This window comes from Monodelphis domestica, chromosome 2, assembly GCF_027887165.1.
Source record: "Monodelphis domestica isolate mMonDom1 chromosome 2, mMonDom1.pri, whole genome shotgun sequence".
Lineage (NCBI taxonomy): Eukaryota > Metazoa > Chordata > Mammalia > Didelphimorphia > Didelphidae > Monodelphis > Monodelphis domestica.
Genome location: NC_077228.1, coordinates 196,830,031 through 196,901,747, shown reverse-complemented (window position 1 = coordinate 196,901,747; position 71,717 = coordinate 196,830,031). Strand labels below are relative to the sequence as shown.

General features: G+C 40.8%; 2 protein-coding genes and 1 pseudogene across 4 annotated transcripts; 2 read left to right on the top strand and 1 right to left on the bottom strand.

Moving 5' to 3' along the window:
* The first annotated feature begins 13,066 nt into the window (after nt 1–13,066).
* LOC103094060 (gasdermin-A-like) lies at nt 13,067–27,198 on the top strand. 3 transcript variants are annotated; one of them, XM_056816779.1, is made up of 11 exons: nt 13,067–13,198; nt 13,919–14,147; nt 15,160–15,343; nt 19,403–19,571; nt 21,149–21,236; nt 21,453–21,509; nt 21,903–21,941; nt 22,595–22,779; nt 24,527–24,677; nt 25,066–25,139; nt 25,511–27,191. In XM_056816779.1, exons 2-11 carry the CDS (start codon nt 13,931–13,933, stop codon nt 25,751–25,753), a joined length of 1,407 nt encoding a protein of 468 aa, XP_056672757.1. In that variant the 5' UTR covers nt 13,067–13,198; nt 13,919–13,930; the 3' UTR covers nt 25,754–27,191. The 3 variants fall into 3 exon arrangements, with proteins under 3 accessions (XP_056672757.1, XP_056672758.1, XP_056672759.1); XM_056816780.1 differs by lacking the exons at nt 13,067–13,198; nt 13,919–14,147 and adding an exon at nt 14,162–14,566 and having other exon boundaries at nt 25,511–27,195; XM_056816781.1 differs by lacking the exons at nt 13,067–13,198; nt 13,919–14,147 and adding an exon at nt 17,422–17,541 and having other exon boundaries at nt 15,257–15,343; nt 25,511–27,198.
* A 15,814-nt stretch (nt 27,199–43,012) lies between these two features.
* On the bottom strand, nt 43,013–44,533 carry LOC130456914 (transmembrane and coiled-coil domain-containing protein 3-like; annotated as a pseudogene).
* LOC103096497 (gasdermin-A-like) lies at nt 44,026–64,340 on the top strand. The gene is made up of 12 exons (XM_007506626.2): nt 44,026–44,133; nt 44,278–44,349; nt 46,257–46,472; nt 55,472–55,655; nt 56,387–56,555; nt 59,326–59,419; nt 59,625–59,675; nt 60,078–60,116; nt 60,792–60,976; nt 62,720–62,870; nt 63,260–63,333; nt 63,713–64,340. The coding sequence occupies exons 3-12, from the start codon at nt 46,262–46,264 to the stop codon at nt 64,013–64,015; spliced, it is 1,461 nt and encodes a 486-aa protein (XP_007506688.2). The 5' UTR covers nt 44,026–44,133; nt 44,278–44,349; nt 46,257–46,261; the 3' UTR covers nt 64,016–64,340.
* Nucleotides 64,341–71,717: the final 7,377 nt, after the last annotated feature.

Here is a 71,717-nt window from a genome sequence, read left to right as displayed (position 1 = left end):
AGACTTTCAGGGTCTCAGACTTTTAGTCACCCTCATCCTGCCTGTAGAACGCAGTCACTGGAACAAAGCAGAAGAGTTCTCCTGTGAAGTCTTAACCTTAATTTCTATTCTTGTTAATGCTGGGAAATACACAGCTAGTAATCATAACTCTGAACGTGAATGAAATGAACTCACCCATAAAATGCAAGCAAATAGCAGAATGGATCAGAATCTAAAACCCTACCATATGCTTTCTACAAGAAACACACATGAGGAATGTAGATACGCATAGGGTGAAAGTAAGAGGATGGAGCCAAATCTATTGGGCATCAACTGATAAAAAGAAGGCAGGAGTAGCAATCATGATATCTGACAAAGCCAAAGTAAAAATAAATATATTTAAAAGAGATAGGAAAGGTAATTACATCCTAAGAAAAGGCAGTATAGACAATGAGGAAATATCCATAATCAACATGTATGCACCAAAAGGCATAGCATCCAAATTTCTAAAGGAGAAACTAGTGGAGTTCAAGGATGAAATAGATAGAAAAACTATACTGGTGGGAGACCTGAACCTCCCTCTATCTGAACTAGATAAATCAAACCAAAAAATAAATAAGAAAGAGGTAAGAGAAGTGAATGAAATCTTAGAAAAGGGGGCAGCTGGGTAGCTCAGTGGATTGAGAGCTAGGCCTAGAGACAGGAGGTCCTAGGTTCAAATCTGGCCTCAGATACTTCCCACTTGTGTGACCCTGGGCAAGTCACTTGACCCCCATTGCCTAGCCCTTACCACTCTTCTGCCTTGGAGCAAATACACAGTATTGACTCCAAGATGGAAGGTAAGAGTTTAAAAAAAAAAAGAAATCTTAGAAAAATTAGAGTTAGTAGACATGTGGAGAAAATAAATAGGGACAAAAAGGAATATACCTTCTTTTCAGCAGCACATGGTACAGTCACAAAAATTGACCATGTAGTAGGGCATAAAAACATTGCAAACAAATACAAAAGAGCAGAAATAATAAATTCAACCTTCTCAGATCACAATGCAATGAAAATAATACTTAGTAAGGGTACATGGAGAGGTAAATCAAAAATTAATTGGAAATCAAACAATACAATTCTCCAAAACTGGTTAAAGACCAAGTAGAAACAATAACTTCATTGAAGAAAATGACAATGATGAGACATCCTTTCAAAACCTATGGGATGCAGCCAAAGCAGTACGAGGGGGCGGGGGGGGGTTATATCCTTGAGTTCATATATTAACAAATTAAGAAGGGCAGAGGTCAATGAATTGGGTATGCAAATTTAAAAAAACTAGAAAGTGAACAAATTAAAAATCCTCAGATGAAGACTAAATTCGATTAAAAAAATCAAAGGAGAAATTAATAAAATTGAAAGTCAAAGAACTATTGATTTAATAAATAAGACTAGAAGCTGGTACTTTGAAAAAACAAATAAAATAAACAAAGTACTAGTCAGTCTAATTTAAAAAAAGGAAAGAAAAAAACAAATTTGACAGTGTCCAAGATGAAAAAGGAGATCTCACCTCAAATGAAGAAGAAATTAAGGCAATCATTAAAAACTACTATGCCCAATTATATGGCAAAAAATATGGCAATCTAGGTGATATGGATGAATACTTACAAAAATATAAATTGCTTAGACTAACAGAGGAAGAAATAAATTACCTAAACAACTCCATATCAGAAAAAGAAATTGAACAAGCCATCAAAGAACTCTCTAAGAAAAAATCTCCAGGTCCAGATGGATTCACAAATGAATTCTATTAAACATTCAAAGAACAATTAATCCCATTATTATACAAAGTATTTGACAGAATAAGCAAAGAAGGAGTTCTACCAAATTCATTTTACAACACAAACATGGCACTGATCCCAAAGCCAGGCAGGTCAAAAACAGAGAAAGAAAACTATAGACCAATCTCCTTAATGAATATAGATGCAAAAATCTTAAATAGGATACTAGCAAAAAGACTCCAGCAAGTCATCACAAGGGTTATTCACTATGACCAGGTAGGATTCATACCAGGAATGCAAGGATGGTTCAATATTAGGAAAAGCATCCACATAATTGACCATATCAACAAGCAAACCCACAAAAATCACATGATTATCTCAATAAATGAAGAAAAAGCCTTTGATAAAATACAACACCCATTCCTATTGAAAACACTAGAAAGTATTGGAATAGAAGGGCCTTTCCTAAAAATAATAAACAGTATATATCTAAAACCATCAGCAAACATCATCTGCAATGGGGATAAACTAGAAGGCTTCACAATAAGATCAGGAGTGAAACAAGGATGCCCATTATCACCTCTATTATTTAACATTGTACTAGAAACACTAGCAATAGCAATTAGAGAAGAAAAAGAAATTAAAGGTATTAAAATTGGCAATGAGGAGACTAAGCTATCTCTCTTTGCAGATGATATGATGGTTTCCTTAAAGAATCCTAGAGAATCAACCAAAAGGATAGTTGAAACAATCAACAATTTTAGCAAAGTTGCAGGATACAAAATAAACCTGCATAACTCATTAGCATTTCTATATATCTCTAACCCATTTCATCAGCAAGAATTAGAAAGAGAAATTCCATTTAAATTGCCCTAGACAAAATAAAATACTTAGGAATCTATCTGCTGAGACAAACACAGGAACTATATGAGCATGACTACAAAACACTCTCCATACAATTAAAACTAGATCTAAACAATTGGAAAAACATTGATTGCTCATGGGTAGGATGAGCTAACATAATAAAAATGACAATCCTACCCAAATTAATTTACTTATTTAGTGCCATACCCATTGAACTGCCAAAAAACTTTTTTACTGAATTAGAAAAAACCATAACAAAGTTCATTTGGAAGAACAAAAGATCAAGGATATCCAGGGAAATCATGAAAAAAAATGCAAAGGAAGGAGGCCTTGCAGTCCCAGATCTCAAACTATACTATAAAGCAGTGATTACGAAAACAATTTGGTATTGGCTAAGAGACAGAAAGGAGGATCAGTGGAATAGACTTGGGGTAAATGACCTCAGCAAGACAATCTATGATAAGCCCAAAGATCACAGCTTTTGGCACCAAAATACACTATTTGATATAAACTGCTGGGAAAATTGGAAGACAGTATGGGAGAGATTAGGTTTAGACCAACATCTCACACCAAGGTAAACTCAGAATGGGTGAATGATCTGAATATAAAGAAGGAAACTATAAGCAAATTAGGTGAATATAAAATAGTATACTTGTCAGATCTTTGGGAAAGGAAAGACTTTAAAACCAAGCAAGAGCTAGAAAAAATCACAAAATGTAAAATCAATCATTTTGATTACATCAAATTAAAAATTTTTTTGTACAAACAAAACTAATGCATCCAAAATTAGAAGGGAAGCCACAAATTGGGAAACAATCTTCATAACAAAAACCTCTGACAAAGGTCTAATTACTCAATTTTATAAAGAGCTAAACCAATTGTACAACAAATCAAGCCATTTTCCAATTGATAATTGGGCAAGGGACACAAATAGGCAATTTTCAGTTAAAGAAATCAAAACTATTAATAAGCACATGAAAAAGTGTTCTAAATCTCTTATAATCAGAGAGATGAGAATCAAAACAACTCTGAGGTATCACCTCACATCTAGCAGATTGGCTAACATAACAGCAAAGGAAAGTAGTGAATGCTGGAGGGGATGTGGCAAAGTTGGGACATTAATTCATTGCTGGTGGAGTTGTGAATTGATCCAACCATTCTGGAGGGCAATTTGGAACTATGCCCAAAGGGCGATAAAAGACTGTCTGCCCTTTGATCCAGCCATAGCACTGCTGGGTTTGTACCCCAAAGAGATAATAAGGAAAAAGACATGTACAAAAATATTTATAGCTGTGCTCTTTGTGGTGGCAAAAATTGGAAAATGAGGGGATGCTCTTCAATTGGGGAATGGCTGGACAAATTGTGGTATATGTTGGTGATGGAATGCTATTGTGCTCAGAGGAATAATAAAGTAGAATAATTTCATGGAGACTGGAACAACCTCCAGGAAGTGATGCAGAGTGAGAGGAGCAGAACCAGGAAAACACTGTACACAGAGATTGATACACTGTGGTTCAATCGAACGTAATGGACTTCTCCATTAGTGACAATGCAATGACCCTGAACAACCTGGAGGAATCTATGAGAAAAACCACTATCCCCTCCAGGGGAAACACTGCAGAAGTAAAAACACCAAGGAAAAGCAACTGCTTGAATTCATGGGTCAAAGGGATGTGGTTGAGGATATAGCCTCTAAAGGAATATCATAGTGCAAAAAACAACATGGAAATAGATTCTGATCAAGGACACAAGTAATACCCAATGAGATTGCGTGTTGGCTTCAGGAAGAGTGGGTGGAGGTGAGGGAGGGAAATAATGTGATTATTGTAACCAAGGAATAATGTTCTAAATTGACTAAATAAACTTATTCAAATGGACAAAAAAAAATAAAGATAGGTAAATCAACTATTTCATCACATAGTTCTGTTATGAGCCTGGAACTATTTAATAAGGAAGCATGACTTTTTGGCCCAAGTACTTGGCATGATATAATCCTGAGTAAATCATTAGACATTTTCCAGACAATTTACTTCCCTGTAAATTGAGAAAAAGGATAGTCATATTCCAAGGTCCCTTTGAACTCTAGATGTGTGATTCTATGACATATATAGGAAATAAGCAAATGAAAATTTTTGCAGCATTGAGAAAAAAATAATTTTATTCTGAAATGTTTATCTGTTGCTGCTATTTAAAAATAAATAAATGCCAAAACTTATCATGGAAAAAAAAATAAAAGAAAAGAAGTTGGGTGATCTTCGTCCAAGAGTTTTTTTATTCATCTCCATTACAAATGAGAGTGGGAAGTGGTCTCTAGCCTGTCTCTTTTAGCTTTTGGTTTTCCTACCATTCTCCAACCCAAAGCCCCATCCAAGGTTGGACACTGGTCATTCAGTGCAATGACTGAGTCTTGAACTGCCACCAGAGGGAGCTGCAGAGGCCAGACAGACTTCCCAGGAGTCTGGGACTCATAAAATGGTCCAGTCCTTCCAGGGGCTTCCCAGCTGTCTCCCTAACTCTGAAGAGGACTCATCCTAAGCATCTTGGGGCATTGGGTCTAAGACTTTCAGTCACCCTCATCCTGCCTGTAGAACGCAGTCACTGGAACAAAGCAGAAGAATTCTCCTATGAAGTCTTAACCTTAATTTCTATTCTTGTAAATGCAAGAAGAGGAGAAGGAAATATTGACTCCAAGACAGAAGGTAAGGGTTTAAAAAACAACAACCCTTTTCTCCTCCTTACAATGGGAAGAGAAGGGGAAAATAACTGCAGAGGGGTCAGAGAGAGTGACAATAGAGTAAGGACCATAGGAAACACATGTGCTCTTGATCCATGGAGAACTCACCAAGTCATGGGGGCATGGACATCTACAGTCAAGAATAAAGTTACCGTATATACTGAGGTGAGCACAAAAATCTGAGCTTTGAGGAGACAGATGGTGTTCAACGGGAAGAGATGGAAGTTTCCTCTCTGGAGTCAGTTGATTGGGGGGAAGAGAGGATTTCCAGGGTCCAAAGAACATGTCTAAGTCTCAGCCTAGATTAATTGACCTCTTCTTTGAAAATCTAAACAAATAATTGTGAACAAGTAAGAAAGACATGTCTTCTTAAGTCTTTGATTCTTTAATTCGTGTTTATTCAGAGTCATAATAAAAAAAGAGCTCTTTGTGTAGCTGTTAAAGAGGTAAGGAGAAGAAAGCAAAACTTCCCAAAAGGAAAATCCATCCTTTAAAAAGAAAACCAAACAACTAATTGACTTCTTGAGAGACGTGGAAAGAAAGACTATAAGAAATAAGAAATTGTTATAGGCAGAATATCTGGGAGAACAAACAGATGAAGAAGGAAGTAGATGATTTTGATACTGCATCAAAGTTTACAATTCACTTTCCTCACAACAACCCTATGAGGTAAAGAATGTAAGGATTATTTTATAAATGAGAAAATCATGACTCAGAAAAATAAAATTATACCCAGGCATGTTACCTCATGTAATCCTAGCTACCAGAGAGGCCAAGGCTGGTAAATGTCTTGAGCACCAGAGTTCTGAGCTGAAAGGACACCCAAATTAAATTTCATATGAATGAGTTCTTGGGAACTAGAAGTTACCTGGCTGCCTGAGACTGCTATGGGGCACAGGGGTTAGAGCACTAAGTCTGGAGTCAGGAAACCCTGAGCTCACACAGCTTCAGATACTGTCTGCCCATCTGACCCCTGGGCACGTCACTTAGTCTCTGTCTGCTTCAGTTTCTTCAACTGTAAAATTGGGGACATAATCATACTAATTGAGGATCAAATGAGATAATATTTGCCAAAAGCCTTGAACAATGCCTTCAATGTAATAGGTGCAATACAAATGTTTATTCCTTTTCCTAAGAAAAAGCAAAGCAGCCCAGGTTGGAAAGAGAACAAGTCAAAGCTCCCCTAAAGATCAGAGATGGAATTGGGGCCCATAAATAATCCCTCTACTTCCAGACTAAACAAGAGAGGGAACTTAATTGAAAAAAAATTTTAAGGGCCAACTGAGCAATTCAGTGGATTGAGAGCCAAGCCTAAAGATGGGAGGTCCTAGGTTCAAATCTGGCCTCATATATTTCTAAGTTGTGTGACCCTGGGCAAGTCACTTAACCCCCATTATCTAGCCCTTACCACTCTTCTGCCTTGGAACCAGTACATAGTATTGATGCTAAGGGAGAAGGTAAGGGTTAGAAAAAAGTTATTTGCCTAAGGCTAGTAAATGACAAAATTTGGACTTCAATTGAGATGTCCTATCTCCCAAGGCCAAGAGTATTCCCACTACAATACAGAGACACAAATTCCTTGGGTTTCATATCTCTGTGTGAATGTGTATATACATATAGGTACAAAATTAAAAAAAAAAAACATATAACAGTACCTGTTTTCTATCAGGGCACTGAAGAAGTGAAGAGGGGTCACTGATGAAGGAGGGGGGCGGGGATTGGGGACAGCTTCAACTGCTTTTAAAGATGCTTCTTTGAGTCACTTCCTGTCCCTTCCTCCACTTTACGGACCAATCGCAGTCTTAGAATTTTCTTAGGCCTGCCCAGGGGACAGTCAGTCATTTCTGATTTGTCACCCACTTTTAGCACACGTGGGTTGTACACCTCCCCCCACTCAAGGGCAAAGAGGGATGTATCCACTTCTGCTGATTAAATCTAAAAGTGGGCAGGGGAGAGTCAATTTCATCTTCACGCTATATAAATAAACCAGAAATATTAAAGGAAAGACTATAGACTATTCTTCAGCAGCTCAATACCTTGATAAAATCTCCAAAGAAAGGAGTTTCTTTGTCTCCTCAGTACATCAGTCATAATTTGATCCTGAACCCAAGATTCTCCTTTACAAGAGTGATGCTCTCCTTTAGCATCATGGAAAAATGGATGGATATACACACCATGCCCATATACCCTAAGCTGCCCAACACCCTTCAGTCTTCCCGACAGGGAACCTACCCCTACCTTCCCTGGCCATCAGTCATTGATCCAGGTGCTATTTCTCTTCTTGGACTGACTCCTGTTGCCCATGTTGGCACTTGCCTGGCAACTCCTCATACAACCGTTCAGCCCTGAGGCCTGGGAAAGGACACATGGAAACCAGGTTGATGCGGTTCTCCCATAAGTGTGGCCAGTGGACAGGGGTGGGGTCCTCCATCCTTCCCTCCACACTGCTATAAATCAGGCAGAGCCACCTCAGACACCACTGATTACTCTTTCAACCCAGAAGCCCTGTGAAGACCAAAACGGGATTCACATCTGACCTATGACCTCTACATCCACCTGACAATACTCAACCACCACCACCATTTTTTTTCTGCAAAGATTTTGGAAATGGGGCAGGGGATGTGGGGGAAGGCAGACTTAGATTGAGGAGCAGTAAATGAGAATAATCAAGCTGCTTTAGAGAAAGGACCTCCTCTAGGATACAAAAAGACATGTAACATAGAGGTAGAATTGAAGCTCTTTGAAGGCAGAAATTTTTTTTTCATTTTCATCTTTGTAGCATACAGTAAGCATTTAATAAATGTACATTGAATTGGCCTAGGCAGGAGCATCTATCCAATTGGGCCTTTCCTAGACAAGTATGGGCAGTCCCTGGAAAATTGACCAGTTGACTAGAATGATGGGAATATACTCAGTCAGCACTGAAGGTGGTTATTCCAGCCTGGTAAGGATGTTGCAGAAACTATAATAGAAATAAGGTAACTAAGTGGTGCAGTGGAGAGAACTCTAGCCTTGGAGGCAGGAAGACCTGAGTTCAAGTCCAACCTCAGAAACTTAATAGTTATGTGACCTTGTGCAAGTCACTTACTCTCTGTCCCTGGTGAAGGAAATAGCAAATGATTATGTTGACCAGAAACACAGACAGATCATAAAATTGATATAAGGAATTTTCCCATAATTGAACATCTCAAGCAACCTATATGTTTTATCTAAAACCTGGTCCCGTGTTGATCAATCAGTTATTGTTTTAGTTTCCTTTGATTGTTTACAGATACCTGGGAAGGAGTGGGACACCTCTTTTCTTGAATTCAGGGAATTTTGCCTGTCAGGGATGGTGAACCTTTTAGAACCTTTTAGAGATGCTGTGCCATGTCCCACCACTGCGTGCCATGCCCCACTGTCCACCCTCATCCCGGCTCGACACCTTACCCCAGACAAGGGAGGGGGAAAAGGAGAGGAGTGGTCTGGGTGCTCTGCTCATGGGAGAGAGTTTGATTAGAAGACAGCTGGGCAGAGGGACTGGGAGTTATGGTGGAGAAGGGAAAGAGAGCAGTTCCACAGAATCCCTCTGCCTTTCTAGTAACTAACTCTGGTGGGTGGTGCATGCCCACAGAGAGGTCTCTGTGTGCCATCTTTGGCACACATGCCATAAGTTCACTATCACAGGTACCTATTTACTCTATCCTACTTAAAAACTCCTTAAACCTTCATCCAATTAGAAATAAAATTACCTATTGTTTTCTTTTAATTAATTGCCTTATTTTATTAATTGTTTTTACTGTAAAAAAATTGTCTTCTCCTATATGTAGAATATAGCCTTAACTAGAAGGAGGTCATAAATTGATGTTCAGAAGATCAAACTTTATTTCCTTAGTCATTTCATCTTTCCCTGGTTTTAGTATCTATATAGTGCTTCAAGGTTTCCAAAACACTTTATCTAATCTGATCCTCACAATAACCCTGTGGAGTATTGCATGTATTATTAACTCTATTTTATACATAAGGAGACTGAGGTTCAAAGAACTTAAGTGACTAAGTAACAATAAGTGGAAGAGCCAGGATCTGATCTCAGGTCTTCTGACTTTTGAATATAGCCCATTTGATAGTACACCATGATGCCTATAATAGAGATATTTCATTCCCTGGGGAGCACTCCTATCTGACACTAACCAATTATTTAATCTTGAGCAAGTCAATGAAGCTCTTTGATCTTCCATATCTTTTTCTGCTAAACGAAGATACCAGATGATATAAGTACTTAGAACTGACAACTTTTTCAAGGTAGAGGATATATTAAATGTCGGCTAGTTCAATTCCTTCTCTAAGGTTTCTTGTAGCTCTAAGATTCTGTAGTTCTATAAAAGACTCCCCTCCTGTCTATATACTCCATGACTCAGGTCCATCTCTCTTCTTTCTTTGGCAGCCACCTAATTCTTTCTTGCTCTCTCCAGGAGCAATGACCATGTTTGAAAATATCACATAGGTCCTAGTCAGACTACTCAATCTCTGAGGAGACCTGACATCCCTCAAGAGCCTCATTGACTTTTTAAGTGCTTTTCCACTTCTGCCTAGTCCTGAGGAGAAGGAAGAACACACTGTTCTGGGGTACCCATTATGTCAACCCTGACTATACCTTACTAGATCTGTTTCACCCAGGGGCCTCACCTTCAGGACAGTTTGTAGCACATGTGAGCACAAAGCCAAGGTGGACATGGGCCTGGTCAAACAGGCAAGGTACTGCCTCTCTTCCAATGGCTAAACTGGTCCAAAGTCATCCCATATAGAGGAAGGAAGATGGGCCGATCAGTTGAGCCCATGACATTCTGAAATGGAAAATGTCTCTGGTCCAACACCCCACCCCCATCTCCTTTCGTCCCCTCAAATCCATTAGACATAAGGAACTTCTCTTTCAAGATGATATTGGATGCCTTCCTGGAAAGGGAAGTAGATGTTCCCAAAACAGGGAAAGTCAAAGGGACAGCAGGGTTCATTTCCTCTAAACCCCTGGACATCTTACAGGATAAGGTAAGAGTAGGAGAAGCTACTTCTTGACCTGAAGGGAAGGAAGAAAAAGAATCTATAGAAAATCTCTCTGCCAACCAACTGACACCTGTGCCCACTGAAGCCTTTAGGAAATTACTTTTTCAATGTCTGGCTGCCAAACCATAGCACTGTGACTGTACTCTTCGGAAGGTGCTGAGATGAGTGAGGTTGGCACCAAGTACCGGGGCAGGCATCATCTGTGTGCCAAGTCAGCACCAGTGGGACATGAGTTTCTGTCACTGATAGAGGAGGCAGAAATATGGGGGCCCAGGAGGTGTAGGACTCAGTGAGACACAGATGCTACCTTGCTGGTCACCATGGGAGGCTGGCTAACACTCGTGATAGCCAATTTTGCTCATTATGTACAGATGAATCAGGAAGAGATCCAGCATCCTCCCAAACTGCTTCCTACCCTTCTAGCCATCTCTGAGGATTCATCCGTGCTCAGCACTGTTATTTGATGCTTCCATCATTTCCTATCCTCTCACTCCTAGACACCTTCTACCTACCCACTGCTTCTGAGATCACCTTATCGCATTCTCCCCACCTTAGACCCCTTATATCCCTAATGCTATTGTTCTATTTCTCAGTTGCTCATATCTCTACTATTTATACCTTTTTTCAGGCCTCTCTTGTTTGACTCTGCCTCCCCTAAGTATTTCTTTTCTGCCCTTTGCCTCATCATTTATCCTCTCACAATCTGCTATACTATATATATATATATAATATATATATATATATATTTCTCCTTTCCTTAATTCATCCTTTCTCCCCTCTAGCCAGCCCCATATTTCTAACTGTTTTCCCCTTGCAGAATCCCCACTTTTCTATTTTAGCTCTTATACACAGGGCCTCTCCCCTCAGTGAGACCTTCTTCTTTTTTTTTTGAAACTTTTTTTTTAAATTTGGTTAATTTCAAACATTATTCCTTGGTTACAAAAATCATTTTCTATTCCTCTCTCCACTCCCCCCACCCCTCCCATAGCCAACATGCAATTCCACTGGGTATTATTAAATGTGTCCTTGATCAGAACCTATTTCCATGCTGTTGATGTTTGCATTAGGATGATTATTTAGCATCTACCTCCCCAATCACATCCCCCTCGACCCATGTAATCAAGCAGTTGTTTTTCTTCTGTGTTTCTACTCCCACAGCTTTTCCTCTGAATGTGGATAGTGTTCTTTCTCGTAGATTCCTCCAAATTGTTCAGGGACATTGCATTGCCCCTAATGGAAAAGTCCATTACATTTGATTGTACCATGGTGTATCAGTCTCTGTGTACAATGTTCTCTTGGTTCTGCTCCTTTCACTCTGCATCACTTCCTGGAGGTTGTTCCAGTCCCCATGGAATTCCTCCACTTTATTATTCCTTTGAGGACAATAGTATTGCATCACCAACATATACCACAATTTGTTCAGTCATTCCCCAACTGAAGGGCAGCCCCTCATTTTCCAATTTTTTGCCACCACAAAGAGCACAGCTATGAATATTCTTGTACAAGTCTTTTCCCTTGTTATCTCTTTGGGGTACAAACTCAGCAGTGCTATGAGACCTTCTTGTTATACAAGAAATCCTGCTGTGCTTCAAACTGAGAGGAGGTAGAGGTAGGGGAAGATGAGGGCATGCAGACTGATAAGCGTCCCTTCATCCCCATCCCTCGTGAATCAGAAAATATTTAATAAAGCTATGATTTATAGATTCTTAAATACTTTCTACATAGTTCCTTACTATACTGGGTGGGGCAGGTAGTCTTGGTTTCCAGTTCCTGTGGCAACTTCACCTCCACCCCTAAGGTCTTCTTGTTGCAATTGGTCCTTATCTCATGCATTCCTCCACCACCTACTTCCTGATACCAGAGTATATATAATCAGGGACACAAGAAACCTGAACTGGGTCATGAGTTAATCATGTTATACTGGGGGATCTTAAGGTATGGAAAATGAGAGCATATGCTTAGATACTATTCATGAATGATATTGGCAATTGGCACAAAGTGTCTTCTATCTACTCCCTCACCTCATCTTTTTAGCAACCTGGATTTCTCCAGTCTCCCCAGTCCTGGAAAGAAGGAAGAAGGTATCAAGGAAGGGACTAGCATTCCTTATATTCTCCCTGTGGGAGCTGAAGCATAAAGTAGGAGAAGCTGATCTCTGGACTTAAATCTGCTTAGAGTTTAGCAGAAGTTCCAGGACGAGTCTGGGCAGAGTTGGCTTCCAGTGAACTCAGATGACCCTTGCAGCTCCTTGAAGGGCATCTCAAAATGCTATTTCCTTTCCCTCTGCACCTTCAAACTGTCCCTGGGAGAGAGAAGGCTGTCTCTGGGTGGCTTGTGGGTGCCAGTGAAAGAAAATGGAAATAATGGCCATCTTCTCAATATCCCCACATTTTTATGGGCTCATGGGCAGAGCCAAGGAGTGGGAAGTTCATAAGAAATGTAAATCTGGTATCTTCTTTCACTTCCCTTTCCTATCATTTAATTTCTACCCTTCCTCATCCATATCTGATCCCCCTTTCCCATTGCTATGTCTCTTTTTTAATATACTTTCCCCCCAATTACATATAAAAGCTTTCCAGTGCCTTTCCCTTCCCAATTCCAAGGCACAGGCTGAGACAAGTTGGGCTGGCTCTTAGGGAGGAGACTTTCCCAGAATACTAGGGTGGGGTCAAGTGGAGCAAGCCTATCTTTCCATTAACACAAACAGAATTCAATGTGGCTAACACAGATGAAAGGTGTCACTCAGAGGTGGGCCTAGAACCAACTGAAAAAAGAAGCTCCTCTAGCCTGAAACCATCTGGGTACTTCTAATCCTGCAAAGGTAAGCTGGGGTAGAGACAGCAAGTAAGAGGGGGTCACTCTCAGGGCTTTTTTAGTCAGAGAGAACCAATCAGTGGCATAGACTTAGTGGTGACCGGAGCAGGGAATAGAAGCATTCCTCTTATTCACACTGATCTGTCCTCACCAAGCTATCCCTTTCCTCTTCATGAGAGACCAGGGGGTAGGAAGAAGGGCAAAGGAATGAGAAGTCCAATAAAAGAGATGGAATTTTGAGAAATATACAGGGAGAGAAATGTTCTCTTTGTTTCTCTCTCCTCAAGTCCCTTGGCTAAAAGCTGTGGGTTGCAGGAGTTGGGGAGGTGGAAGTCAGAAATAACAACCATAATAACAACCAACAACAAGAAATAACAACCAGTCAAAGAAACTGGGCAAAGCTGTCTGCTCTATGCCACACAAGGGCAGGCAAAAGTGGGAACTTACCCAAAGCAGGGCAATAAGAACAGGGTCAAAAGCTGTGGGAGAATTTGGTCTTCTCTGGGAAGAAGGAGCCCACAGAGGGCTGAGGTTCTGGATGGTTCCAGGAGTGAAAAGGAAACACCAAGTTCTCTGCCAACCAAGGTATGTCCAGCCAGCTGTATGGGAGGATCTCCCAAAAGGGCTACAAGAAAGAATTCGAGTCATAACTGAGTGTGGAGGTGACCAGGAAAAGGTTGAGACTGACTGTTCTTACTTCATTCCTTCCTCTAATATTTCCTACCAGGTCTTGGGAAGCATGGCTTCTGTGTTTCAAGAAGCAACCCAGGCCTTGGTAAAGCAACTGGATCCCACAGGAGACCTGATTCCTGTGGACAGTATCATTGATAATTCATGCTTCCGGCCCTTCTGCCTGGTGCGAAGGAAGAGGAAGAGTACATTATTCTGGGGAGCCAAATATGTCAAGACAGACTTCTCTCTCAGAGATATTCTAGAGGCCAAAACTCAACTGCCAGGTAAAGTCATCCATGATTGTAATACCTCTCCATAGACATGCATACACACATCATTTACACATTTAGGAATACAACACTCCTGCATAGGACCCTGGAGATGTACCAGCTATCTGTGGAGACCTCAAGCCTTTTCATTCATGCAAAGGGGTGAGAGGAAGAAAACCCATCAAGCAATTTATTCAATCATCCACCTCCCTTTGGCCTTGAGTGCCAGGCTTTGAGGCAAAGCCCTAATATGGCGTAGAGAGTGTACAGTACCAGTTTACTCTACCTGCTTTGGGACTATTTCTCTCTTCCATAGGCCATGTTTAAAAATGTATGCTCTATCCACTATCTCTCTACCAAGAGACAAATGACATGCTTCACCATTAGTATTCTGCAGTACAACTCCCACTTTACAGAGAGAAGAAATGACCCAGGTAAGGAATGTGACTTGGTGTTTTTTTTTATGTTTTTGAGCATCTTTTTGCAGTAGATAATCTTATTTACATTAATACAGAATCACTTTTCAGATTTTAAATTAGATACTAATAATGGCTTTATTTTAAGCAAATTAAAAATGAAATAGAAGTGGCCTTTCCCATAGATCTGACAGGTATATATATTAATTAACTAACTAATTAATTAATATATTATGTAACATAATATATTAATTGACTTATAGTTTCCTTCTTTATATTTAAGTAGGAATGTCACTTGTTGATAATCACAAAGGTAGTAAGGATTAGGATTCAAACTAAAATCTTGTCACAACAAATCCAGTTGCCCTTTCCACCACAGTGTAACAAATAACAGTCTCCATGTTCTTGGAAAATCTCCAGTGTCTTCCAACACTTAAAGTGCTATATCCCATATTTAAATATTCACATAGGTCTGGAAAAAACCTCTCAATTCACTTATGAAGAGGGGGTTGGGGAACATTTGTTACTGTGAGGAAATCCAGGGAGTCTTTTCGGAGGAGGTGAGTTTAGAACAGGATAACAAAATGAGCTCTGCTGTCTCTGTCTGACAGAGCCAAGAAAAGACCCAAAGATCAAAATTCAAGGGAAAAGTGAGAGGACTATGCAGGCCGGAGTAAAGACCGAAGCCATCGGAATCCCCTTGGATGTCACCATCTCTGCTGGTGGCTCCCATGACAACTGCCTGGAGGTTCAGAAACTCAGCATCAAGGATAAGCTAGAGTCCTTAAAGAAGCGGTGAGCTTGGGAAGGGATCTACCCTCTTTCAGGCTTCCAAAGACACAGACACACCCTGATACTTACAAAGCACAAAATCAGAGCTTTTCATTCATTCAAAAACACACACAGCAACAGGCAATTGTGGACATATAAAGACTCTTTAAAAAAATTTTTTATTTAGTCAATTTAGAACATTATTCCCTGGTTACAAGAATCAAATTCTTTCCCTCCCTCCCCTCCCCTTCCTGTAGCTGATGTGCAATTCCACTGGATATCACATGTGTCCTTGATCAGAACCTATTTCCATGTTGTTGATGTTTGCACTAGGATGTTCATTTAGAGTCCACATCCCCAATCATATCCCCTCGACCCATGTAATCAAGCAGTTGTTTTTCTTCAGTGTTTCTACTCCCACAGTTTTTCCTTTGAATGTGGATAGTATTTTTTCTCATAGATCCCTCCAGGTTGTTCGGGGTCATTGCATTGCCACTAATGGAGAAGTCCATTACATTCAATTGTGCCACAGTGTATCAGTCTCTGTGTACAATGTTCTCCTGGTTCTGCTCCTTTCACTCTGCATCACTTCCTGGAGGTTGTTCCAGTTCACATGGGATTCCTCCAGTTTATTATTCTTTTGAGCACAATAGCATTCCATCACCAACATATACCACAATTTATTCAGCCATTCCCCAATTGAAGGGCATCCCCTCATTTTCCAATTTTTTGCCACCACAAAGAGCACAGCTATGAATATTCTTGTACAAGTCTTTTCCCTTATTATCTCTTTGGGGTACAAACCCAGCAGTGCTATGGCTGGATCAAAGGGCAGAAAGTCTTTTAGCACCCTTTGAGCATAGTTCCAAATTGCCCTCCAGAATGGTTGGATCAATTCACAACTCTACCAGCAATACATTAATGTCCCAACTTTGTCACATCCCCTCCAGCATTCATTACTTTCCATTGCTGTTATGTTAGCCAAACTGCTAGATGTGAGGTGATACTTCAGAGTTGTTTTGATTTGCATCTCTCTGATTATAAGAGATTTAGAACTCTTTTTCATGTGCCTATTAATAGTTTTGATTTCTTTAACTGAAAATTGCCTATTCATGTCCCTTGTCCATTTATCAATTGGAGAATGGCTTAATTTTTTTGTGCCATTGATTTAGCTCTTTGTGAACTTGAGTAATCAGACCTTTGTCAGTTTTTTGGTTATGAAGATTGTTTCCCAATTTGTGGCTTCCCTTCTAATTTTGGTTGCATTGGTTTTGTTTGTGCAATTTTTTTTAATTTGATGTAATCAAAATGATTGATTTTACATTTTGTGATTTTTTTCTAGCTCTTGCTTGGTTTTAAAATCTTTCCTTTCCCAAAGATCTGATATGTATATTATTCTGTGTTCACCTAATTTGCTTATAGTTTTCTTCTTTATGTTCAAGTCATTCACCCATTCTGAGTTTATCTTGGTGTAGGGTGTGAGATGTTGATCCAAACCTAATCTCTCCCATACTATCTTCCAGTTTTCCCAGCAGTTTTTATCAAATAGTGGATTTTGGTGCCAAAAGCTGTGATCTTTGGGCTTATCATAGACTATCTTGCTGAGGTCACTTACTCCAAGTCTATTCCACTGATCCTCTTTTTTGTCTCTTAGCCAGTACCATATTGTTTTGATGACCATTGCTTTATAGTATAGTTTGGTATCTGGGACTGCAAGGCCACTTTCCTTTGCATTTTTTTTCATAATTTCCCTGGATATTCTTGATCTTTTGTTCTTCCAAATGAACTTTGTTATGGTTTTTTCTAATTCAGTAGAAAAGTTTATTTTTGGTAATTCAATGGGTATGGCACTAAATAAGTAAATTAATTTGGGTAGGATTGTCATTTTTATTATGTTAGCTCATCCTACCCATGAGCAATCAATGTTTTTCTAATTGTTTAGATCTAGTTTTGTGTGGAGAGTGTTTTTGTAGTTGGGCTCTTATAGTTCCTGTGTTTGTCTTGGCAAATAGATTCCTAAGTATTTTATGTTGTCTAGGGTGATTTTAAATGGAATTTCTCTGTCTAATTTCTTGCTGCTGAGATGTGATGAAAATATATAGAAATGAAGTGGAGGAATTCCATGGAGACTGAAACAACCTCCAGGAAGTGATGCAGAGCGAAAAGAGCAGAACCAGGAAAACATTGTATACAGAGATTGATACACTGTGGTACAATCGAAGGTAATGGACTTCTCCATTAGGGACAATTCAATGTCCCTGAACAATCTGCAGGGATCTAAAAAACACTATCCACAAGCAGAGGATAAACTGTGGGAATAAAAACACTGATGAAAAGCAACTGCTTGACTGCAGGGGTGGAAATGCTGATGATTTGTGGATTTATTTTGCATCCTGCAACTTTGCTAAAGGTGTTGATTATTTCTTTTTTTTTTTTAAACCCTTACCTTCCGTCTTGGAGTCAATACTGTGTATTGGCTCCAAGGCAGAAGAGTGGTAAGGGCCAGGCAATGGGGGTCAAGTGACTTGCCCAGGGTCACACAACTGGGAAGTGTCTGAGGTCAGATTTGAACCTAGGACCTCCCATCTCTAGGCCTAGCTCTCAACACACTGAGCTACCCAGCTGCCCCCGGTGTTGATTATTTCTACTAGCTTTTTAGTTGATTCTCTAGGATTCTTTAAGTAAACCATCATATCATCTGCAAAGAGTGATAGCTTGGTGTCCTCATTGTCTATTTTAATACCTTCAATTTCTTTTTCTTCTCTAATTGCTACTGCTAGTGTTTCTAGTACAATGTTAAATAATAGTGGTGATAATGGGCATCCTTGTTTCACTCCTGATCTTACTGGGAAGGCTTCTAGTTTGTCCCCATTGCAGATGATATTGGCTTATGGTTTTAGATAAATACTGTTTATTATTTTTAAGAAAGATCCTTCTATTCCTATACTTTCTAGTGTTTTCAATAGGAATAGGTGTTGTATTTTATCAAAGACTTTTTCTTCATCTATTGAGATAATCATATGATTTTTGTCCATTTGCTTGTTAATATGGTCAATAATGTGGATGGTTTTCCTAATATTGAACCAGCCCTGCATTCCTGGTATGAATCCTACCTGATCATAGTGAATAACCCTTGTGATGACTTGCTGGAGTCTTTTTACTAGTATCCTATTTAAGAATTTTGCATCTATATTCATTAAGGAGATTGGTCTGTAGTTTTCTTTCTCTGTTTTTGACCTGCCTGACTTTGGGATCAGTACCATGTTTGTGTTGTAAAATGAATTTGGTAGAACTCCCTCTTTGCTTATTCTGTCAAATACTTTGTATAATATTGGGATTAATTGTTCTTTGAATGTTTAATAGAATTCATTTGTGAATCCATCTGGACCTGGGGATTTTTTCTTAAGGAGTTCTTTGATGGCCTGTTCAATTTCTTTTTCTAATATGGGGTTGTTTAGGTAATTTATTTCTTCCTCTGTTAGTCTAAGCAATTTATATTTTTGTAAATATTTATTCATATCACCTACATATAAAGACTCTTAAGATATAGACACTCAGATATTCACACATTCAGAGGGACTCCACATAGGCTCCTGTGAATAACTGAGAGAAACTAGCATTTATAGAGTGCTTTAAGAGTTGCAAAGTGCCTCACATATATTATTTGTTTGATCTTCACAAACCCTGGGAAGTGGGTGCTAGGATTATCTCTGATTTATACTTAAGGCAACTGAGGATGAAAAGGGTTCAGTGACTTGGCCAGGGCAGTTCTGAGGCAGGATTCAAACTTGGGTCTTCCTGACCTTGAGTCCCTCAGTCCTCATTACTACATTTACAATAGAGTAAACATACAAACACATACACATTTCAGTCAAATCAAGTGTGTCAAGGCAGGTCCCAGCTTCTATAAGAACCATTGACTGTCTAGACTATCCCTCTATAGTGTCTGGAGCCTAGGAGGGAGGGGGAGGGGGTAGGCCCAGAGTGGAACAGCTGGACAGCAGAGGAAACACATAGAAAGGAAAGTTGCTGTCCCCCCTTATGCCCAGAGTCCCATGAAAACCATGATTTTCCCTCTCCCAGGGAACTGAAGGGGCAAGAGCCAAACTTTCTGAAGAAGCTTCGGAAACGTGGAGAAAATCTGTATATGGTGACTGAGGCAATGGAGACACTGACGGAGGCCAAGCTAAAGAAGAGTGGGAAGGGTGGTGCAAGCTTTTCCATCCCTATCCTTACTGCTTTGGGGTTCAAGGTTGGAATTCTGACACTTCTTGCCTCTCCTGGAGCTCACCAACCTATCCTATTCCACTGGGAAATCTAAGGCTACCATCATACAAAGACACATTACATACCCTTTCCCTTGAAGAATCCCATTCATTAACCTTCTCCTCTTGAACCTGCACAGTCCCATGACCCTTCTCTTTACCATCTTCCTAATATAACTCCTAATTTACTAATTACTACTAATCATTTCCTAATAATACTCCAGCACAGTGTAAACAATAGGGCACTGGTCTTAGAGTCAAGAAGACTCCAAATGTTCGAATCCAACTTCAGATACTAGCCGTGTGAAGTCTTCCCTAATCCCTTTTATTTCCAGTGATTTCCCTCTTTTAATTATTTCCTAATTATTCTATAGATAGCTTGCTTTCTATATATTTGTTTCCATGTTGTCCCTCCCATTAGATTCTGAACACCTTGAGAGCAGGGACTGTCTTTTTATACCTCTTTTTATATATCAAGAGCTTTAGCAAAGTGCTTGGTATAGAAGCGCTTAATTAAATGTTTATTGATAGATTGACCTTTGACAAGTCATTTCATCTCACCTCAATAAAATGAAGCTGAACTTAATGGCCTCTGGGGTCTCTGCCAGGTCTAAATCTATGATTTTATAAGAAGAGGGAGAAGGGTATAAACATTTATGAGGTACCTACTGTGTACTAGGTATCATTTGTTAATCCTGTGAAATAGGTTCTATTATTATTCCTATTTAACAGGGAAAGAAACTGAGGGAAATGGAAGTTAAGTGACTTGCTCAGGGTCACAAAGAGAGTAAGTGTCTGAGGCAGAATTTGAACTTGTGTTTTCCTATCTCCAGGCCCAGCGCCTATTCACCTCTATCCATCATGGCACAGTGAATGAAGCACTGACCTGGAAATGAAGAATAGAGAGTTTAAGTCCTTCCTTTAGATATACTCACTATGTAACCCTAGGCAAGTTATTCAATTTCAGTCAATACTCTTATCAACTTTTTTTTTAAACCCTTATCTGTGTTTGGCTCCAAGGCAGAAGAGTGGTAAGGGCCAGGCAATGGGGGTCAAGTGACTTGCCCAGGGTCACACAGCTGGGAAGTGTCTGAGGCCAGATTTCAACCTAGGACCTCCTGTCTTTAGGCCTGGCTATCAATCCACTGAGCCACCCAGCTGCCCCCTACTTTTATCAACTCCTGAAGGCTGTAAGTTATAAAAAAGGAACTGACCTGCATTGATGGAGGGACTTTCTTCATTTGGAATTTCTTATAGCAATAAACACATAGGTCTGATCCCTATCTCTCCAGTCCTTCTAGGGTTCCTCCCAGGTCAAAATCCTAGGACCTACCTGTATTATATTTACCAGGTTTTCAGAATTTCTCCTATTGTTCCATTTGAGCCTCATAATTAACCTTTCAAATAGGTCCTCCAACTCTAAATTCAGCATTCTTTCCACTAGAAAACCATAATAATGTATTTTTTGTAACCATAGAGCATCATATAAATATCAATTATGATCATGATTATGATTCTACCCATTTCTTTCTCTCCTCCATGTGGATCTCTCAACATCCTCCAGGGTTCCTCAGATACTACCATTGAGATCTCTCCTCGCTCCATCCTGGCCTTCCGAATAAAGCAACTTTTTATTAAAGCCAAATTCTGGGGTATGTTGCAGTGAAGGGAGGACAAGGGAAGAGGGGAGCAAACCAGCATCAGGTTGGGGTCACCTTACCACAAGGATCAGTGCCTAGCAGACCTGGCTTTCCCACTTTCTTATTCTTTTCTAAGGACTCCTCATCTCTGCCTTCCCTGGGGTGCTCCTAAACACAGTAAGGAATCAGTGCTAACTCACACCTTCCCCTTCTCTCTATTCACTACAGGGACCTTAGATCTAGATCTCGAGGATGAAAACATAAAGACCTTTGAATCAGATGAAGGTAGGTTTGGCCATGGAGCTCCTCTTCCCTAGGTTTTCCCATAATCTGATGGAGCTAAAAGAACAGCTAGAGAAAATTTTGGGCAGGAAGGGTTTGCATAGCTCCCCCAAGCTGTGGTCAAGGAGCTCTGAGCCAATGAAGAGGGTGGAGCGCAACTCCACATAAATACCCTGGAGGGAGTCCGGGAAGATGAGGAGGAGGGGACTGGGATTCTTCTGCAGAGACTTCTTTGGTCATTCAGCTGCTGCCTCTTGTCCCCAAGCCTCCTACCTGGTGAAGAGGGGAAGAGGTATAGAGGTTACATTACCTTCTGCATTATTCAGCACTGCTGTCTCTCTTTGTGTGTCTGCCTCATCTGGAGTGTCTCTGACTTGGTTTGTGTCTTCATTGCAGGAATCATACCATTGCGGGGCTTTGCCGTCCCATATTCAAGTAAGGAACTGAATCATCCCCTCCCTACACCACTAGACTCCATCTAGGGAGTCAGGGTTGGACCGAGAGAGGAAGTGAGAAAGCCAAGGAAGAAATCCTGGAGTTGCTTCTCTCAGAGCTTTCGCCCTGGGCCCAGAGCTTCCAGAAGCCCCAATCTAAAGAGGAGAAAGGGGGGAAAGACACTGCAGCCAGGCAAACAGTTCCTTTAGAGCTGGAGCCTTGAGGGGCAGAGTTGGGTGAGGGAGAGAGAGGAAGAGGAAGAAATAGATGATAATAGAGAAAATTAGAGAGAAAGAGATAAGAGGAGGGAGCAATGGTGAAGAGAGGGGACAGGGTGAGGGAGAGAAGATGGGAAGAGAGACTATTGGGACAAAGAGAAGGAAAGGGAGAAGTAGAGGGAAGGGGAGAAGGGAAGGGGAAGCAGAGAGAGAAGAGGGGGAGAGTAATTGGGCTTGAGGGATACAGAAGTAAAGCACCAAGAGGACAAGGAACTGAAAACAGGAAAAGATTCCAAGGCAGAAGGGAAGGACTGGATGGACAAGCCCAGGCATAAGGAAAGCTCCTGGCTGAATGATGGGATTGGGGGCTGAGAATGCTTGGATTTAGTGATGTGAAACTCAAAGGTCCTGGTCCTAACCATTGTATTTCCAAAGTAATGTGGCAGCAGGAGCCTGAGACACCCTCCCAAAGCACCACCGGATTCCAGGCACTTCAGGCAGAGGTGAAACCAGAGATCCACATCTTGGAGACCTTGACCCTAAAACACCGGCAAAGCCTGATGGAGGCCCTCCTGGGGCTTCTGGGCCAGGCCAAAGACCTACAAGAGCTGGAGGACACGGTAAAGTAGACACATTGGCAGACATGCAGGAGCATGGAGTAGGGTCTGGGGAGGGGGGAGGGTCAGATATTAGCTTCTCATGAAAACATGTTGTTGGGCAGAAAAGGAGCTTCATGGGTGAGGAGGGATATGGAGAGGAACAAGACCAAGTTCCCCAGGTGATGAGGGAGATACCTCACATCCCTTGAAGACTCCTCTTCTGAATGGAGAGAAAGGACTCCAGCTCTGGAATAACACCCCCCTCTGTCTTCCCTCTCCTGGGAATGCCCCACTGAATGCTCCTGCCAAAACTCAAACTTTACCTTCTTCAGGAGACTTTCTGAGTGCCCCACTGCTAGAACCTCTCCTCTGAGATCACTTCTCATCTACCCTCCCTATACTGTACGTCATTATTTTCTCTTGGCTCCCCCATCAGAATGTGAGTTCCTTGTGGGCAGGGACCCAGTTACTGCTTTTCTCTGTATCTCACAGATATAGCACAGTTCAGGGCACATAGTAAGCACTTTTTAAAAAAGCCTGTGGAATCACTGACAATCCTTTCCCAGAGGAGTTGTGGGAGAAACACACTTGAGTTTGTAGCAGGGCCTCACCCTAAGAATGAGAGACTCAAACTCCTTTTAATCCAGAAGTAAGAAAAGAATTGTATTTGAAGAAGAGTTTGTGGTGGTATAATAGACGGTGGAATAGTCTAGAACCATGTTGGTGAAGGCATAGTATTTGTGCCCCAGTGGCACAGAGGGGGCTGCTCTGCTCCCCTTCTTCACAGCACCCAAGAACTTGTTTTTTTTTTCTTTTTGCATGCCCCACCCCTCTGTCCAGCAGACTAAAGTGAGCACTTACTCTCTCTGCTCTCTGAGGTAATGTGGAAGGGCTCACACCCAGCTTGAAGGTGAACTTCAGGCACAGGATCTCTAAAAGGTTCACCAATGCTGGTCTAGAAGCTAATCAGGTAGCCTTAAGGCTGATGAATAAACCATGGGGCTAGTAGGGTAGCCTTCCTGAAGCTGATGGAATAGCAGCTCTCCAGGTGCGGAGTGGTAAATCCTAGTATGGAGTAGCAGCTCCACTGTAGAGTAGCAGCTTGATGGGCCTCTGTAGAGTAGCAGCTTCCACACTCTGTGGATGGGGGTTGGCATAGTTATTGGGGTCTATGGGCTAGTCATCTCCCATTCTACAGAAGTCTTCACCTTTCCCCAAAACCCTGGAATGTGAGCGTGGCCAAATTTAGGTGGTGTGTTGTTGAGTTTGGCATGTATGTCAGAGAGAATAAGTAGCATGCCCACGTTTGGGAAATTCTTCTGGAATGCCAGAGTCCCTAGGGTACAGGGCCCTTGTTCCCCATTATCTACCTTATTGGCATTTGTCAATGTGGAAGAGGTCTCACTTCCCATCAGGAATGGCAAGGGGGTGAGGGTGGGAGAGGCAGAATACTGTACATTGGAGAGCCACTTTAGGTAATTAATTATATCTTATAGTTCTAGAAAGTTCTCATCTATAGTAAATACAGAGCAGCATAATTAATACAACAGATTAGGCACAAAGCTGATGCACAGGATAGAATATTACTGATCTAGTACACAGAATGGGCAATTGGTCAATCTGAAATTCATTCTTGACTAATGCTGAAACTACAGATTTTACAGTTGATGTTTCACTAGTGTGAACTAGTGAGAAATGCAAGATGTCAGAGTAGGAGAGTGTTGTTCCTATTACTGCCCCCTCACTGCCTGCTATCTGCCCCCATCAGATGAACCGAGCATTGGACCTTGAGGAGCCAGTGACCCCAGGATTCCTAGGGGGCCCTGGGGATGCCATCCTAGCCAAGCTGCAGGATGCTTCAGGCAAACTCAACCCTTCCTGGGCAGGGAGCATTCTCTACCTGTTGGGAGCACTCCATGGTAAGGACAATATAGTGGGTCCCACTGGAACAGCCTCCACAGGACACATTTCCATGATGCCAGAGTCTGAACAGTGCTTGGTAACTCATGTCAGTGTTCCTCCCTCCCACTCTACAAAAGATCAAACAGTCCAGCCCCCACAGCTTTGTTCTCCAAGTTAAGAAGACTTCCTAGTCCACCGGCCCTGAGCAAACTTTCTGGGGGACAGAGAATGTATGGCCCTTCCCATCCACATGTCCCAGTGGTTAGCATAGCCCCATTCCCCACCCTGGGACCACTTCCCACATCTACTTGCTTAGAACAGACTTCCTGCTTCTCTCAGGCTCTGCCCTCCATTTCCTTCTCTGATCCTCTCCTCTTTTCTTCGGCCCCTTCTGCCTCTCCCCAGAGCTGAGCAAGGAGCAACAGCATCTGCTGGCAATGTCTGTGGAGAAGGAGATTCTCTCCCAACAGCTGCAGCTGGTAAGGAGGGCTGGGATGGGGCTACCAGGGATAGTGTCCAAAGACTAAAGAACAGAATTGAGTTGGAGAGCTCTAAGAAGACTAAGACATAGTAGAGTCCTTTGACAGCTGGCTAGAGAGGTGGCTTGCTATGGCCAAGGTCCAGCACTCCATTAGTGACTGACACAGTTGAGCTGGCACCCATTCTACTCTACCACATTGCCTCTAGGTAGCCTACAAGGACCAGGAACCAGGACCAGAGGCCCGGGAGGATGAGGGAGAAGAGCAGGGCTGGCTTAGGATTCAGACTTATTATGGACAGTCTACATAGCACATAACTGGGGGTTGGCTACATGGGGAACACATTCTATTTCTCTCTCTCTAAACAACAGATGAAGACCATCCTGGATGAGAATTTCCTTCGAACTGAGGCAGGACCATTTCCTCTCCATTGTGAGCTCCTCCAGAGCCTTCAAGGAGAGGAGCTGATTGTGACGCAGGCCCTGATAGGTCTCTGTGGCCTTGACCTACAGGGTGATGGTCCCCTCTTTGCCTGGGACCCTGATGCCCTGCCTCCCCTCTGTGCCCTATATGCTGCCCTCTCTGTTTTTCAAGCACTAGCTAGAACCTCTTGATTTAGCAGTCCCTTCACTAAAGTCCTTAACACCCTGAACTTCTCAAGGAGGGAAAATAAAGTGGAATTTAGGGGCTAACCTTGGTGGTGGGTATAGAAAAGTTAAATTGGGTCTTGGGGAACAACTGGGGAAAAGAGTGAACCTACCGTCCTTTTCTTTCCCCTTCTTTTCTCCTTTTTTCTTTGCTTCTTGTGAGAGGAAATAACAACATGAAAACAGAAATTGTCAAAAACAGAAGGAAAGAATGTACCCTTGTGTGGTTTTTGCATCAGTGTCTTGCTAATGCAATTCTGAAACAGCAGAGTGGGAAATGATCACGAAAGAATTCCCAGATTTTCTTTTTTTTTCTACTACTTTTCCCATCATACTGAACCCCAAAGCCTTTTCCAAGGTTGGACACTCGCCATTCAGTGCAATGACTAAGTCCTGAACTGCCACCAGAAAGGGACATGCAAAGGCCAAGCATGGTTCCCAGGAGCCTGGGGCTGAGAAAATGAACCAGTCCTTCCAGGAGCTTCCCAGCTGCCTCCCTACCTCTGAAGAGCACCAGTTCAAAGTGTCTCAAGCCCATGGGTCTGAGACTTTCAGGGGCAAAAAGATCCCTCTCACCCAGTCTCTGTAACTCAGTCCATATAACAAGCAGAAGCATTTCCTGTGAACTCAAACCTTGAATTCCATTCTTGGAAATGTACAAAGAGAAGAGAGAAGGGGTCCTCAGTGACATCATGTGAATGATCCCAAGTAGGGAGACTTGGGGGAGCAGCTAGAGGGTAGAGAAGGGATGAGAGATGGAATGGGGAGAGAGGATTGAAGGATCCTGGGTTGAAGAGAGGGCTGGGAATAGGGGACGTTACATGGCTTGGGAAAGCCAGTGAGACAAAGGCAACAATCCAGGGAAGATCCTTTTCTAACTCAACAAATGTTTGATAATGGTCCATTATGTTCAGGGCAGTATTCCTTGTTCATTTCCAAAGCAAGAAATGAATGAACCTCTACCCCATGTCCATGTGCCTTTCTATCCAGTCTCAGTCCTCTGCCCACACCACATTGGTCCCCTGTATCCTCCACCTTGATGCTAAGTGCTATGGGTCATTTGTGGGACTTACATAATGAAGGGGGAGGGAGAAATGGCCTTGTAGAGGGACAGAGAGCATGACAATGGAGTAAGGATGACAAGAAACACCTGTTCTCTGTGTCCATGAAGAACTCACCATTAATGAGGATCAGAGGTTGAGAGTGAAAAAGTTTTACACTAATGTGGGCACAGAAGTCTGAATAGTGAGGAGACAGACTGTGTTCCAAGGGCAAGGGATAGAAGGTTCCTCTCTGAAGTCAGTTCATTAGGAGAAAGGCAGGATTTCTAGGGGGCAAAGGATGCATCTCAGTTTCAGGCTGGACTAATTGGCCTCTTCTTTGAAAATCTAAACAGGTAATTGTAGGCACACAAGGAAGACATTTCTTAATGGATGTTTGATTCTTTTATATGGGTTTCTTTTTAGTCATAATAAAAAGGAGCTTTTCATGAGGCTATCAAAGTGTGGAGGAGATGGAAGCAATCTAATATTAAGGTCCAGAATTTCACCCACCACCATGGAAGTCCACAAACAATGCAAACTGGCAGAGAAAGGCCATTTATTGAACTGATACTCGCATCAGTGGGAACCTCTATCATCAGAGTTCTGAGTTGCTTCTGACAGGCTGGGCTTTTTATACTTTTCTGTAGGCACCTTATCTACTATATACCATCCTTGGAATTTTGCCTGCATGTATGGCCCTTATCGGCTTCCTGCTATTCTTGGAACTTTGACAATTCTATATTATTGGGGTCTTCCTGGCCTGTTGCTTGACATATTTATTGGGGTCCTCCTGGCCTTTATCTGGTACCTACTGCAGCTGGCGGTTTGGCATATTTATGGTTCTGACAAGTTTCTCAAGGTTGACCAGCTCATTAGGCCTTCCTGCTAGGATTTGGCATATTTACGGTTCTGACAGGTCAGCTTGTTAGGCCTTCCTGTTTTCTCAAGTTTGGCCATTTTCTGGCCTCCCTCACTAACCCTAACCCTAAACCCTAACTGGAAAAGCTTGTGAATCAGGTACAGCTATGGGCACAGTGGACAAAGTAACAGAAATAGAGTCAGGCAGTTACCTTTCTGAGTTCAAATCTGACTTCAGACATGTACTAGATTGTGTTACAGACAAAAGAGTGGTTGCCATAAACTGTGACCGTGAAAATATGGGTTTAACACTTCGAATTGCCAAAACTGCAAAGATAAATTTTTAGTGTCTTGATTTTATATTAAAAATAAAGTGGTCGCCATGGGAAAAATTCCCAAATATTAAATACCGAAGTCAGCTGGGCTTTATGGAGATTTTAATTAATACAAATTAAGGAATTAAGGAAAGGGAGAGAGAGAGAGAGTAAGAGGAAAGAGGGCCTAGGCCAATGGCCTAAGCCTTTCTCCTTAAGAGAGAAAACTAAGTCAGTCCTTAATCACTCACCACAAGATCCTTCCAAGCAAAACTCTAGTGTTCAGAGAGACCCTCCAGTTCAGCTCCTGAGCTCAACTAAATTCAGCCACAGAGAGACTCCAATTCAGCTTCCTAAGCTGAACTCAGTCCAGAGGCCTCTGACCTCCTTTTTAAGAGAATTTTCTCCTATGTCACCTCCCCTAAATTTTCACATCTACCAATCACAGTAGACTGTAGACAATCACAGTAGACTTTCCAAAGGACTGACCATTCTTAATTCACATCTTGTTATCACCTTCTTAATTCACATCTTGTTATCACCTTTTCTGGGTAGACTAAAACTTCTGAGTAATTCACACCTCTTTGCTAAGGTTGTCCCTTGCAAGTTGCCTGACCTTTTAGTGATTAATTTGACCTTCATAGGTACTTAGCACCCTTTTGTATTAGATCTAAAAATAGACCTAGTTTAAGGACTTTTGCCTCACTATGAGTATGGGTTGGGGCCGTTTTCATTGTTCAGTAAGGAGTTTACAACTTTATCTTCCCCTAAAGTATGCCTAAGTATGGGTGGAGTAATTTTAAAGTTCCCAATACATTCCTGATCAAGTACCTTCATTGTTTAAAATGGTGAATAGCTTTAACCAAATGTTTTAAAGTAGTGTTTGAGCAGTTTTAAGATTCACAATTGTGACCCTGGGAAAGTCACATAACCCTGCCCATCTCAGTTGCCTCATCTGTCAAATGAACTGGAGAAGGAAATGGCAGGCCATTCCAGTATGTTTACCAAGAAAACCCCAAATGGGGATCACAAAGAGTAGGACACAACTGAAAATGACTGAACAACGATTTGGGATTAATTTTGACTTTAGATATTTGTTACAAAAGGACTTTGATTTTTTCTATGGTGGGGATATTTTTCCTGGTGGACATAAGTGAGAGAGGGAGAAAGATCCATTTTTGTATATTAAAAAATAAATGTAATTTTAAAACCTTTTTGGGGGGAATATTCTGACTATTTAACATCAGAGGGATTAAAGCCAAACCAACAGAATACACCATATTCTTCAGCAACTCAGCTGATAGAATCTCTAGAAAAAGGAGTTTTTTGGTTTCTTTATTACATCAGAGAAGATTTGATACTGAAGCCAAGATTCATTTTTGACAACTCTGCCAATCTCCTCCAGCAACACAGAAGAATATGTACATGTACATCACAAGGGGGCCAAGAAGATAGAGAAAGTGTAGGGACCCATATGATTTGTACCAAATTGTCCTCCAAAATACTATGATAAAATGACTCCAAATGAATTCTGGAGCAGCACAACCCACAAAAAGACAAGATGTAATTTTTAGCACAAAACAACTTAGGAGCCCTGGATGAGAGATCTAGTGCACCAGGGTGGAGATGGAGCAGAGCTCACCAGGGCAGGTCTGACCACAGTAAGGGGTCTTGGGCACATCTGAGGCAGTAGAAAAAGATATGACACCCATTCCTATTAAAAACCCTAGAAAGCACAGGAATAAATGACTCATTCCTTAAACTGGTAAGTAGAATATACTTAAAACCGTCAGAAAGTATCATCTGCAATGGTGATCATTTAGAAGCCTTCCCAATAAGATCAAGGGTGAAGCAAGGATGCTCATTATCACCACTGTTATTTAATATTGTATTAAAATATTAGTTTTAGCAATAAGGAAAGAAAAAGAAATGGAAAGAATTGAAGTAAACAATGAGGAAACAAACTATCACTCTTTGTAGATATGATGGTATACGGTAGAGAATCATACAGAATCAACTAAAAAACTAGTGGAAATAATTAATAAGTATTAAATTTAGTAAAGTTAAAGGATACAAAAAAAATCCAGATACATCAGAAGCATTTCTACATATTACCAACAAAATCCAGGAGTAAGAGTTAGAAAGAAAAATTCTACTCTAGACAATATAAAATACCTGGGAATCTACTTGTCAAGACATACACAGGAATTATATGAATAGAATTACAAAACACTTTTCACACAAATAAAGCTGATCTAAATCATTGGAAAAACATTAATTTCTTATAGGCAAGCTGAGTCAATATATAATACAGATGAGAATTTAACCTAAATTAATTTATTTATTTAGGGCCATACCAATCAAACTACCAAATAATTATTCTATAGAACTAGAAAAAATGATAATAAATTTCATCTAGAAGAACAAAAGGTCAAGAATATCAAGGGAAATAATGAAAAAATGTGTAGGAAGGAGGCCTAGCAGTGCCATATCTCAAACAAAAAAATAAAGCAGCAATCATCAAAACAATCTGGTTCTGGCTAAGGCATAGAATGGAAGATCAATGGAGTAGATTAGATACACAATACACAGGGGTAAATGACATTAGCAACCTAGTGTTTGATAAACCCAAAGATCTCAACTTTTTGAATAAGAATTCATTCTTTAATAAAAACTGCTGGGAAAATTGGAAAACAAAATGGCAGAAGCTGTTCCAAGAGAAGGTCAAAATGAATATATGATTTAAGTATAAAGAGTGATAGGATAACTAAATTAGGGGGACACAGAATGGTTTACCTGGAAAAATCTTTGGGGAAGGGAAGATTTTATGACAAAATAAGAGATAGAGTGCTATAAAATGTAACATAAATAATGTTGATTTTATTAAATTAAAAAGCTTTTGTACAAACAAAACTAATCTCACCAAGATTAAAAGGGAAATAAGAAACTAGGAAAAAATTTATAACAAGTATCTAATAAAGGTCTAATTTCTCAAATTTATAAAAAAAACTAGGTCAAATTTATAAGAATATGGACCATTGAGTGGAAACACCGAGAAAAAGCAACTGCCTGAATACAGAGGTTGAGGGGACATGACAGAGGATAGACTCTAAATGAACACTCTAATGCAAATACTATCAACAAAGCAATGGGTTCAAATCAAGAAAACATCTAATGCCCAGTGGACTTACGCGTCGGCTATGGGGGGTGGGGGGGAGGAAAAGAAAATGATCTATGTCTTTAACGAATAATGCTTGGAAATGATCAAATAAAATATATTTTAAAAAAATAAAAAAATAAATAAAATGTCTCTGTCTCTCCTCAAGGGAGAGATTAGAGAAGGTAAAAAAAAAAAAGAATATGGACCATTCCCCAAATGATAAATGGTCAAAGGATCTGAACAAGCAATTTTCAAATGACGAAATCAAAGCCATCAATAATCAATTAAAAATTCAAAATAGCCACCTGGCACATGTGCCTTTGGCCTTTTAAAGTTTAAATACCCCTCAGAACTCAGCCAGAGTCAGAGAATTCTGTGGTCACACCTTACCCCCCCCCCCCCAAGGTACCAAATACTGGGAGTGAAAATGGAATCTTCCAGACAGTATAACTATCCCCTTTGCTCTGTAACCTACTTGACTCTGCCAAACTTTTAAATCAATGGATTTGGGGGTGGATTTAGGGAAAGGGTAACAGATGATAACAGCAGTATATAAAACAAGGTATATTTAATTGAAAATAGTAAAGGGAATAAGGAGGGGATTATCAGTGTCTACTAATAACAATAACCCACCCAAGTAAGAAATATAAAACCCTTAACTAAACTAAATTAAACTACAAATTACTAAGGGGTTATCAATATCCATAGGGCTAGATTCTTACAAACTCCAGATGGTAGGGTCAGCCAGCAGGATCAAGTTGTAGTGTCCTCACAAGGTCCAAAAGGGAGAAAGTTCTACCATTCACAATATCCACCACTGTGAAGGGAAACACTCATTCAACCTTTTGATGATCCAAAAGCCCTTGGAAACTCTTCAGTTGGTTCTTCAGAGAGACCACTAGGTACAACTTCAAGTCTGAGTAGCTTCAGTGAGAGATTTCCAAGTGCCTGAGAATTCTGACCCAGTCAAGTCTGTGGAATCTTGATCATTGCAAGCTGCCAGCCTGCATTGCCATGCCCTACTAGAAATCCTTTCCTACAGGTACCACCTCATAACTAGCAGATTGGCCAAGATGGCAGTAAAGGAAAGAGGTAAATATTCGAGGGGATGTCACAAAATTGACTTACTAATGCATTGTTGGTGGAGTTGTGGATTGAGCCAACCATTCTGTGGAGCAATTTGAAACTAAACCTGAAGCATTATAAAACTGTGCGTATCCTTTCACCTGGTAATAACACTATCAGGTTTGTATCCCAAAGAGATCATAAAAATGAGGAATGGACCTACTTGTGCAAAAATATTTATAGCTGCTCTTTCTGTTGTGGCAAAGAATTGGAAATTGAAGGTATGTCCATCAATTGGGGAATGACTGAAAAATTGTCATGCATGTTGATGATGGAATACTATTGTGCTATAAGAAATGATGAGCAAGATGATTTCAGAAAAAGTTGAAAAGACATTCATGGACTGATGCAGAGCAAAATAAGCAGAACCAGGAGAACACTGTACACAATAACAGCAATATTGGGTGATGATTATCTGTGAAAACCTGGCTACTTTCAGCCATGCAATAATCTAGGACAATCCCAAAAGACATGGCAGGGAATGCTCTCCACCTCCAGAGAAAGAACTGTTGCAGTGGTCTTTCACATCAGTGTAGTTTTGCTTTTATTTGGGGGTTTTGGTTACTTATGACTTTGCTCTCACAACAATGACCAATATAGAAGTGTGTTTTGCCTGACACTAAAATGAAAAAGAAAAGTACATCCCACCCACATATACCCTAAGCCATGCTACCCCTAAGTTTCTCCAAAGAGGACCCATCCCCTACCTTTCTGGCCATCCCCCATTGATCCAGGTGCTATTTCCCTTCCTAGACTGACCCCTGATACCCTTCCTGGCACTTGACAGGCAGGTTGGTGCAGGTCTCCATGAAGGGTGGCCAGTGGGCTGGAGTGGGCTCACCAGCATCTGTGTGACCTCCATCCTTCCCTCCACACTGGCATTGATCAGGCAGAGCCACCACAGACACCCCTGAGCACAGGGATTCTCTCAACCCAAGAAGCCTGGTAGAGACCAAATTGGACTCACAGCTGACCAACCAGCACGTGACCATTCACCTGACAACACCCAGCCACACCTCCATTCTTCAGTAAAGTTTTTGGACCTGAGACAGGGGAGAGGAGTTGAGGAGGGAGGCCTGGAGGGTGAGAGGCAGGAAATGTGAATAATCAGGCTGCTTTAGAGAAAAGGATTCCCCTGGGAGACAAGGAGACATGGAACCTACAGGGAGAATTGAAGCTCCTTGAAGGCAGAAACTGTTTTCACTTTCATCCTTGTAGCACATAGTAGGTATTTAAGAAATGTACATTGGATTGGCTTAGGTAGGACAGTCTAGCCAATTGGACCTTTCCTAGAGAAGAAGGGTCAGTGTCTGCACAAATTGTCCAGTGGCCTAGAATGATGGGAGCATACTCAGCACTGAGGAGTCCAGCCTGGTGTGGTTCTGCCAGAAACGATGGCACTAATGAGGCAGCTAAGTGTTGTAATGGATAGAACTCCAGGCTTGGAGTCAGGAAGACCTACATTCAGATCCAGTCTCAGAAACTTCCTAGCTGTGTGACCTTGGGCAAGTAATTTTATTTAATCTCTGTTTGACACTGAAGAAGGAAATGGCAAAGCACTCCTTTTTCTTTACCAAGGAAAATCCAATCACAGAGCTTACCATCCCAGTTAGGATTCCTTTATTTGAACCAAAAAGCAAAGTCCAAAAGAAAAGATGCATCTAAATATAACAAGAGCTTAAATTGTGAGGGAAAATAGGAGAAAATTGAGGGACTGGGACAGCAAGTGCTTAATTGAGGGAATTGAGTGAACCACACTGATTCTATCCTTGGACTTAATTCTGGAGCTACCTCAGTTCCCTTTCTATTCAGTTATGGGCCAAGTCCAAATTCTTCATAAGAAAAAAATTTATTCAATTATGGGAATTAGAAGAAAACCTTGCATTGCTCAAACCAAGCTCTATATGGTTATGAAACTGGACCACATGTGCCTGCTGTTTTAGAGATGCTTAACCAAGGACAGGTTGACCAGAATCACAGACAGATCCTAAGATTGATGTAAGGAGTTTTCTCATCATTGTCCATCTCGAGTGACCCAGATGTCTTATCTAAAAACTGGCCTCAGACTGATCAATCAGCTGCTGCTTCCAGGATCTTTTGATTGTTTACAGATACCTGGAGAGGAGTGTTCAAGGATAGATCTCTCCCTCCCCAGGCAGAGGCTTTCTGGTTCTAGTCTAGGTAAGAAAAGTCATACATTACTACAAAGGCCTTTAAAGTAGCTATTTAATGAAACATTAACCTCTTAATCAATCAGCTAGTCAGACAAATGCAAATTAACTAAGTAACTGATTATATGAAATAGAATCTTCTCAAAGTCTTATAAAATTTATTTGTAATCTTATATTGGTTTTAGAAGGGAAACAGAGTACTTGTCAAAGAGAATTTTTTCTAAAACTCAAATCTGTTTTATTTCAGGGGGATCAGAGTATTTCAAATCTACTTTTTTCAAAACTCTAAAACTGTTTGCTTTCAAACTCTTTAATCACACTCTGTTTAAGTAAACAGACCCCAACCTTCATTTGACTTTTTACCCATTCATCTCTCATCTCTGCTGAATTAAATTCCTTTAGTGGGCTTGAAGCTGTCTAGTTTTCTTATCTAGTTTTCTTCTCTTACTTTCTTCTACTTGTTTAGTTCTTCTAGTCTTTAATACTGTCTGCGCACTGGGTCTTATTTAAAAGAGGCAGGGGCACCAGGATTATCATTCTCTTCAGAACCAAACCGAGTCTTCCCTGTTAGGAGGATCTGTTAAGGATCCAATTTTTAAAGTTACAGTATTAGGCCAAGGAATAAAGAATTGAAATTAGATCTCTAACTCCACACTACTTCAGTGCTAAATATGGCAAAGTTTGTCTCAAATGCTAGAATTATTCAGATCCACAGGATTTGTACTCCAATCCTAACCCCCCACCAGTCCCCTAAGGGCCCTTGGCCTCCAAGGCTCTGGCCCTTCAACAGCTCCTGTCCTTTATAGCCTTTGGGTGACTTTCCGGTCCCTGGTCTCCGGTCCCCAAAGCTTCTTACATGAAGTAGTTTGATGTAAAGTACATTATAAACTAAATCAATACACCTAACATCAATATAGTAACTCTCTTAGGAGTAATGTGAGAGCACACTTATGATTGATTATTCTGATAACACACACTTTAAGTTAGACCTCAGGAATTCTCCTAGTACTACATCTTTATCTGGTTACCTATACAGACTTTTACCTGGAACTAAATTCTTAATAGAAATCATCCTGTTAACATGATTTTAATTCTAAAAAACATACTCCAAGCACTGATTAAGCTATTAATGACTGACTTCCTGTTTGCAATACATCTATCACCTTTTTCTCTTGTGTCCACCTTTACCAGAAACAGTTCCATTGAGGGTGTCCCCACTAGACCCCAAAGGAACTTTTCTGAAAGGACTGGCACTAGAAATACCCTGAGAAGTTCCCCACTAAAAGCAGTGCTAATAATTTCACAAAAGAAAATTGCATAAACCCAATAAAAAGTCCAAGTTATTTTCACCTTACCCTTACTCCCCTGAAGAAGAAGTTCCCTATAGCCAGTGAGAGTGAACCAAAACTAGAAGGGAGCCCTGTCTGGAGATATTCACTATGGAGACCAAGGCTATCATTAACACTACTAGATTCAGCGGTTGGTTTGAGTAAATTCTCTAATTCTGAAATCCGAATTAGACTTTTGGGTTCCCTAGGACTGGTCAGTAAGGGCTCAAAACCTTCTTATTATAAAGGTTAAATTTAATGTTTGAACTTAAATTATATGAAATAATACAGTTGGGAGAATAATACAGACTCAAAGGCAAAAGTTGAAACACATGGGGATTAAAGCGAACTCCAAGGAAATAAGAGGAATAAGAGAATAGGTGGGGAGTACCAACTCCTTGATACTCCTATAGACAAGAGAGTCTACTTTGGGGGCAACAGCATCACTAGAAAAGGGGGGAGTCACAACTCCTTTGTGCCTCCTATAGACAAGACAGTCTGAACATTAGTAGGAAGCACTTGGGGCAATCGAGTTGCTAGAAAAGAGATACAGTGAAGCAAGAGAGGTAAGAGGAGAGGAGGGGAAGAGAGAGAGAGTTCGCGCTTGTTCCCCAGCCTTTATTGAAGGTTTTAGGAATGTGGATTGGGAGGAGATCCACAAATAGGTAACATGACATAGGTTTTAACATTGGTTGAACTGACAATGACGAGATCAAAGAGGTGGAGATTAATCCAACACTCGCTTTTCAAATGCATGTACTTGGAGCAGAGGCAGCATGGCTGTCAAGGCCCAGCTCATGAATTTGCCTGTCCTATGCTAGTGCTTTGGCCTGTCGATTTCCATACAATGAACATCCAGAGGTCTGACCATGTGTCTGGTAATACAATATCAATATATCAATCATACTTCCCAGATGCTAAGATGCCTAGTATGCTACATAAACCAAAAAGAAATAATCTAACCAAAGAAGGTGAGAACTAAAGAGTGGGCAATCCTGGAGAAAAGCAGTCTGCTGGGATTGGTAGATGTGAAATTTAGGGGAGGTGACACAAGAGAAAAAGATTCTTTAAAAACAGGACAAAAGGCCAGAAGAGAGATCTATTTGATTCAAGTTTCAAGTTGGATGAAGGATTTCTGACTTAAGAGTTGGTCTTTGGAGGAGAGACTGGAGACAGACACTTGAGGAGCGACCAGAAGACAGACACCCAGACTTCTTTTCATTTACATGGTCATTGTTGGTGAGTGAAAGGCTGAATTAGTGACCCTGATTTTTTCAGAGGTTTGTACCTCCAAGAAAGGCCCATCATCTTAAGTCTCTCTTCCCCTAGCTGGGGCTTAGAAATTTCTAACTGGCTCAGAGGAAGCCAGAGTCTTCTCTTTCTCTTTCATTCCTTAATATCTTCCCTCTGTAAACCTCAAAATTTCTTAGACTTATAAATGTTGGAAATTTCACCATTGGGAAATTTCATACTTGAAAAATTTTCTATTGATAGTGGGTCTTGACTATTGGAATGTGAACCCCATTGGCATGGGAGGTTCCTTCTCCTACCTTCTTAAGATTACTTTAGGACAGAAACCTTTTGCTGAACAATGGAAAGGACTTTGACCTATGCTTAAGCATAGAACAGGAATTTCTTTGAGTCAGGATTGATTTTAGAATTGATACAATGGAGATACTTGGAATCAATCTCCACCCTATTCAGTCCTAACAGGATTGAGTAAGGGCTGCAGCCTAGATCAAAATTTAATTATTCCAATCTCTACCCTACTCAGGTTAACAGGATTTAGAAAGGGCTGTAGCCAAGGATCAAAGATTTAATTATTTGAAAATATGACCTTCAACAGACATGTGCAAAAGCCAGAGACCTCTGGGCGGTCCTGGGTTTAAGCTAGAGCCTCCATTGGCACAGGGAAATTGATGGACAGGTGATTGGTAGATGTGAGGACTGAGGGGAGGCAACTTGGATGGTTTCCTTAAAGATAGGGGAGTCTGAAGACTCGGGGTGGTTGTTGAGAAGTTGGTCGGTGTGGTTGGTGTGGCTCTGAGAAGCTTGCTCTGAAGGAAGCTGAAGGTGGGGGCCTCTGAGACTGTTTCTCCATTTTGGTCACGTGAGTAATAGGGACTGATCTCTTTTCTTTGCCCCAGCTATCTAAGGGCTTGGGCCTTTTGGCCCAGCCTAAACAGAAGGGGTATTTAAGCCCTATTCCCTTCTCTCCCTTTTTCTCTCTCTCTATCTCTAATTCCTTTCTTCCTCCTGTTGTAATTAAACTCCATAAAAGATTAACTACTGACTTGAGTTTTCATTTAGGAATTACATAGCTGAATTCCTTGGCGACCTTAAATTAATATATATCAGTCTTTTAAAGTGATTTCCTTGTAACACCTCTATTGTAAATAAACTACCATAAATTCATTTTACTTTAGTAATTCATTTGGGATTTAGAAATTTAAAACCCTGGCAACCACCTATTATATATTCAGAGTCTAACCACAAATAAATTTAACTACATGAAATGTTTCTTCTCCCAGACTCAAATAGCAAGTAGCAATGATGTGTTTAGTTTTTTTCTTTAAACAAATTTATTATATTAACAACCCTTGCCTCAGAGAGCATTTATATTTTAGATTTCTTTAATAAAAAATGATACCATTCACATGAAAATAACATATTTCTACATATCCTTCTGCACAAAGATATTTAATGACAAATAACAGTGCTTCTAAATTTTTAATAAATTGCTCTAACTAATTATTAAAATTGAATTCTTAACTGTCTAAAAAAAGAGCCAGCTAAATTTGTCAGTCCGAGTAAAACCCAAGTTCTTTTAGTAAGGCTTCCCGAGCCCACGAGAAGCTTCAAGGTAGGAAGATAGAAAAAGGATAGAAGTTCTGGATGCTGCGAAGGGCGTGAGGGAGCCAAGTTCGGGATGTCAAAAATGAGTCAGAGATCAGTTATTATCAATATCTTGGAGCCGCAGCCATGCTCTGATCAATGGACGTCACTGGAAGGCTATCTTCTGTCCAGAGATCCCAATTTAACACTTCACTGGACAGAGGATGATATAGCTCAGCTGGGAGAATGAATAGAGAATGATAGGAAGAATTAGAGAATGCTAGGTATTAGCATTGGAAAAGAAAGAGACACCTGGCCAAAGGCCAGGCCTCAGGTAGAGATAGAGAGGAGAGAGAAAAGCGGAAAGACAGTGTAGCAAACCTGTGAGATCGTCCAAGAAGAAGAGAGAGAGAGCTGGCCACCGCTCCCTATTTAATCTCTTTGATACGCAAATGTACTCAATACATATTGATAAGTTCCATAGTGTCTCAATACATATTGATGAGTTACATAGTGTATTGCCATTGGATTATTGCAAATTACGACAAGGTGAAGGTGGAGTTTTTATCCTCAGGTGAGTGAGACAAAGGGAAGCGAGGTTTCGCGCCCTAACTCCAGCTACACTGAGAACAGAGTTCATTGCCATGCGCAGGATGGCCATGTGCCCACACATAATCCTTGCCTCTTAATTATACATGTGGGCTGGACGGCTACATTTAGGATATTCATTCTAGAACAATAGTTCTAACTAAAACTAAACTCTAACTAAAAAATAGTTCATTGCAAAGCTTTGCCTTTTAAATAAAATAGCACAAAGAAATATTAGGGAAATGAAGGTTCTGACCTCACATTTTTCACTTATGTTAAAGTAGCTTCAACAAGCTGAGAAAACAGATCCAAATTTGTACAAAATTAACTCTGTAAAATTATTAAAGTACTGTGTGTGTATACTGTAATCCCACTTTGCAGAGAAAACTCCAGCTTTAAAAAATGAATAACCTTTTCACTTCTGTAAAAACTATGTAGGTTAGATTAATTCTTATGGGGAGGGGAAGGAAAGGGTGGGCAATTATGATCAATTTTAATATATACAAATCTACATTTACAAAAAAAATCTGGACTACCTATTCACTCTTTAAAATAGTTCTTCACTATACAAAAGAAATAAAATTTCTTTTAAAGTCAAGAGTCCCTAATGCATTTAAAATATTTTACTTCTCTAAAGAAAAAAATGTACACAACTTTTTACAAATGTAGCTATTGCATAAAATAAAATAGAACTATAATCAGAAATATACTTTTTAAAAGTTGGTGAATCATAAATTTTTACTGATTCTAGTTATATGCAAGGCTGCTAAAATCTTAGGTTTCTCATATACCACAATAGCTCATATGACTGATTCATTCTTTGACTTCCCCTTAAAGTATTTTTGCATATCAAAAAGTTTCAGGAGAACTGACCAATGTATTGCATTTAGACATGGGGTAACATGATATTCTTTATATCTATCTATATATATATAGATATATGACTATATCTATATATATTTCTCATTTAAGAATTCATTTCAAACTGGTAGGAAACTGGCCAGGTTTCCAGAAAATAGCTTCATAAGTGCCCCATTTGTATTATTCACAAGATGCTTTAATATATCAGAGACAAGAATGGGGTGAAATGGTACCAAAGAATAGGGTAATATTTGGAATGTTTGTCAAGTTTATTGTAAACAAACAGTTCACTTTCTGAAACATGCACACCTCTCCATTACATGTTCCTATGAAATGATAAAATTCTTATAAATGTAGTCTGTCCTGTTGACTTATAACACAAAATGTTTTCATTTCTAGCACTGATTAATTTGAATTGGCATTGGCTACTAACAAAATTTACGTATTTTTTTCTTCAGTACAATTGAGACTTCACTTGCAATTGTCTTTGCCCAGTGTGGAAGAGGCATAGAGGAAGAGAGAATTTAAAGCATGCAAGAAACAAAACTGGGGACCTGATCTGTCAATCAAGGTGATGATTCCAAAGCAGAATGTTCCTAGGAAAGGCAGTTGGAGCTGGCCAGAGGAAATGAATGGAGATTTCTTCTCTGGGGATTACTGACCAAAGGAACTAAAACTTTTCTCTGGGGTTCCTGACCAAGAGAGACTGGCTTTTTCTGATCTAGGCAGAGAGAGATCTTTGGGAGGGCTTCTCAAATTAATCTGAGAAGAAACTAACTTTTGTTGGTGGCTTTGTGTAATTGGAAGAAGAAAGAAGATTTAACAGTTATTCTCCATCTCTCTGGCTGTCTCTGAGTCACACTTGTGACTTGTGACTGCACTGACATTTCCCAAACCCTCCTAATTCTCCTGGTAGACTAGGGACACCCCTATCCCTCTTACCTCAGTTTTCCATCCAGTTGTTCCCAATAAACCCCTCTACTTGAGAAAGGAAGAGTGAAGAATATTTCTCTGAAATCTCATAGTTCCCCTGAGTTACTTAGAAGGTGGCTGACTAAGATAAGGGGAGGGGAAAGGGAGGCAGAAAGGGCGTGGATGGAAAGTGGGAGATGAAGGGAGGAGAAGAGCAGGAAATACCTTGACTTATTAGCCAATAGTGAATCAATAGGCAACCCCAGAGTACCCCCTCTAATAGCATCTCTATCTATCTCTAGAGGTACTTCTATCTCCATTATAACTAGGTACCCTGAGGTTTCCCCTAGCATCTCTCTAGTAGCCAGACTATATTCCAGTTATTACATCCAGAAATATTCTCCTCAGATTATCTATACTTTATTACACAAGTTGAAAATGGCTTTTAAATAGGACAGCTTCCAATTAAAAGAGATAAATAATTTTGTAAATCAAATTATTTTCTCATAATAAGAGTTTCACTGCCTAGCTTCTCAACTTTTTCAGTTCATTTCTTCTCACATGTGACTTCTTAAAATAGAGTTCAGCAAAAAACATTTTTATATGATAGCTAGAACTTGATTCTTCTAAAAAGCAAAGATTTAATCTGATCTCTTATGGAATAGCATGTGAATATTTAAACAAATTATTTAATAAAAGAGTGTGTAAGGAGTCATTCAGCATCAGAATTTAACCTCCAAATCGAGATTTCAAAAAATCTTCAACTCCTGTTCAAGAATATTGTATCTTGATCAAAGATCATATTTACTAAAGGATGTAGTTAACAGACAGATGAAAGTGCACATTTTAGAAAAAGGATGAAGTAACATTAAAATGAGTATTTAAAGGTGATATGATAAAAAGCAAACAGGCACTATAAGATATCACCTCATTTAGAACAAAAAGTTTTGATCATATTAAACATTAAAATTAAGCTGCCAAACTCTGAATGAACTAGAAATTCATGCCACTTATTTTAATGACAAATGCCTGACCTATAGATTACAAATATAGACGTTACACAGATGAATTTAGTCATTTTGACAAGGTACCACAGGCACCATTAAATAAGAATGTTTAAATTTTTGCTTTCTACCCAAAAAAGGTAAATAAATAAACAAAAGAAGATGGGAATAAACTTGAGAAAAAGGCACATCTAGGCAAAATTGTCAAGGCGATCTACATGATGCATTATTTTCAAAGCCATTCTACTGTGCATAATTGAGTCTAAATGAGTTATTTTGGAAGATTCTAAAACATGACAATGCATATTTAGTAAGCTGTGCAAGCATCAAAAGACTAATAATTTAATAGTTTGTATTACTTTAAAATATGTAAGGCTCATAAGAAGGTATATCACAAATTCCTGCAAAAGATTTGGGGTTTGTTATTTCGGCAAAGAATGTATTATTTCTAGATGAATACTTTTATTTTCAGGTACTTAATCATCTTTCTGGTCTTGGCAAACTTTTCATAATTGCAGCTTTCCATGATGCTGGGGCGAGTAAAAGACTTTAAGTAGTTACACTCAATATAAGGAAATAGACCTCTCTTGAGATGATTCCTGCTCTCCATACTCTGCTTCCCAGAACAAAAGAAAACTCACTGACTTGTGCCAGTCCAGCTGAGGCAATCCATTCGATGTACTGACCACTGTTGGGCAGAATAAGGAAGAAGACAAGCACTGCCAAAACAAACTTCAGTATTACCACTGACAGAGTGAGGAACATCAAAACAGTGAGTTCATATATTACAAAAGGGGGAAAACAAGGAGACCTATAGATGCAAAGAAAATGATGGCCAGAAAGTCTCATATAGGTTCAACATAGGACATAATCTCTTCAGTAACCATATGACCTTGAGAAGAAATCAGTGCTCCAGTCAAAAAGCACCCCACCTCCATTGGAACATCAAGAACCTCTGTGATCGTTAACATTAGAAAGATGAAGGCTGCTAAAACAAGAATGTCTTTATTTCCTTTGCTCTCCATATGCAACTTTCGATAATATGGCCCCATAAGATGACTTTATAATAAGACATACAAGAAAAACAGTAACCAGTAATCCCAGCTGTACATCTTGCATCACCAGCATGCCAAGGAGCACACTGCTCTAGTCAAGATCACCTTCTTTCTCACCTCGGGCACCACCAACAAGGAACCTGGACCCCAAGGCTCTACTTGATAAGGATGAACAATTAGAAATAAAAACACTTTGTGTTGGTCTGATTTGTCAAGAGTGTCCCCACAATAAGCCAAATGTCATCATTAGGAATGTCACATAGCATGAGCCTTGCAAGGAGATCTTCCTTGCAACCCTTCTCAACTTTTCTGGGGAAAACTCCAAGCCAACAAGAAAGAGAGTAAAAACACCCCAAATGCTCCTGATGTCTCCACTGGCACAACAGACTTAATACTGTTTAATCCTGAGGGTGCCAGTAGTACACCACAAATAATGTAACCAAACCTTGTAGGCAATCCCCTCTTGGTACATATCCATCCACATGGTAAAGACAGCATCGCTATGGTAACAACATCCTTTCAGAAGGGGGGATCAGCTCCTGGAATTGTTGACTCTCTGGGCTTACTCAATAGATACTGATTGTTTTGAGAGTCACTTAGCATACTAAGGCCCAAATGATCTCTACTTCATGTTTTGATCCATTTCTCTTGGAATTGGCTTCCTCCTCTTCTACTCTCAAAACTGCCTCAAAATTGGCCCCCATTACTGCCTTGTTGTCATCAAAAACATGTTCCTCTATTTCTTCTTCTGAGCGATCTGCTGCCTTTCTTACATCTTCACGAATTCCATCAAGCATGGACAGACTTTTGTTCTGATGTTGCATATTTTTAAGGGCTTCAACTTGATGCTTATCTGCTGCCAGAAGCTCAACATATTCTGTTTCTTCCTCCTCGGGCGGGGCCTGCTCTCTCACTAACCCTGGAGCACTGGTCCTGGACCTGGCCTACCCAGGCAGGACAGGAAGGGCAGGGCAGGGCAGGAAGAAGGGGGGGGGGGGTGCAGAGCTGCAAGTCTTCTGCAGTGAGGACCTGAGGAGCAGAGCAGCTAGAGCCAGAAGGACAAGGGGCTTCCTTCTCCAGCATCTCTCTCAAGGTGAGGAAGGTTCCCGCCAGAGCAGTAACTCCCCGCCCCTCTTCCCCAGATGTGATTAGTTTTATCAGAAACGAAAGTAAAAAATTCAGAAAAAGAAAAAAGCTCAGACTTTCTGCCCAAGTAACTGCTTCTCTCCCACCCCAGAGAACTAGGTTGTTCTTGCTGACCCTCCCAGCTCTTCTGCTCTGGAAAACTGCTTCATTGCTCCAAAGTTTGGTAAGTCACTTTCTTTTACAGTTATTTGAGGGAAAATTTTCGACACTAAACAAGTTCCTTCCTCATTTCAACCTTCTTAGCACCAGAATCCTTGTCCCTTTTCTAATGCCTCCTTCTGAAACATTTCTCCGTTTTGCCTTTGGACCCTGTTACCATCCGATTCTCCAAATAGAAGAAACGTCATCTCCACTTTTTTGGATGAATGGCCTCTGTATCACTCTTCAGCTCTCCTCCTATTTTCTAGACTGTTCTTTCCAGGAAGGGATTGAAACCCTTTGTTTTCTCTTTCCCTTTCCGTAGACAAGAGTAGACATCTAATAGCCCATTCCCCACATAAATTAATGCAAATACTCAGAAATGACAGGAGATCTGGCATTCTCTCAGGCTCAAAAATTGGCAGCTCCAGGCTTCTAAGGAGGAAAGGGCAAGATTTTTTCATAGGAGCTCTTTGAGCCAAATTTCCCTCTCTGCTGCCCACCCTGCCCCCACTTAATGGGAACCACTGTCTGGTTCACCATTATATCCCAAGGGTTCTTCTCTCCCCATTCCCCAGGGGTAGGCTGGGACAACTTGTGCTGGCTTCTAGGAAGGGAACTATGTGAAGACTTAAGGGTGGTGTAATAATGAAAGTAAAGTTATTAAATGTAATATTAATTTTAAAAAGATGGTGGTTGCCATCTATAAAATTAATTCTCGAGTCAGGAGCCTGTGAGTAGCTCTTAACAATTAAGTTTTAACAAAAGTGGAGATAAAGCAAAAAGAGGAAAATACAGGAAGGAGACAGAAAATATCACCTAGCTAAATACCTAAGCTGAATCAGGAAGCCGAAATCCACAGCCCCCTACACTGCTTAAGCCAACAAGAAAACCTCGAGCTCCCAGCAGCCACCAGAGCTCCCACTCCAGACCATCTTCCACCTCAGCACCAACCCAGAGAGAAAGGTGTCCCCTCCAGCACCACACCTCCTTTACCTGTGCCCCCCTCCCTCATGAAGAGTACACACATAAAATGGGATGTGGAGTAGGACCAGCATAGGGAGTGGTTTCTATCCACACAGTGGGGACACGTGTGACACCTCTATTTTTCCATTAACTTGAACAGCTGAATCCCCATTCAATATGGCCATTGCACCTGAGAGGCATCCAAAAATAGTTCCTCTGAAGTAAGCCCAGAACCTACAGAGAGAAGGGTCCCCTTCAGCCTCAAGTCTTACCCTGAAATCATTTGGGGACTTCTAATCCCCCAAAGTCCTGCTGGGAAAGAGACAGGAGATCCAGCAAGTAAGAGGGGGTCACCCTGAGGGCTTCTTGGGTCTGTGAGAAACAGTCTCTGGCATAAACTTGATGGAGGGAGCACAGAAGGAGGATTTTGCCCCTTGTTCACCATCTCTCATCTCTCCATATCTCTTCTTTTCTCTACGTTCACAAGAAACACAGAGGATGGGGAACAGGGCAAAGAACTAAGAAGTCCAGTAAGAGATGGAACTTGGGACAATCTATGGGGAGAGACATCTATTCTCTTTGCTTGTCTGTCCTCAGGTCCCTGGGCTCAGAGCTGGGAGGTACAGGGGCTGGGGACGTGGGAGTCAGAGAAGCCAGGTAAAGCTATCAGTTCTATGCCAAGCAAGGGCAGGGATAAGTGGGAACTCTCACAAGGTGGGCCAGTGAAGACAGGGTGAAAAGAGATGGGAGACTTTGGATGTGGGCTGAGGTCCTAGATGGAGTCCAGGAGTGAAATGGAAGCGCAGCTGTGGCCATCCAAGGTGTGCCCATTCAGCCATAGGGAGGCCCTCCCATATGGGTGAGAGGAAAGAATCCAGGTCCCGGCTGAGGAGAGGAGGGATGGCCAGATAAAGGCTGAGAGAGCTGGTTCTTGCTTCATTCTATCCTCCTCCATTCCCTTCTTAGAAAGCATGGCTTCTGTGTTTCAAGATACCACTCAGGCTTTGGTAAGGCAGCTGGATCCCTCAGGTGAGCTGATTCCTGTCACCAGCATCATTGATGTTTCCTGCTTCCGGCCTTTCTGCCTGGTGAAGAGAACAAGAACAAGCTTCTGGGGAGTCCGATATGTCAAGACAGACTTCTCTCTCAGAGATATTCTGGAGGAAGGACCTGAACTGCCAGGTAGAGGCATCCATGAGAGCAACCCCCCTCCACAAACATACATAAACACACACACAGACACACATTCTTTCCATGGTCAAAAATGAGGCAGTCTTGCATGGAACCCTGCAAACACACCAGCTATAGATTCAGTCCTCAAGGCTATGAATTCCTGCAAAGGAGGGAGAGGAGAGAAAAACTCATCAGGCAATATATTCAGTTGCTCACCCTCTCTTGGTCTTGAAGGCCATCCTTCAGGGGGTGAGAGGGCATGTACCAGCTCACTGCAGCTGCCTTAGGACTCACAGGTATCCCTACAAGAGGAAGACTGGCTACTGATGTTAAAAACAATACCTTTTCATTGCACACATATTTTAAGCCACAAAGATGCAGCATGACTTAGTGGTTAGAGCTGGCCTTAGAGTCAAGAAGACCTGGGTTCAAATTCCACCTCTAATACATAGTGGTGAGAAAGCCAAGGTAAGCCACAAACTCTCCTTGCTTAAAGCAACTCTCTGAGACAGTAAGCTCCAGAAAAGATACTGACCCCCTAGAAGGACCTCATCTGGCCTCTAATCCATTGCTCATGAGACCATGGCAGAGGCTGCTGCTGATGCTGCAAGAGGATATCCTCTGGGCTTGAAACACCCATGACAGGCCAAGCTCTGTTCACTGCTGCTCTTAATATGCAGACATATAGGTGCCATCCTTTACACATTAGGGCAATCCACAACCCAGGGAAGGAAGAGTTAAGGGTTTATTTTTAGGGAGGAAGGGTCTGATACAGCACATTTTATTGGTTGTCTATTTCTGAAATCATAATCAGGGAGACATCAGGTTGTTGATTCTTGATCAATGATAACATGGGGTTGAACGTTTCTAGCATAGCTACGTTCCAAGTAAGGAAGTGGGTACAGGGAATGGGGAGCTGAACAAGGCAGGAGAGGCACTCACCCAGTGATATCCAGGTCTCATGGACCATAAAGAGGTCTGGAAAGAAAAAAAAGCTCTTAGACAACCAGAGGCACTATGAAGGTGACACAGAGAAAGAAGGTACAAGGCAGAGCTTCAAGGCACTGACTTGGAGCATTATCATAGAGAAGTGAATATGAATTAAGAGTACACTCAATATATTAGCAGATATCAGTTTAAGAGGAAAGGAACAATCTGAGTAGGAGAGGATCCAATTAAGTGGTGACAACCTTGAAAGTTCTTACTCTGAACATATCATGGGTCCCTCTTTGGCCACCACAACCCAGATAAAGAAGGGGTAACTTTCTGAAACACAGAAACTTTCTGTTGGCATCAGAGTCCCTACTTTCTGAATACCTGGGTCTTAGGGGCCACTGGGACTACTCTTTCTTAGGTAAGAAACAAGAATGAACAAACAAATGAAGGAATGAAGGAATGACAGAGTGAAGGAAAGAAAGATGGAAGGAAAGAAAGGAGGAAGGGAGGAAGAAAAAGGACTGTGGGAAGAAGAAAGGAGAACAGAAAAGAAAAAAGGAGAGGAAAAATGAGGAGGAAAATAGAAGGGAAAAGAGGGTAAATAGAAGGGGACACAAAGCACTAATAACCTTTGAAAAAACAGTATTTACAGATGAAGACAGAGGGGGAAGTTAAGAGTCTGAGTATGTGCAAAAATGGCAATGCCATCCAAAGAAGGAAATTGGAAGAGAGACTTACTAGAGAACATCAGATGGGGCAGCTGGGTGGCTCAGTGGATCAAGAGCCAGACTCTAATGGAAGGTGCTGGGTTCAAAATTGGCCTCAGACTCTTCTTAGCTAAGTGACCCTGAGCAAGTCACTTAACCCACAATGCCTAGGATCTACCACTATTCTTCATTAGAACAATACACAGTCTTGATTCTAAGACAGAAGGTATGGGGTTGTTGGTTTTTTTTTTTTTCATAAAGAACATCATAAACTCTAAGATTCTACTTAGCCATTATATATTTGTTTCACTATACAGCTGAAGCAAATTACAAGTACAGACTCATGGTCACTAAGCAGAGGACTAAATCACAATATGGTAGCTCCCAGAGGGTCCCTGTCAATATTCTCCTTTTAATTCAAAGATCCTTCCTGTAGATTTGGTGTTTTTAACTGAGGATCTCTGACCTCATCTTTTTTAAAAAACATTTTCATAGCTATTTCAATATAATTGTTTTCTTTCTTAAGGAACTGTTTTATTGATCTTTTGGTCTTTGTAAAAATATTATTGTCAACTCCCACCAATTCTCTCTGGCTCCCATTCCATGCATTCATAGAACACATTCTTCTAACAATCAAAATAAGTCAACACTTTGACCATGTCTTAAAATGTGTGTCTTCCCTCCAGGCCACCATCTCTCTGCCAAGAAGCAGATGGCATAATTGACCCCATTTTATAAAGGGAAAAAATGAGGCCAAGAGATGGGACATGATTTGGTGATAGTCACAAACATAGTAAGGAGTAGAGCCAGGATTGAAATCAAGGTCTCACTCTAAATCTAGTGCCCTTTCCACCAAACTTCAACATATGACAAATGACATGTTCTTGGACAATTCCCAGGGCTTTCCAACATTTAAAATGCTAGAGCTGGCACTTAAATGTTCCCAGAGGATGAGAGAAAACTCCCTGATTCATGCTCACTTTAGAGAAGAGAGAGGGGCCTATGATACTGTGAGGAAATTCAAGTAGTCTTTTTGGAGGTGATGGATTTAAAGCCGGGTAACAAGAATATGATATTCTGGAAAGCAAGGGAACTAGGTCTACAACCAAGAATCAACTACCCAGCAAAACTGACTATATTCTCACAGGGGAAAATATGGTCATTTAAGAAAATGGAAGAATTCCAAGCATTTGTAAAGAAAAGACCAAACCTGAACAGAAAATGTGATGCCCAAACACAGAACTTGAGAGAATCATCAAATGGGAATTAAGAAAGAGGGAAAAAAGAAAAAAACTTATTTTTAAGAGACCCAATATGTTAAAATGATATGTATCCCTATAAGAAAAGAGGTCATTGGTAACTCAAAAATTGTTACTATCACCTGAGTAGCTAGAAGAATTGCACTTAGAGGGAGTAGTGGCAAACTGTATAGGATGAAATGCCAAGACATAAATGTGTATATAGATATATGTATGCATAAATATATTTATATGTGTGTGTATATATATATAGAGAGAGAGAAAGAGAGAGAGAGAGAGAGAGAGAGAGAGAGAGAGAGAGAGCGCTAGAGCTAAAAAAGAGGTTAATACTAAAAGAAATGGGAAAAGAAACAAAATGGGGTAAATTTATGTCACAAAAAAGGAAGGAGAACATCAATAGACTGGAAGGGCAAAGAGGTTGGAGATAGGAAATACTCAACTCTCACGTGTGCATTGAAATTGACTCAAAGAGGGAAGAACAATCCAATCCATTGGGGCAGAGATTTGATTTGTGCCCTATACTGAAATAGAAGGGTAACAAATGGACTGGGGGGAGGGAAGTAGTACAAGGGAGAGGGTGGGGGTAGTTTAAAAAGTTTGTACAGAAATATTATTATTGAAAATCGTCCTGACATGAAATCTGGAAAAATGAAAAAAAAAACCTCATTAAAAAAATTTCATCCTCTACTGACCAGTCTTCAGGCTATGAACCTCTATGAACTTACTGACAGAAACACAATCAATCAGTGGACTTATGCTGGAAAACTTTATCGCCATTGTTCAGAAGTAACATTCTCTCTATCATCATCTTGCTTTATATGAGTTCTCTGAGCCTAGAAAGAACACTCTCATCAGTGCCATCTCTTAGAATCCCTTATTTCATTCAAAGCTAAGCTAAAGTATTACCTCCTTATATCATATATTTAAGTCTGGAAAGTACACTAGAGGTCACCATGTCCAACTCTACAGAAGCTCCTCAGCAAGGGTCACCAAAGATATAACTGCAGGTACTGTTGACAGGACGATGGAGGAGGTCATAGGAGCCCATTTCAAGCTGGAAGATGCCCTTAAGGCTATTGAGTCCAATCCTCTTATTTTAGGAATGAGAAAACAAAGGTAAAATATCAGTTAATTGACTCAACCAGATTTATAGACAGTTATATGACACAACAGATAAAATAAGAGGTCTGGAGTGAAAAAGACCCATTTTCCCAAGACCCTTACTAGCTGTATGAACCTGGACAAATCACTCATCTCTGTTAAAGGGAAAGAAAATCACGAAACACTCCAAAACTTCAACCAGAAAATCCTAAACTGAGTCACAAAGGGTCAGATGCAACTGAAAGGATGAACAAACTATACCTGAGGTGGGATTTAGACTCAGTTTTTCTTGATTCCAGTCAGTGTTCTATCCACTAAGTCGCTATACTTGACAGATATATCACAGAAGGAAGGTATCTCATTGGCCCTATCATTCATATCTGCCACCCTCAAGAATACCCAAGACATGGTGGATGACCCTTCTGATCACTTGCTGAAGTCTTTTTGCTAGTATCCTATTTAAGATTTTTGCATCTATATTCATTAGGGAGATTGGTCTATAATTTTTTTTCTCTGTTTTTGACCTGCCTGGTTTTGGAATCAGTACCAAGTTTGTGTCATAAAAGGAGTTTGGTAGAACTCCCTCTTTGCTTATTATGTCAAATAGTTTGTATAGTGTTGGGATTAACTGTTCTCTGAATGTTTGATAGAATTCACTTGTGAATCTGTCGGGCCCTGGGAACTTTTTCTTAGGGAGTTCTTTGATGGCCTGTTGGATTTCGTTTTCTGATATGGGATTATTTAAGAATTCTTTTTCTTTTTCTGTTAGTCTAGGCAGTTTGTATTTTTGTATATATTTGTCCATATTGCCGAGATTGGTATATTTATTGCCATATAATTGGGCAAAGTAATTTTTAATGATTGCCTTAATTTCTTCTTCATTGGAGGCGATGTCCCCCTTTTCATCTTTGATGCTGTTAATTTGCTTTTCTTCTTTCCTTTTTTTAAATTAGATTGACCAGTACTTTGTATATTTTGTTTGTTTTTTCAAAGTACCAGCTTCTAGTCTTATTTATTAAATCAATAGTTCTATCACATTCTATTTTATTAATTTCTCCCTTAATTTTTAGGATCTCTAGTTTGATTTTCTTCTGGGGGGTTTTAATTTGTTTGCTTTCGAGTTTTTTTATTTGAATTTCCAATTCATTGATCTCTGCTCTCCCTAGTTTGTTAATATATGCACTCAGGGATATGAATTTACCTCTGATTACTGCTTTGGCTGCATCCCTAAAGGTTTGAAAGGATGTCTCACCATTGTCATTTTCATTGATGAAATTATTAATTGTTTCTATGATTTCTTCTCTAACTAAACAATTTTGGAGTATCATATTGTTTAATTTCCAATTAATTTTTTATTTGGTTTTCCATGTACCATTACTGATCATTATTTTTATTGCCTTGTGATCTGAAAAGGCTGCATTTATTATTTCTGCTTTTCTGCATTTGTATGCCATGTTTCTGTGACCTAGTGTATGGTCAATCTTTGTGAATGTGCCATGTGGTGCTGAGAAGAAGGTGTATTCCTTTTTGTCCCTATTTACTTTTCTCCATATGTCTATTAACTCTAATTTTTCTAAGATTTCATTCACTTCTTTTACCTCTTTCTTATTTATTTTTTTATTTGATTTACCTAAATTTGATAATGGTTGGTTCAAATCTCTCACTAATATGGTTTTACTGTCTATTTCTTCCTTCAATTCTCCTAGTTTCTCCATTAGAAATTTGGGTGCTATATTATTTGGTGCATACATTGTATGTGCATACATTGATTAGTGATATTTCCTCATTATCTAAAGTCCCTTTTAACAAAATATAATTACCTTCCCTATCCCTTTTAATCAGGTCTATTTTTGCTTTGGCTTTATCAGATATCATGATTGCAACTCCTGCCTTCTTTCTATCAGTTGAGGCCCAGAAGGTCTTACTCCATCCTTTAATTCTGGCCTTGTGGGTGTCTACCCGCCTCATGTGTTTTTCTTGAAGACAACATATGGTAGGGTTTTGGATTCTAATCCATTCTGCTATTCGTCTACTTTTTATGGGTGAGTTCATCCCATTCACATTCCAAGTTATGATTGTCACTTGTGGACTCCCTGGCATTTTGATATCCTTCCCTAATTCTAACCTTTCTTCTTTAGCTCTAACCTTTTAATCCAGTAATTTACTTTAAATCAGTCCACCTTGTCCCCTCCCTTGATATGTTTCCCTTTCTAGCCCCTCCCTTTTTGTTCCCTCCCCCTCCCCCCTCTCCCTTCCTTTTTGTGTTCCTTCCCCCCTACCCCTCTTGGTTTTCCCTTCTCCCTACCCTTGTTGGGTAAGATAGAATTAAAGATCCCAATGGATCTGGATGCTTCCCTCTCAGAGTTGATTTCCCTGAGAGTAAGGTTTAAGTAAAAACTCTCTTCCTCTCCTTCTTATAGGAGTTTTCTTCCCCTCCCCTTCCCTTTGTGAATCTTTGTGTGAGAAAGATTATCCTATTTTGTTTTTTTCCCCTATTTACACATTACATTTTCCCCACATATTAATATATATAGATTGATATAAATGTAGGAATAGAAGGGTAGTTCCTAAAAATAATAAACAGTATATATCTAAAACCATCAGCTAATATCATCTGCAAAGGGGATAAACTAGATGCATTCCAAATAAGATCAGGAGTGAAACTAAGATGCCCATTATCACCTCTACTATTTGACATTGTACTAGAAACACTAGCAGTAGCAATTAGAGAAGAAAAAAGAAATTGAAGGCATTAAAATAGGCATGGAGGAGACCAAATTATCTCTCTTTGCAGATGACATGATGCTCTACTTAAAGAATCCTAGAGATTCAACCAAAAAGCTAATCGAAATAATCAACAACTTTAGCAAAGTTGCAGGATACAAAATAAACCCACATAAATCATCAGCTTTTCTATATATTTCCAACACAGCTCAGCAGCAAGAACTAGAAAGAGAAATCCCATTCAAAATCACCTTAGACAAAATAAAATACCTAGTAATCTATCTCCCGAGACAAACACAGGAACTATATGAACACAACTACAAAACACTCTCCACATAACTAAAACTAGACTTGAGCAATTGGAAAAACATTAACTGCTCATGGGTAGGACAAGCCAATATAATAAAAATGAACATCCTACCCAAACTTATTTGTATATTTAGTGCCATACCCATTGAACTTCCAAAAAATTTCTTTACTGATTTAGAAAAAAACATAACAAAGTTTATTTGGAATAAGAAAGGATCAAGGATATCCAGGGAAATAATGAAAAAAAAAATACAAAGTAAGGGGGCCTTGCAGTCCCAGATCTCAAACTATATTACAAAGCAACAGTCATCAAAACAATTTGGTACTGCCTAAGAGACAGAAAGGAAGATCAGTGGAATAGACTTGGGACAAGTGACCTCAGCAAGACAGTAAGATAAACCCAAAGATCTCAACTTTAGGGACAAAAATACACTATTCGATAAAAACTGCTGGGAAAATTGAAAGACAGTGTGGGAGAGATTAGGTTTGGATCAACACCTCACACCCTACACCAAGATAAATTCTAAATGGGTGAATGACTTGAACATAAAGAAGGAAACTATAAGAAAATTAGGCAAACACAGAATAGTATACATGTCAGACCTTTGGGAAGGGAAAGACTTTAAAACCAAGCAAGACATAGAAAGAGTCACAAAATGTAAAATAAATAATTTTGACTACATCAAATTAAAAAGCTTTTGTATAAACTAAACCAATGTAACCAAAATCAGAAGGAAAGCAACAAATTGGGAAACAATCCCCATAAAAACCTCAGAGAAAGGTTTAATTACTGAAATTTACAAAGAGCTAAATCAATTGTACAAAAAATCAAGACATTCTCCAATTGATAAATGGGCAAGGGACATGAATAGGCAGTTTTCAGATGAAGAAATCAAAACTATTAATACGCACATGAAAAAATGTTCTAAATCTCTTATAATCAGAGAGATGAGAATCAAAACAACTCTGAGGTATCACCTCACAACTAGCAGATTGGTGGCAAAGTAGGGACTTTAATTCATTGCTGGTGGAGTTGTGAATTGATCCAACCATTCTGGAGGGCAATTTGGAACTATGCCCAAAGGGTGATAAAAGACTGCCCTTTGATCCAGCCATAGCACTGCTGGTTTTGTACCCCAAAGAGATAATAAGGAAAAAGACTTGTACAAGAATATTCATAGCTGCGCTCTTTGTGGTGGCAAAAAATTGGAAAATATGGGGATGTCCATCAATTGGGGAATGGCTGAACAAATTGTGGTATATGTTGGTGATGGAATACTATTGTGCTAAAAGGAATAATAAAGTGGAGGAATTCCATGGAGACTGGAACAACCTCCAGGAAGTGATGCAGAGCGAAAGGAGCAGAACCAGGAGAATGTTGTACACAGAGACTGATACACTGTGGTACAATCGAATGTAATGGAATTCTCCATTAGTGGCAATGCAATGTCCCTGAACAATCTGCAGGGATCTAGGAGAAAAACACTATCCACAAGCAGAGGACAAACTGTGGGAGTAAAACACCAAGGAAAAGCAACTGCTTGACTACAGTGGTTGAGGGGCCATGTCTGAGGAGAGACTCTAAATGAACACTCTAATGCAAATACTAACAACATGGAAATGGATTCGAATCAAGAACACATGGGATACCCAGTGGAATCACGCATTGGCTATGGGGGGGGGGGGGGGGGGAGGAAAAGAAAATGATCTTTGTCTCTAATGAATAATGCTTGGAAATGATCAAATAAAATATTGTTATAAAAAAAAAAAAGAATACCCAAGACCGCCTTTGTGTTAAATGAAATTATTATCAAGAGTTAGAGACAGATCAGCAGAATACAGTTTCTGAAAATATATTCCTATGAAAACTGTCTTTTTTCTACCATCAATAAATAGAAGCCTGTTTTAAAGAAAAATAAATAAATCAATTAAGCAGGGTAACAAGATAAGATCTGTTGTCTCTGTCTGGCAGAGCCAAGTAAAGATCCAGTGATTAAAATTGGAGAAAACACTGAGAAGACTATGGCAACTGGAGTCACTGCTGCAGACATTGGGATTACTGGGATGATCACCTTTTCTGCTGGTGGCTCCCATAATAACTACCTGGAGATTCAGAAACTGAGCGTCGTGCACGAGTTGGAGTCCTTAAGGAAACGGTGAGGCCTAGGTTGGAAAGGGCTCAAGAGCTGATGATAAGAGTTGGCATATGGATCCCTCTAGTAGGCTCCAGCCCTACCCTCTTTTTGCAAGCATAGGCTTGCAATGACAAAGAGACATCCTGATACAAAACCACAAATCAGAGGTTTTCATTCATTCAAAAACACATAAAAACACAAGCATTCATGGACACACAAAGACATTTAAATGCAGACACTTAGATACCCATAATCTCAGAGAGGCCCCACATAGATTTCTGTAAATAATTAAGAGAAACTGGCCCTTGTAAAGCACTTTAAGGCTTGCACAGCACTTCACATATGTTATCTTGTTTGACCCTAATAAACCCTGGGAGGTGGGTGCTAGGATTATCCCTGATTTACACTTGAGGAAACTGAGGAGGAGAGAGGTCCAATGACTTGGCTAGAGAGAATCTTCCTGACCACAAGTCCCTTATCTTTATTGTATCACTTAGCTACCAACATAGTGAACTCAAAGACTCATGAACATTTCAGCCAAATCAGGTGAGTCAAGGCAGGTCCCAGCTCTTATGGCAACCATTGACTGTATGGAGTATTCCTCTATAATGTCTGGAACCCAGGAGGGATGGGGAGAGAGTAAGCTCACAGTGGGTCAGCTAGACAGTAGAGGGAGGAAAATTTGGGAAGAAAAACTATTGTCCATTCTCAGGCCCAGAGCCTCATGAAAACCATGATTCTTCCTCTCCCAGGAAACTGAAGGTGCCAGAGCCAAACATTCTGAAGAAGCTTCGGGAGCATAATGAGAATCTGTATATGGTGACTGAGGCAGTAGAGACACTGAAGGATGCCAAGCTGGAGAAGAGGAGGAAGGCTGATGCAGGCATATATGTCCCTCTCCTTAATGCTTTGCAGTTCAAGGTTGGAATTCTGACACTTCTGGCCCTTCATGCAGCTCAGCTGCCCAATCCATTACACTGGGAAACCCAAGGCTACCATCACACAAAGATACATGACATAGCTCAGGCCCTTTCCCTTGAAGAATCCAGGCCTTTAGCCTTCTCCTCTGGAACATGTATAGGTCCAATGATCATTTTCTTTACTGTCTTCCTAATAGTACTCCTAATTAAGTCATTACTTCTTAATATTGTTCTTGCATGGTGTAGACAGTAGACACTGGCTTTGCAGTCAAGAAGACTCCAAATTTTCAAATCCTGCTTCAGATACTCACTAGCCATGTGAAGCCTGCCTCAATCCCTCCTGATTCCAGTGATTTCCTTCTTTTAAGTATTTCTTTATTATCCTATATATAGTTTGCTTTGTATATAGTTGTTTACATGTTTCCCTCCATTAGATTGTGAACACCATGTAGATAAAAGCTGTCTTTTACCTCTTCTTGATGAATTCCATTTATATCATGCACTTTTCATTCTTCCAGAGGAATTTTATTATTTTTTCTACCTGTGTGAAATAATTTTTGTTAGTTCGATTGGAATGGCACCAAATAAGTAAATTAATTTAAGTAGAGTTGTCATTTTTCTTATAGTATGCTATGCTACAATGAATGTTTTTCCAATTGTTTACATCTGACATTATTTCTGTGAAAAGTGTTTTGTAATTGAGTTCTTATCATTCCTATGTTGGTCTTGGCAAATACAGTCCCAAGTATTTTATAGTCTCTAGTGTTCTTTTAAATGGAATTTCTCTTTCTATCTCTTGCTGCTGGTCTTTATTGGAAACATATAGAAATGCTGATTATTTCGGTGGGTTTATTTTGTATTCTGCAACTTTGCAGAAGTTATTATTTCACTCCTCTTTTAGTTGATTTTTTAGGATTCGATTGGTATACAATCATATCATCTATAAAGAATGGTAGTTTAGTTTCTCATTGCCTACTTTAACTCTTTCAATTTTTTTTCCTTTTCTTATTGCTAAAGTTAGGATTTCTAGAACACTATTGAATAATAGTGGTAATAATGGGCATCTTTGCTTTTCTCCTGATCGTATTGGGAGGGCTTCTAATTTGTCCCATTGCAGATGACACTGATGGTTTTAGATAGATACTGCTTATCAAAGGAAAGGCCCACTTATTCCTATTCTATCTAGTGTTTATGATAGGAAAGGATTTTGTATTTGATTGAAGGCTTTTTCTTCATCTATGGAGATAAACGTGATTTCTGTTAGTTTGGTTATTGATGTTGTCAATTATGCTGATAGTTTTTCTAATATTAAAATAGCCCTTCATTCCTGGCATACATCTCACCTGATCAAAGGGAATGATCCTTGTGATATACTGCTGTAGTCATTTTGCTACTATTTTACATATAACATTTTTGCATCAATATTCATTAAGGAAGTTGATCTGTAATTTTTTTCCTTCTTTTTTTTTGCCTCAAGAGTTTAGCACAGTGCTTGACACATAGGAGATGCTTAATAAATGTTTATTGATAGACTGACCCTTAACAAGTCATTTCATCTCACTTGGCCTTAATAAAATGAAGCTAAAAAGAATGTCTTTTATGTCTCCTGACATCTCTATATCTATGATTCCGTAAGGAGAGGGAAAAGGGAAAAAACATTTATGAAGTACCTACCCTCTACTAGGTAGGCACCATGTTAAACACTTTACAAACATTATATCATTTGTTAACCCCATGAAATAGGTTCTGTTATCATTCCCATTTAACAGTGGGTAGAAAATGAGGGGAAACAGAGGTTAAGTGACTTGCCCAGGGTCACACAGAGAGTGTCTCAGGCTAGATTTGAACATGGGTTTTGCTCATTTTAGGCCCAGTGCCCTATCCACCTCTGTGCCTCATGGCACAGTAAATGAAGAGCTGACTGAAAACTAGGAAGAACAGAGACTTTAATTCTTTCTTTCAGACACACTAGCTCTGTGACCCTGGGCAATTTATTCAACCTCTCAGTCAGTGCTCTTGTCAACTCTTAAAGGCCATTGCAATAAATTCATAGGTCTGGTCCCTATCTCTTCAGTCCTTCTAAGGTCCCTCCCAGGTCAAAATCCTAGGACTTATCTATATTATATTTATAAAGTCTTGCAGAATTTCTCCTTCTATTGTCTCAACTGAGCTTCACGTTAACTTTTCAGAATAGGCCATCCCCATTTTTAGATTTTGAGGAACCTGATGCACAGAGAAAGTCAGTGCCAACTAAGGTCACATAGCTAGGGGACGCGAGGCATTGCAATGGATAAGGTGCTAGAGCTGGAGCCAGGAAGACCTCAGGAAGACACTTACTAGCTGTGTCACCCTCGTCAAAGCGCTTAACCCTCTTTACCTCTGTTTCTTCATCTGTTAAATGAGCTGGAGAAGCAAATGGACCAACCACTTCAGGGGCTTTGAAAACCTCAGTTGGGACATGGAGAGTCAGTCTGGACTAATCAACTAAAGGAAAACAATGGGCCCTTTCCCTCCATTTTATCCCTTACTCCTACATTCCCCCCACCATGAATCCATCTCTTCTTGCCCATTCTCATACTTGTGCCACTTCTCAGTTTTTGACGTAAGATGAGTCGGGTTCTTTGAATCTAAATTCTACATTTAGGCCACTAGAAAACCTTCCTATGAGCATGTGTTTTGTGACCATAGAGTAGTATGCAAATATCCGTTATCTTCATGAGTATGATCCGTTTCTCTCTCTTTCCCCACCTGGATCTCCCGGCTTCCTCCAGGGTTCCTTTAGCTTCGATTCCACCATCCATGTCTCTGAGGGCTCCATCCTGGCCTTCCGAGTAAAGCGGCTTCACTTTTTCCACAGAGATTGGGGTATGTTTCAGAGAAGGGAGGGGAGCAAACGAGCATTTGTTTGGGGTCACAGTGCCACAATGATCAGTGCCTAGCAGACCTGACTTCCCAGGTGCTCTCCTTACCCTTATCTAATGACTCCTCATCTCTGCCTTCCCTGGAGAGCTCCTAAACACAGCAAGGAACCAGTGATAACTCATGCCTTCCCCTTCTCTATTCCCTACAGTCGCCTTGGAACAAGATGAAGACTTTAGAGGATACTTTGATATGCCTTACAGTACGTGTTGCCCGGGGCTCCTCTTCCCAAATATAGCCCATGATCTGATGGAGCTAAGAGAAAGAATAGAGAAAATCTGGGGAGGAAGGGGTTACGTAGGTCCCCAAGCTCCGGAAGGGGGAAAAATGTGTGGTGCAGGTGCTTTGAGTAGGAGGAAGATGATGAGATGAAGTCCATGAGAATGTCCTGGAGGGAGGCAGGGAAGATGGGGAGGAGGGAACTCAGAGTCTTCTGCAGAAGCTCTTTAGGACAAGATCTCTGGTCCCCAGGCCTCCTACCTGGTGAAGAGGGGAAGAGGTATAGAGGTTACATTACCTTCTGCATTATTTCAGCACTGCTCCCTACCTCTCTGTGTCTGCCTTATCTGGAGTGTCTCTGATTTGGTTTGTGTCTTCATTGCAGGCCTCAGACTATTGCGGGACAATGGCGACCCAGATTCAAGTAAGGAACTGAACCAGCCCCTCCCTTCACAACTAAACTCCATCTAGGGAGTCAGGGTTAGACCCAGAGAAGATGTTAGAAAGCCAAGGAAGAAATCATGGACTTACCTTCTCTCAGAGCTTTCGCCCTGGGCCCAGAACTTCAAGAAGCCCCAATCTAAAGAGAAGAAAGGGGGGAAAGACACTGCAGCCAGGCAAACAGTTCCTTTAGAGCTGGAGCCTTGAGGGGCAGAGTTGGTTGAGGGAGAGAGGAAGGGGAAGAGGAAGAGGAAGAGGAAGAAATAGAGGATAATAAAGAAAATTAGAGAGAAAGAGACGGGAGAAGGGAGCAATGGAGAAGAGAGGGAAAAGGGTGAGGGAGAGAAGATGGGAAGAGAGAAAATGGAGACTATTGGGACAGAGAGCAGGAAAGGGAGAAGTAGAGAGAAGGGGAGAAGGGAAGGGGAATCAGAGACAGAAGAGGGGGAAGGTAATTGGGGTTGAGAAATACAGAAGTAAAGGACCAAGAGGACAAGGAACTGAAAACAGGAAAAGATTCCAAGGAAAAAGGGAAGGCCTGGGCAATTCCAGGAATAAGGAAAGCTCCTGGCTGAATGATGGGATTAGGGGCTGAGAATGTGTGGATTTAGCAATGTGAAACTCAAAGGTCCTGGTGCCAACCATTCTGTTTCCAAAGTAAAGCAGCAGCAGGAGCCTGAGCTACCCTCCCAAAGCACCACCGGATTCCAGGCACTTCAGGCACAGGTGAAACCAGAGATCCACATCTTGGAGACCTTGACCCTAAAACACCGGCAAAGCCTGATGGAGGCTCTCCTGGGGCTTCTGGGTCAGGCCAAAGCCCTACAAGAGCTGGAGGACACGGTAAAGTAGACACATTGGCAGACATGCAGGAGCATGGAGTAGGGTCTGGGGAGGGGGGAGGGTCAGATATCTTCTCATGAAAACATGTTGTTGGGCAGAAAAGGAGCTTCATGGGTGAGGAGGGATATGGAGAGGAACAAGACCAAGTTCCCTAGGTGATGAGGGAGATACCTCACATCCCTTGAAGACTCCTCTTCTGAATGGAGAGAAAGGACTCCAGCTCTGGAATAATACCCCCCTCTGTCTTCCCTTTCCTGGGAATGCCCCACTGAATGCTCCTGCCAAAACTCAAACTTTACCTTCTTCAGGAGACTTTCTGAGTGCCCCACTGCTAGAACCTCTCCTCTGAGATCACCTCTCATCTACCCTCCCTATACTGTGGATGTACATCATTATTTTCTCTTGGCTCCCCCATCAGAATGTGAGTTCCTTGTGGGCAGGGACCCAGTTACTGCCTTTCTCTGTATCTCATAGATTTAGCACAGTTCCTGGCACATAGTAAGCACTTTTTTAAAAAGCCTGTGGAATCCCTGACAATCCTTTCCCAGATGAGTTGTGGGAGAAGCACACCTGAGTTTGTAGCAGGGCCTCACCCCAAGAATGGGAGACTCAAATTCCTTTTAATCCAGAAGTAAGAAAAGAATTTTATTGGAAGGAGAGGTTTGTGGTGGTGTAATAGAGGGTGGAATAGTCTAGAACCATGTTGGTGAAGGCATAGTATGTGTACCCCAGTGTCACAGAGGGGGCTGCTCTGCTCCCCTTCTTCACAGCACCCAAGTAGGTTTTGTTTTTTGCATGCCCCACCCCTCTGTCCAGCAGACTAAAGTGAGCACTTACTCCCTCTGCTCTCTGAGGTAATGTGGAAGGGCTCACACACAGCTTGAAGGTGAACTTCAGGCACAGGATCTCTAAAAGGTTCACCAATGCTGGTCTAGAAGCGAATCAGGTAGCCTTAAGGCTAATGAATGAGCCATGGGGCTAGTAGGGTAGCCTCCCTGAAGATGATGGAATAGCAGCTGTGCAGGTATGGTTGGTAACTTCTAGTATGGAGTAGCAGCTCCACTGTAGAGTACTAGCTTCCTCTGCCTCTATAGAGTAGAAGCTTCCACACTCTGGGGATTGGGGTTGGCATAGTTATTGGGGTCTATGGGCTAGTCATCTCCCATTCTACAGAAGTCTTCACCTTTCTCCAAAACCCTGGAATGTGAGCGAGGCCAAATTTAGGTGGTGTGTTGTTGAGTTTGGCATGTATGTCAGAGAGAATAAGTAGCATGCCCACATTTGGGAAATTCTTCTGGAATGCCAGAGTCCCCAAGGTACAGGGCCCTTGTTCCCCATTATCTACCTTATTGGCATTTGTCAATGTGGAAGAGGTCTCACTTCCCATCAGGAACAACAAGGGGGTGGGGATGGGGTAGGCAGAATGTTATACATTGGAGAGCCACTTTAGGTAATTAATTATATCTTATAGTTCTAGAAAGTTCTCATCTACAGTAAATATAGAGCAACATAATTAATACAACAGATTAGGCACAAAGCTGATACCCAGGATAGAATACTACTGATCCAGTACACAGAATGGGCAATTGGTCAATCTGAAATTCATTCTTGACTAATGCTGAAACTACAGATTTTGCTGTTGATGTTTCACTAGTGTGAACTAGTGAGAAATGCAAGATGTCAGAGTAGGAGAGTGTTGTTCCTATTACTGCCCCCTCACTGCCTGCTATCTGCCCCCATCAGATGAACCGAGCATTGGACCTTGAGGAGCCAGTGACCCCAGGATTCCTAGGGGGCCCTGGGGATGCCATCCTAGCCAAGCTGCAGGATGCTTCAGGCAAACTCAACCCTTCCTGGGCAGGGAGCATTCTCTACCTGTTGGGAGCACTCCACGGTAAGGACAATATGGTGGGTCCCACTGGAACAGCCTCCACAGGGCACATTTCCATGATGCCAGAGTCTGAACAGTGCTTGGTAACTCATGTCAGTGTTCCTCCCTCCCACTCTGCAAAAGATCAAACAGTCCAGCCTCCATAGCTTTGTTCTCCAAGTTAAGAAGACTTCCTAGTCCACCTGCCCTAAGCAAACTTTCTGGGGGACAGAGAATGTATGGCCCTTCCCATCCACGTGTCCCAGTGGTTAGCACAGCCCCATTCCCCACCCTGGGACCACTTCCCATATCTACTTGCTTAGAACAGACTTCCTGCTTCTCTCAGGCTCTGCCCTCCATTTCCTTCTCTGATCCTCCTCCTCTTTTCTTTGGCCCCTTCTGCCTCTCCCCAGAGCTGAGTGAGGAGCAACAGCAACTGCTGGCAATGTCTGTGGAGAAGGAGATTCTCTCCCAACAGCTAGAACTGGTAAGGAGGACTGAGGTTGGGGCTGTAGCTGAGGTACTCAGGACAGGACCGAAGGACTAGAAAACAAAATTGAGATTGAGGGCTGGAAGAGGTCTAGGACACTGTGGAATCCATTTAAAGCTTCTGAGAGTCAGCCTGCTGTGACCAAGGTCCAACCCCTCATTAGTGACTGAGACAGTTCACCTGGCACCCATTCTAATCTACCACATTGCCTCCAAGGAGCCTAGCAGGACCCAGAAGCCTGCCCAGAGGCCCAGGAGGATTAGGGAGAAGAACATGGCTGGCTTAGGATTCAGATTTATTACAGGCAATCTCTAAAGCAGATAAATGAGGATTGACTACATGGGGAACACATTCTCTTTCTCTCTCTAACCACCAGATGAAGACCATCCTGGACGAGAATTTCCTTCGAACTGAGGCAGGATCATTTCCTCTCCATTGTGAGCTCCTCCAGAGCCTTCAAGGAGAGGAGCTGACTGTGACGCAGGCCCTGATAGGTCTCTGTGGCCTTGACCTACAGGGTGATGGTCCCCTCTTTGCCTGGGACCCTGATGTCCTGCCTCCTCTCTGTGCCCTATATGCTGTCCTCTCTGTTTTTCAAGCATTATCTAGAACCTCTTGGTTTAGCAGCCCCTTCACTAAAGTCCTTAACACCCTGAACTTCTCAAGGAGGGGAAAGTAAAGAGGAATTTGGTCACGTGAGTGATAGGGACTGATCTCTTTTCTTTGCCTCAGCTATCTAAGGGCTTGGGCCTTTGGCCCAGCCTAAGCAGAGGAGTTATTTAAGCCCTATTCCCTTCTCTCCCCTTTCTCTCTCTCTCTCTCTCTCTCTCTCTCTCTCTCTCTCTCTCTCTCTCTCTCTCTCTCTCTCTCTCTCTCTCTCTCTCTCTCTCTCTCTCTCTCTCTCTCTCTCTTTCTCTCTCTCCCTCTCTCTCATACCTTTCTTCCTCCTGTTTGTAATTAAAAACTCCATAAAAGGTTGACTGCTGACTTGAGTTTTCATTTAGGAATTACATAGCTGAATTCCTTGGCGACCTTAAATTAATATATATCAGTCTTTTAAAGTGATTTCCATATTTATTACATCAGAGAAGATTTGATCCTGAAGCCAAGATTCATTTTTTGATGACTCTGATGATCTCCTCCAGCATCACAGAAGAATATGTACATGTATATCACAAGGGGGCCAAGAAGATGGACAAGGGGTAGGGACCCATCTGATTTTTACCAAATTATCCTCCAAAATACTATGATAAAATGACTCCAAATGAATTCTGGAGCAGCACAACCCACAAAAAGACAAGATGAAGTAATTTTTAGCACAAAACAACTTAGGAGCCCTGGATGAGAGATCTAGTGCACCAGGGTGGAGATGGAGCACAGCTCGCCAGGGCAGGTCTGACCACAGCAAGGGGTCTTGGGCACATCTGAAGCAGTAGCAAAAGATATGACACCCATTCCTATTAAAAACCCTAGAAAGCATAGGAATAAATGACTCATTCCTTAAATTGGTAAGTAGCATATACTTAAAACCATCAGCAAGTATCATCTGCAATGGTGATCATTTAGAAGCCTTCCCAATAAGATCAAGGTTGAAGCAAGGATGCCCATTATCACCACTGTTATTTAATATTGTATTAAAATACAAGTTTTAGCAATAAGGAAAGAAAAAGAAAGAGAAAGAATTGAAGTAAGCAATGAGGAAACTAAACTCTCACTCTTTGTAGATATGATGGTATACTTAAAGAATCATAGAGAATAAACTAAAAAACTGATTGAAATAATTAATAACTAATAAATTTAGTAAAGTTACAGGATACAAAATAAATCCAGATACATCAGAAGCATTTCTACATATTACCAACAAAATCCAGTAGTAAGAGTTAGAAAGAAAACTTCTACTCTAGACAATATAAAATACCTGGGAATCTACTTGTCAAGACATACACAGGAATTATATGGACAGAATTACAAAACACTGCACACAAATAGAGCCAATCTAAATCATTGGAAACCTATTAATTGCTTATGGGTAAGCTGAGCCAATATATTAAAAAGATGACAATTTAGCCTAAATTAGTTTATTTCTTCAGGGCCATACCAAGCAAACTACAAAATAATTATTTTATAAAACTAGAAAAAATGATAACAAATTTCATCTAGAAGAAAAAAAGGTCAAAAATATCAAGGGAAATAATGAAAAATGTGTAGGAAGGAGGACTAGCAGTACCATATCTCAAACTGTACCATAAAGCAGCAATCATCAAAACAATCTGGTTCTGGCTAAGGCATAGAATGGTACATCAATGGAGAAGATTAGATACACAATATACAGGAGTAAATGACATTAGCAACCTAGTGTTTGATAAACCCAACTTTTTTTTTTATTAAAGAATGAATAAGAATTCATTCTTTAATAAAGATTGCAGGGAAAATTGGAATACAAAATGGCAGAAGCTATACCACGATAAGGTCAAAATGAATATATGATTTAAGTATAAAGAGTGATAGGATAACTAAATTAGGGGGACACAGAATGGTTTACCTGGGAAATCATTAGGGAAGGGAAGATTTTATGACAAAATAAGAGATAAAGTGTTATAATATATAACATAAATGACGTTGATTATATTACATAAAAAAAAACCAAACTAACTCATCAAGATTACAGGGGAAACAAGAAACTAGGAAAAAAATCATAAGTGTCTAATAAAGGTCTAATTTCTCAAATTTATAAAAAAAACTAGGTCAAATTTATAAAAATATGGGCCATTCCCCAAATGACAAATGGTCAAAGGATCTGAACAAGCAATTTTTAAATGAAGAAATCAAAGCCATCAATAATCAATTTAAAAAAATTCAAAATGGCCACCTAGCACATGTGCCTTTGCCCTTAAAGTTTAAATACCCCTCAGACCTCAGCCAGAGTCAGAGAATTCTGTGGCCACCCCTCCACCAGGAAGGTACCAACTGTTGGGAGTGAAAATGGAATCTTCCAGACAGTATAATTACCCCTTTTGCTCTCTAACCTACCTGGCTCTGCCAAACTGTTAATGGATTTGGGGATGCTTTTAGGGAAAGGGTAACAGATGATAACAACAATATATAAAACAAGGTATATTTAACTGAAAATAGTAAAGGGAATAAGGAGGGGATTATGAGTGTCTGCTAATAACAATAACCCACGCAAGTAAGAAATACAAAACCCTTAACTAAACTAAACTTAACAACAAATTAATAAGGGGTTATCAATGTTCACAAGGCCAGATTCTCACCAACTCCAGATGGTAGGGTCAGCCAGCAGAATCAAGTTGTAGTGTCCTCACAAGGTCCAAAAGGGAGAAAGTTCTACCATTCATAATGTCCACCACTGGGAAGGGAAACACTCACTCAACCTTTTGATGATCCAAAAGTCCTTGGCAGCTCTTCAGTTGGTTCTTCAGAGAGACCACTAGGCACAAATTCAAGTCTGAGTAGCTTCAGTGAGAGAGAAATTTCGAACTGCCTTTGAATTCTGACCCAGCCAAGTCTGTGGAATCTTGATCATTGCAAGCTGCCAGCCTGCATTGCCATGTCCTGCTAGAAATCCTTTCCTACAGGTACCACGTCATACCTAGCAGATTGGCCAAGATGGCAGTAAAGAGGTAAATATTCGAGGGGATGTTGCAAAATTGGGATACTAATGCATTGTTGGTGGAGTTGTGGATTGAGCCAACCATTCTGTGGAGCAATTTGAAACTAAACCCAAAGCGTTATAAAACTGTGCATATCCTTTCACCTGGTAATAACACTATTGGGTCTGTATCCCAAAGAGATAATAACAATGAGGAATGGACCTACTTGTGCAAAAATATTTATAGCTGCTCTTTCTGTTGTAGCAAAGAATTGGAAATTGAAGGTATGTCCATCAATTGGGGAATGACTGAAAAATTGTGGTGCATATTGATGATGGAATACTATTGTGCTATAAGACATGATGAGCAAGATGATTTCAGAAAAAGTTGAAAAGACATTCATGGACTGATGCAAAGCAAAATAAGCAGAACCAGGAGAACACTGTACACAATAACAGCAATATTGGGTGATGATTATCTGTGAAAACCTGGCTACTTTCAGCCATGCAATAATCTAGGACAATCCCAAAAGACATGGCAGGGAATGCTCTCCACCTCCAGAGAAAGGACTGTTGCAGTGGTGTAGCTCTCTCTGAGGTGAGAGAAGCCACAAGGTAGGAAGATAGAAACAGGATAGAAGTTTTGATACCACGAGGGAAGTGACGGAGTCCTAATAGAGATATGAGGTGTTCAGAATGAGTCTTTATTAATTATCAATGAGCCACAGCTAAGCTCTGATCAAAGGACCAATTCAGTAGGCTATTCCAGTCCTGAGATCCATACCACGCAGGTCAGAGAGGTGAATAGAGAAAGATTAAAGATGGAGCTTGGCCAGAGGCCAAGCTCCTGCAAGGACAGCCATCAGGTAGCCTGAAAGAGAAGGAGCGAGCAGAGAGCAGAGGGCAGAGAGCAGAGAGAGGGAAGGCGGAGCCTGCTGGGCTAGATATAGTTTTTGATATGCAAATATACACAGTACACAGGGATGATTCTCATTGGTTAATGACAAGGCATAGGTGTGGTTTCTCTTAACCAGGTGAGAACAAAGAAACCTGTTTTCCCGCCTAACCTGGGAGAAGCTGGGGTCAAGGGTCAGAGGCCTTCCTAGCCATGAGCACTACTGAGCATGCCCAAGACTGAGCAATCTGCACATACTGTTTTCCCTTTGCCCATATCCAGGAAGCGGTCTGCTACAAGTGGTCTTTCACATCAGTGTAGTTTTGCTTTTATTTGGGGGTTTTGGTTACTTATGACTTTGCTCTCACAACAATGACCAATATAGAAGTGTGTTTTGCCTGACACTAAAATGAAAAAGAAAAGTACATCCCACCCACATATACCCTAAGCCATGCTACCCCTAAGTTTCTCCAAAGAGGACCCATCCCCTACCTACCCTGGCCATCCCCCATTAATCCAGGTGCTATTTCCCTTCCTAGACTGACCCCTGATACCCTTCCTGGCACTTGACAGGCAGGTTGGTGCAGTTCTCCATGAAGGGTGGCCAGTGGGCTGGAGTGGGCTCACCACCATCTCTGTGACCTCCATCCTTCCCTCCACACTGGCATTGATCAGGCAGAGCCACCACAGACACCCCTGAGCACAGGGATTCTCTCAACCCAACAAGCCTGGTAGAGACCAAATTGGACTCACAGCTGACCAACCAGCACGTGACCATTCACCTGACAACCCCCAGCCACACCTCCATTCTTCAGTAAAGTTTTTGGACCTGACACAGGGGAGAGGAGTTGAGGAGGGAGGCCTGGAGGGTGAGGGGCAGGAAATACGAATAATCAGGCTGCTTTAGAGAAAAGGATTCCCCTGGGAGACAAGGAGACATGGAACCTACAGGGAGAATTGAAGCTCCTTGAAGGCAGAAACTGTTTTCACTTTCATCCTTGTAGCACATAGTAGGTATTTAAGAAATGTACATTGGATTGGCTTAGGTAGGACAGTCTAGCCAATTGGACCTTTCCTAGAGATTGTTAGGGTCCGTTTAGGGGCCAAAGGAACAGAACAGACGCTGCAATCAGCACAGAGAGGTGGTTTATTGTAACTCACTTCACACGCGTGGGGAGGAGCCCAAAGGGGGTTCCCCCCCCCACCAAACTTTAAGGCAGGCTTATATACCCTTGGAGCTCACCGAGGGTCCATATGGTTATCACACGGGGTGGAGTGGTCAATGTGGCTATCTTCAGGGTTCGTCGGCCTAGGAAGGGTGCTTATCTACACCAGGTTCGTGGGCCTAGTTCCCTTTCATTCCCCACTTTTTTTTTTTTCCCCAGCAGCTTGGAGTCCCTGGGGTCCGTGGTTGTTGGGTGATTATCATGGCTGGGGTCAAAGGTCAGAGGCCTTCCCAGCCATGAGCAATACCGAGCATGCTCAAGACTGAGCATGCTCTCCTCTAAGGCAATCTGTACATACCAACTGTTCCCCTCGCCCATAGCTAGGCGTGGACTGCTACATCTCCCCCTTTTTGTTTGACACACAAATGAATAGTGTAGCAACATCACAGCATTAACAAATACAAATACTCTGGTGCATAATCATATTCTGATACAGAGATGAAAAACCCACCCTGATTGTATAACTTAGATATACCAATCAAGAGTGAACCTTAGCATAAACTGATTTAGTGATCAATCTTAAAAATCCCAAACTGATCTTTCTATCTGCCTGTCTGCATTTCACAATCAATGCAACAGTCTTAGTAGATATAAAAATGTTAAGAAAATAATTTCCACGCTACTGATCCTGGTCTAATGAGGTAGAATTCTATGGTTCACATGACAGGTGCAATAATCAAACATGCCACCTTTCACAGTCTGGACTATCAGAAGTTGTCAGCCTTTTTCAACAGTTAGCAAAATACTATCTCTGGAGATGAAGGATAAGTCCTTCCTTTCTCTCGTCCTGATACTGCATCTTGGGGATCTTTCCATGCTCACTGCCAGATGCCTGCCACATAGGAAACTGGTTGGTAGCTCGATGCCAGGACATTCAGCGACTGAGGGTGTCAGTACGCCACGTCTCTGCATTTCCCAACCTCAAACATCCATTTCATATGGAAAGTGTGTAATCGTGGCTGAGGCTGTCTGGTCCATAATGAAAGCTTCATTATGATTCCCCTTACATGCAATCAGACATCACTCTCCAGAATGGTCATCTGAAAATTAACAATTGCTGTCATGTTCTCATGTTCACTGACTGTCAGGTGACTGTAATTCTAGAAATCTTTGCACCTTCATAATTCTGGATCAGAGCATTAACAGTACTTTCCTTGTACTTAAAAAGTCTGGCAATAATTGTGCAACAGAAAAATCAAAGTTGAATACTTGAAAATGAATCAAAAGTGTTCTCTCAAATGAACATACTGATCTCTATATGATTCCTCTCCCTTTTCTTTTTGTTTGTGTGTTGGGAGAGATCCCTTCAAAGAAAAACAACCTCTCTGAACAATTCTGGAGGATCATGTTATCACATGTCAAATGATCTTAGAAAATTGATCCTGGGAACCTGATCCCAAAATTAATACAAAATTCTCTTGGCTCTACTGAGCCAATGTAAAATATCAGAATTTATATTCCCAATGATTCCTAATTCCTGATCTAAAAAGATCAAAATTCACTTTGTATGTGAACATAATTTTGCACCATTACAGGCTTTTCAAAAACATTAATACAACAATCACAGTGCAAATTTTTAACAAATACCAATATTCCCATACACTTTATATTCTCAATTGTAGCTTAGATAGCCACGATGGTGACAATGAAGTAATATTTCAAGTTCTGACTGCATATTCCTTATGTCATCCTTATTTAAATCTCTGCTTGTATAAATAAACCCACCAATAGGATAACCAAGCCTATACCATTACCAATATTTGCAAAATTCATTCCACCAAACCAATGTTTGGGTAAATGTAGAAACAATTTCTACAGTTTCTTGTACCTATAGAATTTGACATAGCTTTTTCATACCTAGTTGTTAGTGTATAATATTCAATGTGACAATAACTCAGGTTCCTGATTAAAGATTTCCTAGTGTCTTTTGCCTGATCTCTCATCCTTTCTTGAGAGTAACATCAGTGTCATCTGTCCATTAACCATGAGTGAGCAGCATTTTCTGCTTAGCACCTCATTTTTGTTGTCAGAAGTATCAGATCTATGCTATGAATGAAAGTTTTCTATCTCCTACTCTCTGGAGAGTCATACCAAGGTCTATACCCTTGTTGGATAACAGCATTTCTTACAATACAAGTGGTAGATTCACAATGCATACAATATACATTCCTTTTGACAGTATCATATACAAAATACAGGGTATACATTAGTAGCTAGACAATTTGTAGCTAATTCATCTCAATCCCATAGCAAAGTCTTTGGAGTGTGGGACACATCTGGTGTCTTATACTGAAATGAGTGTGTCTTTCAGTCCTTCTGAGTTAGCATACTCGATGTTGCTCTGGGTACCACATCTCAATGGATGTCAGCATGTCAAGTGTCCATCAGTGGTCTAATAGCCAATGTCTCTAATAGTGTAATGTCATTGTTCTGGAGTGATATTAGTTACCAAAAGAAGTGTCTCTCCAGCGTGCCTGGATTGTGGCTGGCATGTAGATAGCTGATGACAACAGCGTTCGTCTGCTTCTCTTCCTGGTCTGCATGAAGCATGACGTGGGTGACCAGATCTTTTTATCATCTGTGAACATACAAACAAGACCTCGGCCCAACATTATCATCCCCTTGGGTCCCTTACAGTCTTAATATCTCG

Excerpts from the sequence above, each read along its gene's own strand:
- LOC103094060 (XM_056816779.1), top strand. The coding sequence starts at position 13,931 with ATGGCTTCTGTGTTTCAAGAAGCAACCCAGGCCTTGGTAAAGCAACTG. Across the intron at positions 15,344-19,402 it reads CTAGAGTCCTTAAAGAAGCG|GGAACTGAAGGGGCAAGAGC; the intron begins GTGAGCTTGGGA and ends TCCCTCTCCCAG. Across the intron at positions 21,510-21,902 it reads GACCTTTGAATCAGATGAAG|GAATCATACCATTGCGGGGC; the intron begins GTAGGTTTGGCC and ends TCTTCATTGCAG.
- LOC103096497 (XM_007506626.2), top strand. The coding sequence starts at position 46,262 with ATGGCTTCTGTGTTTCAAGATACCACTCAGGCTTTGGTAAGGCAGCTG. Across the intron at positions 46,473-55,471 it reads GGAAGGACCTGAACTGCCAG|AGCCAAGTAAAGATCCAGTG; the intron begins GTAGAGGCATCC and ends TCTGTCTGGCAG. Across the intron at positions 59,676-60,077 it reads ATACTTTGATATGCCTTACA|GCCTCAGACTATTGCGGGAC; the intron begins GTACGTGTTGCC and ends TCTTCATTGCAG.